The sequence below is a fragment of the Mixophyes fleayi genome, chromosome 3 (assembly GCF_038048845.1).
Source record: "Mixophyes fleayi isolate aMixFle1 chromosome 3, aMixFle1.hap1, whole genome shotgun sequence".
NCBI classification, from domain to species: domain Eukaryota; kingdom Metazoa; phylum Chordata; class Amphibia; order Anura; family Limnodynastidae; genus Mixophyes; species Mixophyes fleayi.
This window is the reverse complement of record NC_134404.1, coordinates 178783959-178856047: the sequence shown is the minus strand read 5'-3', so window position 1 is coordinate 178856047 and position 72089 is coordinate 178783959.

Genomic DNA, 72089 nt, shown 5'->3' with positions numbered 1-72089 from the left:
TTAAGAAACTTCTTATTTGAGTCTCCTTGACAAAACCATGATACAATGCAAGGGGTGCAAATTAGTATTCTGTTTTGCACATAAGTTAAATACTGACTGTTTTTTCATGTAGCACACAAATATCAACTTTAAATTTCAGTGTACAATTAAGCTATCAAGTATTTGTGTGCTACATGAAAAAACAGTCAGTATTTAACTTATGTGCAAAACAGAATACTAATTTGCACCCCTTGCATTGTATCATGGTTTTGTCAAGGAGACTCAAATAAGAAGTATCTTAAGTTAAGATCCTTAATGAATCAGGCCCCTTGTCTCGCAAAAACACAAAGGGCTAGAATTACTAAGCTGCGGGTTTGAAAAAGTGGGCATGTTGCCTAGAGCAACCAATCAGATTCTAGCTTTCATTTATTTAGTACTTTCTACAAAATGACAGCTAGAATCTGATAGGTTGCTATAGGCAACATCCCCACTTTTTCAAACCCGCAGCTTAGTAAATCTTGGTCAAAATCTTTTTTCAGAAAGTGTTGTCCTATATAAACAGTCACAATCGTGAAAATAGATGTTCCCATTTTTGTAAATAACTTAGTGTCTTAAAAAAGGTTCTGAGTGTACTCTTTTGTGACTTAATGCAAGTCAATCAAAAACAATAATTATGCTTTATATTTCCCAGGCAATAATTCTTCCATTTTAGATCAAGAAAATCTGTATTTTCATACACCACAGGCAACATCAAACACTCAAGAGCATTACCATGTGTAAAGCATGGGTTTGCAAGCAAAGGACTTGAATTGATATTAATATTAACAAGCCAGACAGTAGTCTTCATTGATTAGTCCCAGTAAAGCGCTTTGTTTGTTTGATTTCAGTCTCTGGTCTTTCACTTGTGGCATGTAAATGATGCACTTCTGAAAATGTATCAAGTAGATGGTTGCATTTGTAGCATGCAGTGTCCTAAAGTAATAATGTTAAAGCATACTAATAAAAAAGTGAACTTATCACCTAAAAATTACTACATATACATAAAAAAGAAATGTACTTTTTATATTTATGGTCTTTTGCAAGCTCTATAATTTCTTTCTTCTTTTACTTTCTAAATAATGTACTAAGAACGTGTAAATGAACATTTTATGATGCATGCTTTGGTTTGACTCTGGAGGAACAAAGACTTTTTCAGATTTGTGATGAATTGTCAGATGTGGGGATATATCATTTATTATGTATGCAGCCTAGAGACTTCTGATTGAACAGGCTGTCTAATCTGAATGTGAGGTGGGAGAGAACAATACAGAAACATGATTGATCACACAAGAATATACTATGTTATTTTATGCTCTTTCATATTATACTGAAATATTAGAACTGATGAGTAAGGTCTAACATTTTGGCAAGGTGGCCATCAATTTCCTAGCACTGACGCTTTACTGTGAATTATCTTTGTAACTTATCCAAGGTCACAACTTTCAATACCTTCAGAACTTATAAGATGAACTCCAGCAGACACTTGGGGCTAGATTTACTAAGCTGCGGGTTTGAAAAAGTGGGGATGTTGCCTATAGCAACCAATCAGATTCTAGCTGTCATTTTGTAGAAGGTACTAAATAAATGAAAGCTAGAATCTGATTGGTTGCTATAGGCAACATCCCCACTTTTTCAAACCTGCAGCTTAGTAAATCTAGCTCTTGGAGTTCACTCTACAGACAACTTTTTGGTTGGTGACAGAAACCAGTCACAGTGCTCGAAAAGAGCAGTAAAGAACAGAATGGTTTGTATACTTTCTTCATATAAATGCAAGAAGAATATTTGCCACCAGAATATTCATCAACATCGTATACTAGCCACTACAGTTGGACTCTGCTGTGTACACTTCCTACCAGAATGGGGTTTGCTTAATACTTAGAAATCTTTGAATTTTAAATACAAACACTAGACTTTAATCTCTCGCATGTTCAAAGCAACTTGGCCTGTTTCCTCTACACCTTTGCCTTGGCTCACATCACCTTGAACCTATACTGGCCTGTCTCCATCTCCAGTTTAAAATAAAAAAATTTTTTATGTCTTCTAATCCTTCCATTGTCAGTTGGCCGGGGGCCATAACTTACGTGTGCCTTGCCAGGAAGCCTGTCAGTTCTTTGCAACAGTCTCTGGTAAACAAATTAGCATCTGTGCCTCAGGTGAACCAACTCCAACTACTAGCTTCTTGCACGCCTCAGGAGCAGAGTTCTTTATCACCACTTGTATCCAAGCTAGGAGTGTACCTCAGGTTACCTCGGTGTAAGGCCTTCTTGTTATAGGCTATTAGTCAATGACTGCATGCACCCCTATTACTACCACACTGATTCAGAATAAGGTTGACACCTAGGCAGGTATACCAGAAAGCAAAGACTATTTTTATTTATGGATTATACAAATCCACTCATAATTAAATGTTTCTACATCACTTCAAAAGACAGCAACATATCAGAATCTCATATCATAGATTAATAAAACTATACAACATCCCGGATTGCTTGATCTACCCCAGTATTATAAAAGGAAGGGAGCATTACCAGAGCTACAGGCTTTGTGTACTAGTTTCTGTGTCAGGTTTGGTTTCTAGGACAGATAGATGTAGAATTCCTCCAACACTATATTCTGGATACCTTACCACAGCACAGTCGTGACTGGATTCATGTCTCCTTGCATATGGGGTGTGCACATAGTATTACAATTACAGACAATGTTTTTATTAACACACTCCTCTGGCTCCTCCTTGTGGGCAATGCCCTCTGGGAAGATGGAAATTGTAGCTATGTGGCCAGACTTTACCATGTTGGATCTTTCCCAGTGACTCTTGAATCTCATCTTCCCCTAGGAAAGGCAGCTGATAAGTGGCTCTTAATCCCTAAATTAAGAATTCCTACAGAGATAATTTCTACTTTTTACAGCCATTGGATATTAGAAAAGCTGCCGTACCCCTTTGGAATATGTCGACAAGAGGGAGTGGGTACTGGGCAGCTGCAATATTGCTACCAGCATGTTCATAAAAAACCCTACCAATGCAGTTATTCTAAACATTACAGCAGATTAAACAGTTGATACCGTGTTCCCCAATTACACACAGATAATCAAAATCCTTACAGCTAGTCCAAGTTATATAACCAGGGTAACATCTGAAAGGAACATAGGGGAACCTGTTTGAAAATCTCGGACCGTGATGAGGTGAGATGGTGTTCCATCAGGGGTTTAAGAAGTGATAGAGAGCAGTGTAAGGAGCTGGATAGTCGTGTTTATTGGTCAAAGAGTAATAAGTAATAATAAGTAATAAGTCATAATTTGTGTACGTTTTTGTTACTTTTGTTTATCTGCCCTTGTTTGTCTCATAGTGTGTGTGTTTAGAGTCTGTATTTTGTTTATGTGGGTTTTTTTCTTTTACCCCGGTGTTTGTTTGTTAGTTATGATGGTGAGAGGAAGGACTTGTGAGGAGTATAGGGACAGTGGGGAGGAGAAGAGAGAGGAGCAGGAGCTTCATGAAGAGGCTGGGCCTTCTGCAGGTTTTGGGGAGACCAAATCAGTGGTGCAATGTGCACTTTAGTTTTGAGGAGAACTGTGTCCTTGAACATAACATTGTCCAAGTGTATGACTGGCTTGTGGGCACTCTAGCTGCAAAAACATCTTCACGTAAAAAGCAGCTGTGGTCATCAGTCTGCTGTGGGGCTCATCAAGAGGTCCATCGATAACTGCCGCAAATGCATATCTGACATAAAACAGCGACTCAAAGAGAAGATGTCAGAGGAGCCGCTGCAGGGACTGGCGGTGGGCTTGCCTAGATCATAATCTATTCCTCCTATGAGGAGGAATTTAAGCAAGAAATACCCAGAGATATTATTGAAGAGATCATTGTCGGAGACACGGACAGGCTTGGTGAACAATATCTAGATTTAAATATTTTAACCTTTTAACCTTTTATGCTAAATTAATAATCCTCTATTGACATGTCAATGTCATATTTTTATTTCACAAATTTTTGTAAACAAAATATATCAATATAAAACATCTAAAATTTTAAAATACACAGGGTCGTCTTAAACGCAGGCAATGCCAGCAGTCACTTGCCAGCATGATAAGGATTCCTTAGAAGGTAAATCCACCTGAGTAGAATAAAAAAGGAAACATAAGTAATGTCACTGTCATTACACATTTTCCTGTAAACCAAAACACCTGTAAGTGGTCTTGTACAGGTAATGTGTATTCATTTTTTGGTTTGTTTATTTATCAAGAAACATCACAAGGCTATATAGCTCCAGAGTCTGATGTTGAGACGTAACATACACCAGCACCAGACCTAGCAGCAGAAGAACACATAATTCTTGAATGTGTGGAGAATTTCCCTGAAGTTGTTGAGTCTGCGGCGCTGCACCAAAGAGCCTTCTGCAAACAGGACAACATAACCAAGCTGAACCAGCAACTCCACCTAATTTAGTTGCTTCTATCGAGCATTTTCGAGAAGTGCAGCGAAATTTACTTCAGTTCCATCAAGATTCGATAATGGGCATACGAAGGCAGTGAGCAAAGGCTGTAAAAATGTGAGCAACATACATACATCAGACCCAACTTAAAATGTGCATGAGTTAGGAAAGAAAAGATTTAAGCCTCATCCAAATGAATACTGTTATTAACAGTCTGACTGGGGCAGTTGGAGAACTGTCAGGAAATCTTGTATTTGCATGTGGACAAATGTAAAACATCCTAATGTCCCGTCTACCAGTGCCCTCATCGTTAGGTGCAAGCAGGTTGAGTACAACACTCAATACTTCAATGCCAATGACTACGCAACTTAGTAGTGTTCAGTTCAGGGGAAGTAGACGGCCATCAACAAGTCCTGGCAAACCTGAGCACATACCTAAAAAAGAAAATGGGCAGCACGGTGGCTAAGTGGTTAGTACTTCTGCCTCACAGCACTGGGCTCATGAGTTCATTTCCCGACCATGGCCTTATCTGCGAGGAGTTTGTATGTTCTCCCCGTGTTTACGTGGGTTTCCTCCAGGTGCTCCGGTTTCCTCCCACACTCCAAAAACATGCTAGTAGGTTAATTGGCTGCTAACAAATTGACCCTAGTTTGTGTGTCTGTGTGTGTGTGTGTGCTCCGGTTTCCTCCCACACTCCAAAAACATGCTAGTAGGTTAATTGGCTGCTAACAAATTGACCCTAGTTTGTGTGTCTGTGTGTGTGTGTGTGTGTGTGTGTGTGTGTGTTAGGGAATTTAGACTGTAAGCCCCAACGGGACAGGGACGGATGTGAGTGAGTTCTGTACAGCGCTGTGAAATTTGTGGCGCTATATAAATAATTAGTGATGATGATGATGAAAGTAATACATATTAGTTAAGGCTGTTATAAAAAAGCCTAAGTGCCTTTTTTTTCTGAATTATTTTTCCTAAACTAATTGAATTGCAAATTTGCATGTTGAACCATGTTCATACTGTTCTCATACATTTCCTTTGAAATAAAAAGTTTTTTTTATGCACACTGGTATTAGCAGTGGTGATTTATGTTTATTTTTTCGGAGGACCAAAACGTTGCTTTCATTAGCAAACACCCTGAACATGCTGAGGTTGAATAGATTTTTTTTTCACAGAAACAACACTGCTAATTAACTCAGGTCAAAAGGATTGCTGTTCATTTACAGATTTCACTAAACAGAAATGTATTACAGAGAAGTATGGATAAAATGATACAAACTTTTGTTAGTTGTATTTCTTTAGTTCACATGTACAGCACCTATTGATTTCATGGCTGTTGATGAGTATAATGAATGTTCATTTGATAGATTTGATGTGAGCCTTTGTTTCATTTCTATAATCATGCCTTACAGGCCACCGTCTTCAATAAGTGTTTTCTCTCAGCTAAATCGTCTTTTAACCTTTCACCAGAAATGAATCAATTGAGTCATTGTTATTATTTTTCATAAAATGGCATTCCACCATTTACTTTCGAAATAATAATCTCTTTCAATGCAATGCTTGTCAAATGAAGATCCTTTCACTGTTTCTAAAGAGAGAGCTCTGCTAATATTTTTTCAAATCCCAATGTTTAGCTTTTTTTTCATTGTTATTTAGAAATGAAAAGATAAGCGTAACATGAAGTCTGTGCATGTGACATTTTTATGTAGAGTTAGTCATTATAAGTATTTTCACAATTGCTAAGACACTGTTGTGCATCCAGTGACAGTTTGAATGAGTGCATGAACCTACAACATACAATAGAGCTTAGAGTATAAACACATTTATATTTTGACTTAAGGTCAATGTTTTCTTCCATGTATGCCATAGTTAATAATGTTCAGATTTCCTTTGCATAACGTTTCTATTATCATGAGAGCAGTTTAACCATATCACATGTTCTAAGCTTATTCTCCAACTCATATATACAGAGACCAGAATGTATATCAATAGCGCTAGGTTACAATTTATGACCTTGAGGTGTAATATAACAATTCTAGATATAACAACAACATTTTGAACTGGCTCCTACGCCTCTTCACCCAGCAGCACTTGAATTTTTTTGTGAAGAGTGAGAAAGCCTGCTAGATTTCACACATTGTACCCAATATATTGTGCAATACAGTAGTCAGAGGGTTAAAAGTCTATCATTACACAGTGGTCCACACGCAGGGGCAATGAGTTCAATTCATTTTCCAATACGTTATCATCATTGTCGTAATCATCAGCCTCATCCTCATTATAATCATCATCATCAAGCAAAACAAACAGAAAGGTCTATACCTCAGCTGTTGTATCCTTACCTCGGCAAAAACCAGATAAAATTGAGGGGGATGTGGTACTCCTATTCAGTTCTACTCTCCCTCTCCCAAGGACAGTACCACTTCTAACCATGGTTTTATGAAAAATCTCACAAAAAAGTGTTTATTTATTCTGCAATTTTAATGCCCAGTAGGCTGTTTTGAATCTAATTGGCCACAAACTGCAGCATGTATGTCGGTCTAAGCAGACATGTATATTATATGTGTTGCTGCTATCCTGACAAATCTGGCTATCCAGGCAGAATGCAGGCAGAAGGCAGTCTTATCTGTGGTTTGGTCAGGTTTCTCTCATGTCTTTAGTTGTACCTAAGTGTTATTTAACCGTAAAATCTAATAGTATATAGTAAGGAGTAAATATATCCCATATAAGACTAAGTTCTACATATTCAATGTGAGTAATAATTGTGTTTTGCAAGTCAGCTTTTTATTGTGCCTATTCTGTAATAGTGAGTTCTGCCTGCTCATTATCTTGCAAACAATTTGCTCACTCACCAATTGTTGTAATTTTGACACAGAAAACCATACACTGTTCCATAAAAAGAGATGCATGGGAGAGATAGCCGCGTTTAGCGAGAGCTCCCGTGGAGTTTCCTTTTAAAACCAAGGAAAACAGCTGTTTCGCCCACCTGAGTGCTCCATAAGAGTTTGCGAGGCCCCGACGGTACATTCTTTGTGCCGGGAATCGGCGCCCTGCAGGCACCGGACGTGAGGCCTAACTCCCGCGACGGACCAGACTACCAATTAACAAAAACTCCCTGGAATCCCCGGACAGCAGCTCCTACCACGCTGCTCCCGGCCACTACAACTGGCTCAAGGGACGATCAACGACGGGGACGAGCTCACCCACTGGGCTTCACAGGGCACCTCTCTCCCAATACACGGAGATCTCCGGGGCACACAAGTTCCAGCAGTCAGAGCCCGGTCAGGGTAATTAAAGCCCACTTATTACAACAGACCAGGGCCGCGCCCAACCGTGAGTACTTAGCCCCCTATATCCACAAGCCTAAAAACCTCTTAAGCTGCCTGCTAGGCCCTGTGGAGGAAGGCCCTCACCACCCATAAGCTTACAACCCACCCCAGCAGCCTGCTGAAGTAGTCCCCATCACCCATAAGCCCACTCTTGGCTGACATCAATAGCCCTGAGGCAAAGAAGCCTACTGAGGGAACCATTTGTTATAACTCAGACCCCCACCGCGTACCCTTTCTAGGGGACGAGTTTGCTGGGTCGGAACAGTCGGCTGAGCTACGGACCGCTTCACAGATACAGAGTTTTGCTGCAGAAGAGCTCACAAGCACAAGTGTACATGGTATCTAAGCTTATTGTCCCCAGAAGAGGCTGAGTTTGGATTTCTTTAACCAAATCCACACAAATGTATGTTTGAGCCTCCGGAGCTATATGAGATCCGCAAGAATTTCTAGGAATTCTATCGCTGGACATTAAAGTAATCGCCCACCGTTTTACTTCACACTCTCGCTAATAATTATGTATATCTAGACCACGTGGGTTAGTCCCCCGCCTGTCTGATGAAGATCTTTGCTGTTGCTGGGAGTAAGACACAGATTCTGCATCCAACATGAATAAATCAGCGGGTAGAGGTCGCAAGGGCACAACAGGAGAAATAACACAGCACTTCTCCCGTCAAGACAAAGCACCCACTCCTCCCCCCCGTTCTCCTCAGGGGGATCACGGCGACCAAGATCCTCCAGTTACTACAGCTCCCTCTACCAAGGTGGATTTTGCAGAATTACGTAACTTGATAGTGGAGCGTACTAACGCATTCTCCGAAGACCTTCAGAAAGCAATAGGGGATCTCAAATCAGAGATGGCCATAATTTCCAAGAGAACCACGGTTCTTGAAGACAAGATGGAATCTTCGGCTAAATTCCAAAATAATGCTTCACAGGATTTGGACTTCCTATTAAAAGAAAACGACTTCATGAGGGACAAGCTTGAGGATGTGGAAAATAGAGAACGCCGAAACAACTTGAGACTGCGTAACATCCCCGAATCTGTCGAACCTAGAGATCTTGAGGAATATGTGTGCAAATTTTTCTCCTCACTGAACTCCTCACTTTCTAATCATCCGATACAGATTGAGCGAATCCACAGGGCCTTGAGACCCCGTCCAAAGGACTCCGAACCCCCTCGGGATGTGATATTGCGTTTACTCTCTTTTAAGAACAAGGAACTTATATCCAATGCAGTCAGGAACACCTCTTCCACCTTACACGAGGGATGCCGGATACAAGTATTCCAGGACCTGGCTCCATCAACGATAGCCAAAAGGCGCGACCTCAGGGACGTTACACATATCCTTAGGAAAAATGGCTATAACTACCGATGGGGTTTTCCTTTCCGCCTTATAATTGAAGTAGAAGGTCGGCAAGAGTCGATTCGCATGCCAAACGAAGAAAAAGATCTGATCCACAGGTTAAACCTCTCCCATCTCGACAGGACTGGCGAAGGAGACCCCCGAAGCTTGTCTCTTCACCCCCCCTGATTTGGATAATTGCCTCTCCTGCACGGGAGGATTGTAACATTAATATTTTCTTCAATTTACAAATGTTCTTACCTTATTACATTTTTTCTACATATAGTTAATGTTGTTATTGTTATGTATGTTCCTCTTCACAGTAGATAGAGTCCACTGATTTTCTAATTTGCTGTTGTTCAACTTTATTACTTTTTATATAGCTGGGCGGGGGACGCATCCTGTCCTCTCAGCCGCGCACCCACTTACCTCGGGAATTAGTTACCGTTTATAGTAAAGTTCAAAACTTAGACGCATTCCCACACCCTGTGCCTTGTTCTAGATTATTTAGTAGGCATAGTTTGCCTAGTTTTCAGTTTATTTTGGTCTATAGGCACGAACCTAGCAGGTCTCACCTCTGCCTGTGAGGCTTGAACCTACTCCCCTACCTTCCTCTCCCAGATATTCTCATCTCTCCCCTCCTTTGTTTTCCTCTCTAATCTTACTTACCTTGTCTTCTCTCCCCTCTCCCTCCCTTTTTATTTTTCTTCAGTCTAACAGATAGCATCTCAATACTTGGTGTCCCCCTGTAAACTACCGACTATGTCTTTCACATCGCTCTCCCTTAATGTTAAGGGGCTGAACACACCTCAGAAACGCTCTATGTTGTTTCACACATTACATAAACTTAATGGCGATATAGTCTTTTTACAGGAGATCCATCTCAAAGCCGGCGGCCATCCCTCCCTGACCACAAGAAGGTACTCCAACGTCTACTACTCGTCTCACTCCTCAAAGAAGAACGGAGTTGCCATTCTTCTTCGCAACTCGGTTCCTTTTGCCGTGTCAGCAGTCAAGGACGACCCCGAAGGCCGATTTCTCATCCTGACGGGAAAGATTGGTCACCTGGACATAACCTTTGCCAACATTTATGCTCCGAATACAGGTCAGACGTCTTTTTTTACACATTTTTTTGCGGAACTACATCAGTCCCGGAAAGGCTTGCTCCTTCTAGGGGGGTACTTTAACACCATTATGTCCCCTCTCCTAGACAGATCAGCTTCTAGATACTCCTCCCCCTCATCTTCACATACTTAAAGCCTACAAAAACAGGCGACCGAGGCTGGCCTATTTGATATTTGGCGAGCTCTGTAACCCACCTCTAGGGATTATACGTTCTACTCTTTTCCCCATCAATCATACTCCCGGATTGATATGTTTATGGGCTGTGCGAACATTTTCCAACATATAAAGAAGGCAGACATTGTCCCCAATACTTGGTCTGACCACTCCATTCTATCACTCACGGTCGACCTCTTGCAGAACCCTAGGGGTAGAACCTCTTGGAGATTGAACGAGACTCTCCTTAAACTCCCTGGGTTTAAAGATCTCATAGCTAGCTATATAACAAGATATTTTGAAATTAATTCTAACTCTGAGGCTCGGATCTCCTCAATTTGGGAAGTGCACAAGGCGGTTATTCGGGGAGATATCATTCAGTTTGCCTCTCGTAGGAAAAAAGAGCAGAACGAGTTTCTTAATAAGCTTACCCTTCAACTCCAAGACTTAGAAACTCTACATAAGAAGTCTAACGCCCACTCACTATTACAAAAGATTCAAAAAACTTGGGGGGAAATTCAATCGATTTTAGCAGAAAAAACTGAACGCCAACTTAGATGGCTGAGTCAAACTTTTTATGAGAAAGGTAACAAAGCCGACTCCATTCTAGCCAGGAGATTAAGAGCTAAACGGGCCTCCCAATTAATTATCTCAATTAGAAATAAAAAAGGGAATTTGTCCCATGATCCTAGGACCATAAATGATGCTTTTCATGACTATTATGAGAACCTGTACAATCTCCATAGGGAAAATACCTCTCCTGGAGCCTCCCCCCAAGCTATTAACTCATACCTAGACAAATGTTCTCTCCCTACACTATCTCCTCATCAGGCCTCTACTCTTAATGACGCCATTACTGGAGAGGAGGTAACCTTGGCACTAAAATCACAAAAGAACTCTAAGGCCCCTGGCCCCGACAGGTATACGATGTTGTATTATAATACATTCTCCAAGGAATTAGTGCCTCAGCTGACCCAGTTGTTTAATTATATTTTAACGGGGGGTAAATTCCATGCTGACTCCTCCCGCTCTACCATAGTGGTAATTCCCAAGCCAAATAAAGACCCAACATGCTGCTCCAGTTATCGGCCAATCTCACTAATTAACGCCGATATTAAATTATTCGCTAAAATCCTGGCTAACCGTCTAAACGCATATATGCCAACTCTGGTTTTTCCAGACCAGGTGGGCTTTGTCCCCTTCAGGCAGGCTCTAGACAACACAAGACGCACAATAGACATCATAGCCCATATCCATATCAATCATAATAAGATCCCATCTGTTGTTTTGGCTCTGGACGCTGAAAAGGCCTTCGATAGACTCTCATGGCCCTTATGTTTCGCACACTTAGATACTTAGGGTTAAATGGGGCTTTCCTAGCGGGCATTCAGGCCCTGTATAATTGCCCCTCATCTTCAGTATTGACTAACGGGCTCTTATCCCAGGCTTTTTCCTTAAGTAACGGCACCAGACAGGGGTGCCCCCTGTCTCCTTTATTATATGCCTTATGCATCGAACCAGTAGCCGCTGCCATAAGACGTAATCCTGACATCACTGGGATCAGAATAGGACCCCGTCACTTCAAAATCTCTTTATTCGCTGACGACGTCTTGCTGACACTTTCCAATCCCCTCATCTCACTTCCAAACCTACTTGTAGAACGCAAGGAATATGGATCTCTGTCAGATTACAAAATTAATAATGCTAAATAAGAAGCTCTCTCACTCCAAGTCCCCGTAGCTACCATAAATATACTCGAAACCTCATTCAAGTTTAAAAGGCGCCCCAAGGCGCTTCGCTACCTAGGAGTCCAAATCACAAAAGAATACAACCAACTGTTCCATGCTAATTATACCCCCCTTCTTGAATCTATAAAAAAAGATCTTAATAAGTGGGACCCGCTCTTCATCTCTTGGTTCGGCAGAATCAGTGTAATTAAGAGGAATGTTTTACCTAGAGTCCTATATTTGTTCCAGACGTTGCCCATAACAATCCCAGGCACAGTACTAGCAAATCTACAATCAATGTGTGGCAAATTTATCTGGCAGGGGAAAAAAAATCGAGACTTAAACGTGCTTGTTTGACTAAATCCACCCACTCGGGAGGGTTTGGACTCCCAATTTTTGAAAGATACTTCCAGGCAGTCAATCTTAGCCACATAATTTCCTGGCAATCTCCCCCGAGAGTCAAGAGATGGGTAGACCTAGAGAACGCCCATACACCAGATCACAATTTGAATTTGCTCCTTCGGCTCCCCAGGAATCAGAGCCCGGCCTCGGTCTACTTGCATCCGTCCATCCAATTTACACTTAACCTTTGGGACAAACTTAACAGAAAATGGGAGCTTACTACGTTCCCTTCTCCATTAACCCCACTATGGCACCATCCAGACTTCCCTTTAGGAAATGTCAAATCGTATATGTGTCTTTGGCAGGACGTGGGTATCACTCAATTCATCCACATTCTTGGAAAATATTCACCCCGAACCTTCTCGGAACTGAGAGAGAAAAAAGGCCTTCCTTCGTCCTTGCACTTCGCTTACATCCAAATCAGAGGCTTTATACAGGCACTTTGTAGATCATCTAAACTACGTGATCCTACACCTTTTGAGAGGAGCTGTATGAACCGTATTGGAGCTTCTGGGTTGATTTCTTTGGTATACCATGCTTTTCTGCGCCCTGATCCTGAGCTCATTGAACCATTCGAGGATGCTTGGCTTCAGGATACTGGTAGAGATTTGAGTCAGGAGGGATGGTCCCGGCTTAGAATGAGAATCTCTAAAATCTCCATCAATACCTAAATTAGAGAGAACACATTTAAAGTGTACACAAGATGGTACTTAGTCCCAACTAAACTGCACACAATATACCCTGGTGCCTCGGACCTATGCTGGAGGGGCTGTGGTGAGGTGGGCTCATTCTACCACATTTGGTGGACATGCCCTGGTATTTTCAATATATGGTCCCAGGTCGCTGATTTAATCTCGAGAATTCTAGAATTTGGGATAACCCCTGACCCAATGGTCATGTGGCTGTGCTCCTGGGTCAAGTCACTCAACAAAAGGGCAGACAGACTTGTACAGCATCTATGTGCCGCTACTCGTTTGCAAATAGCGAAAGAATGGAAGTCCCGGCATCCCCCGAGCCTCAACAGCATAGTCTCATGTACCTGGTACATAGCCTCAATGGAATATATCACCAGTTTGCTCCATGATAAAATTCTAAATTTCCACAAGATCTGGGACCCCTGGTACTCTTTTCATCGGGCTCCACTTCCAGCCTCTTAGAAGTTCAGATATAAAAGCTGGCACGCACTTTGATAACTTCCCAAAGGATTGCTGCCCCACTCTCAGGAGAAAGGTCTGCCAAACATCCTTCTCCTCCCCAATCTGTCATTCTCACCCCCTCTTTTTACTCTCTCCCCCCCCTCTCTCCTTCCACCCCTCCTTTTTCCTTCAATAAAAAGAGAAAAAGAAAAAGCAACAATTCGGGGTTCCACATTAATAGAGATGCACCGACCACATCTTGATCAGGTTGAATGTTCTGGTTTAATATTCTTACAAAACCAGTTGTGTAACATATTCTCGTATGTTTGATTTTGTTTCATATCGTTCACTGGATTAATATTTTGTATGTTCTCCCTGATTTGCTATAACTCTTCTGTTCCTCTATGTCTATTGTGCAATGTTCAGAACCCATGTTCTTTTTGCTGAAAATAAAGAGTTTAAAAAAAAGAGATGCATGGTTCACAAATACAGCATTGTGAATCCAGAACAGCCCCTGTAGGCTTCCTGTGTGTGCTACTATTATATAAATGATCCCCAAATGTATAGCATCAGATAGGAATAGTTGAGCAGCAAAAGAACAAAATGGATAAGAGAGGAAAGTCATAGAACATTGACTTATTATTTTACCCATAGTTACAAGGAACTGTTGAAATGCAATAAGAGAACATTTATTAACAAATGTTTGCATTACTTCCACCTTTTTTTTGCTTTTATTTAAGGCAGATGTGTCCAAGCTCAGTCCTCAAGGGCTACCAACAGTTCATATCTCCAAGAGTTCTGCCTGTAGAAACAGGTGAGATAATTACTGACCCAGCCAAATAGATTAACTCACCTGAAATCCTGAAAACATGAACTGTTGGTAGCCCTTGAGGACTGAACTTGGACACCTCTGATTTAAGGAGTCAAAACAAAAAAATGGTCAAAGTAATTGGGTGCTTAGTTATAATAAAAATAATAACCAAGGACTCTACGCACATAAAGCCAGCATTACAAGTTTTAAGTCCTTTGAGGTTCACAAATATACCATACCAATGAGATGTTTGTTGGAACGTGGCACACATATTTTTGCAGGCCTGATTTCCCTAGAGAATTCAGCACTGCTGACCAGATTGGGGCTGGGTGACATTATGACAGAGTAACCCAACACTGTGGGTCTCCTTGTTATAATGTGACCGGCCAAAATTGCTGCTTCTGTAGGGCAACCCCACACAGTTTGCACCCCATCATTAGTGGAAAGCAACCCAGTTTATAAGCTCTGGTGTTGGCCACAATTTTGGGGGAGGGTATATATTTATTTAACCTTTATATCCCTAGTAATGATACATGGTTATGGTCATTATACTCAGCACATTTCTTTACACCATGACTCAGATAGCTGTTATTTTGGAGGCCAATACTCTGAATAGGCCATATTTCCAGGGTGCGTGCATACCTTTACTGAAAATCAAGTATGGGGAACTGTGAAAGCAACTTATGCAAAAATTATGCAAAACACAAAATTTCACATTGTACTAGAAAGTAGTAATTACAACAGAGGGATGGTTTTCAGCCCAAAGGAAATTAAAAGGCTGAGATTTGTCTGGTATGGTCTTCTATACATAAAAGGGTTAAGAAAAAGGGGCATGACAGGATTACTTAGATACTCCCATGCTGTATCACAATGGGAGTTGCTTAGCTGACCTGGTCATAAATACTTATGAACTTCCTGGTGCCAGTCCCTGTGGTGGTGTGGTTGTTGCATGGTTCCTGATTGGATATTGCAGGTAGGGGGGCGCCCTTGATTTTGTGGGTTTGGTGAGTTGTGTTGTAGCCAGAAAGCATTAGCAGCCAGAGGCCAGTACCTGATGGGCATACGGTTATTTAGCTGAAGAGTCTGCATCCCTCAGGCTTTAGTTTTGGTTACATGCACCATCCACAGGGAGGGTGTGGTGGTGCTTTATGTCAGCCTAGGAGAGAATGTGGATCCACTAAGCTTGTGGTGGATGGATACCTGGTTTTTTTTTTAAGCTTGCACTCCTGCGAGGAAAACATCCCCCAGTTGATTTATACCAAGAGGGTGGGGGACCCTCATTGTGGTATTTTGGTATTGGTTCTGTTTCCTATTACCAAAACTGATTCTTATTTGCCAAAACTTGTTGCCTGTGTGTTTATTTTATGTTAACGAGAGACATGTTTATACGGTAATATTGCGCTCAAAAAGCGTTAATACGGTAGTTTACTCACGGAATTTCAGCTCGCCGCTCAAGGGGCTGCGAGCTGAAATTTCGTGAGTAATTACCGTATTAACGCTAAGATTTTTTTAGCGCTCGTTTGAGAGCGTTAACGCTAACAATTGAATACCCCCCAAGGTATGCAGCCAGATCCTAATGCAGAGTGAGTAACACGAAGAACAGGCAACGAGTCCATAATCATGGGAGGTTAAAATAGTGCTCCAGGACCAATGAGAATCAGGAAGAGGTCCAGATCAAGGTAGCAAGGAACACCTGTGTGAAAGTAATGTCTCTGAAGCAGAAGTAAGCACAATCATGGTTCTTAAAGGGAAAGTCACAGCGCCGGCGTGTGACAATTCCTAACTTTCAAATTTCTTCTTTAATGTCTAAATAAGTTTTACACAGAAATAATGAAGAAAATTTATAACTTAGTAAGACCTTTTTAAACTAGAAGAAAGGAGCTTTGGTATCTGACCTGATTAAGTAAGCTATTAATAGATTATGTAATGACTAGAGATGCGCGGGTCCGGTTCTCCGAGAACCGAACCCACCCGAACTTTGGGTATCCGAGTACCGAGCTGAGCAGCTCGGTACTCTCCCGCCCATTCCGAATCCAAATCGAGGCCGAACGTCATTGTGACGTCGTCGGATCTCGGGGCTCGGTTCTCGCGATACTTCAACTTTATAAATACACGCCTCCACAGCAATCCATCGCCATTTGACAGAGGGAGAGAGCAGGGTGTAGTCATAGGCTGATTAGAGCAGGGACAGAGAATACAATATTGTTCTTGCAATTGCTCTAACCAAAATCGCTAGTGCAGAGAGGAGGATAGAGGTTTATTATTTTTTCTTCATATTTGGCACTCCCCAGCGCTTTTGGGGTGTCCCCCATAATTGTGCATAAATATTTCTGGCTGTCAAAAGTCATATCTGTCAGCAGTATCTACTAAATAATTTTTAGCACTCCTCAGTGTTTTTGGGGTGTCCTCCCTAATTGTGCATTAATATTTCTGGCTGTCAAAAGTCATATCTGTCAGCAGTATCTACTAAATAATTTTTAGCACTCCTCAGTGCTTTTGGGGTGTCCTCCCTAATTGTGCATTAATATTTCTGGCTGTCAATAGTCATATCTGTCAGCAGTATCTACCAAATAATTTTTAGCACTCCTCAGTGCTTTTGGGGTGTCCTCCCTAATTGTGCATTAATATTTCTGGCTGTCAAAAGTCATTTCTGTCAGCAGTATCTACTAAATAATTTTTAGCACACCTCAGTGCTTTTGGGGTGTCCTCCCTAATTGTGCATTAATATTTCTGGCTGTCAAAAGTCATATCTGTCAGCAGTATCTACTAAATAATTTTAGCACTCCTCAGTGCTTTTGGGGTGTCCTCCCTAATTGTGCATTAATATTTCTGGCTGTCAAAAGTCATATCTGTCAGCAGTATCTACTAAATAATTTTTAGCACTCCTCAGTGCTTTTGGGGTGTCCTCCCTAATTGTGCATTAATATTTCTGGCTGTCAAAAGTCATATCTGTCAGCAGTATCTACTAAATAATTTTTAGCACTTCTCAGTGCTTTTGGGGTGTCCTCCCTAATTGTGCATTAATATTTCTGGCTGTCAAAAGTCATATCTGTCAGCAGTATCTACCAAATAATTTTTAGCACTCCTCAGTGCTTTTGGGGTGTCCTCCCTAATTGTGCATTAATATTTCTGGCTGTCAAAAGTCATTTCTGTCAGCAGTATCTACTAAATAATTTTTAGCACACCTCAGTGCTTTTGGGGTGTCCTCCCTAATTGTGCATTAATATTTCTGGCTGTCAAAAGTCATATCTGTCAGCAGTATCTACTAAATAATTTTTAGCACTCCTCAGTGCTTTTGGGGTGTCCTCCCTAATTGTGCATTAATATTTCTGGCTGTCAAAAGTCATAACTGTCAGCAGAATCTACTAAATAATTTTTAGCACTCCCCAGTGGTTTGCGCTCAGAATGGATTCAAAGCAGTCCACATATGATCTGAATGAGCAACCAGGTTCTGTCACCAGTCCTGATGTTAGTGTTCCCAGTACGTCATCTGGCCAAGGCGATGTCAAACAACAGAGTGTTTTCAAATTAGTGTAAAAAACAAAAAAAAATTTACTGTATTGAAGCGAAAAAGAAGTGTAACTGAGCAAAAGTTAAGTGACGATAAAAAAAAAATTGCAAGCATGCCATTCTACACACGCAGTGGCAAAGAGAGAATGAGGCCTTCACCTTTGGCTATTAGTGGCAGATCCCAAAAAGTTACCCAGCCTACAATTGGTGCACAACTACTGTTACGCGTCAAAGCCGAGCTGCAAGATAACAGTGAGGCATTACAGGAGAATATTTGCTCTGATTCACAAATGACAACAATCCCTGTGGAGAGTCCATCCAACAGTGGGATGTCTAATCGTGAGCATTCTGCTGATGTGTGCCTTAATAGCCCGAGTGTAGCCGGTGATACCCAAATTGAGGATGCCACTTTGGAATTAGAAGAGGATGAGGGGGAGATTTGTGTAGGCGACGAGGGCGCTAATGAGGATGTTGATGAGGATGAGGTTGTTTGTGTAAGTCCTGCACCAGTGGCAGCAGTTCTGGCACGTGACAAGAAAAAGGCCATTGTCATGCCTGGGCATAAAACAAAAAAATCCACTTCTTATGTGTGGAATTATTTCTACCCAAATCCAGACAACAATTGTATAGCCATTTGTAGTGTATGTGAAGCCACAGTCAGTCGAGGGAGGGACCTTAACCATCTTGGAACCTCATCTATGTTACGCCATTTAACGAGAGTTCATGGCAAAGTGTTGGGAAAAGCTGAAAGTTCTTCCCAAAAGAATACAAGCACTCCCTCATCAGCTAAGACCCTCCGCTCACCGACATACCGACGGCTACAAAATACACCCACCACACCATCCTCATCAATATCCTCAGTAGCGCTCGGAGTTAGCCCGGCATCCCACTTAAGGCTGGATGACTCCGGCACTATTATTGATTCCTCTGAAGAAAGCGTTAGTCCTGCTGCTGCTGTTGCTGCTGCTGGGGGTGAATCGTCATCCCAGAGGCAGGTTAATAAAATGAGCAGTCCTACATTTCAGCAATTAACTGTGAAACAATCATTTGCGAGGGGAAGCAAATATGACAGCAGTCACCCAGTCGCCAAGCGAATCACAGACGCCATGGCTGCAATGTTAGTGTTAGATCTGCGTCCAATCTCCACAATAAACGCAGCTGGTTTTTCACAGTTAATTGAGGTTTTGTGTCCGCGTTACAGAATTCCATCGCGACACCTTTTCTCCCGTAAAGCTATTCCACAACTATACCAAAAAGTGTGTAAAAATGTAGAGATTGCGCTGAAAAATGCCATTCTGCCCACTGTTCACTTAACCACAGATATGTGGACAAGTGGAAGTGGCCAAACCAAAGACTATATGACTGTGACAGCCCACTGGGTTGGTCATTCACCTTCACCAGCAGGAACAGCAGCAGCATGTACACCACTACGTAACATTTGTCACAGGCAGGCCACTCTTTGTATCACCGGCTTCACTAACAGGCATACGGCTGACAATTTGTTACGCAAACTAAGAGATGTGATTGATGCATGGCTTATACCACTCGGACTCTCCCCAGGGTATGTCATTTCAGATAACGCCAACAATATAGTGCGAGCATTACAGCTGGGTGATTTCCAACATATTCCCTGTTTTGCTCACACCATCAACTTGGTGGTGCAGAGCTTCCTACGAAATAACTGTGAGGTGCAGGAGAAGCTTTTGGTGGCCCATAAAATTTCAGGCCATTTCAGGCATTCAGCCACAGCATGTAGGAGATTACAGCAGCTCCAAGAGCAGTTTAACTTGCCCTGCCACCAACTTAAGCAAGAGGTGGTAAGTCGGTGGAATTCCACCCTGTACATGCTTCAGAGGATGGAGGAACAGCGCAAAGCCATCCAAGCATATTGCACAAGTCATGACATTGGGAAAGGAGGGGGGATGTATTTCACTCTTGCACAGTGGGGAATCCTTTCAGTGCTGTGCAAGGTGCTGAAACCATTTGAAGTTGTGACATGTGAGGTCAGTGCAGACTCTGCTAGTTTGAGCCAAGTCATTCCTTTAATTAGACTATTGGAAAAGCAGCTTGAGAAAATGAAGGAGGAGCTGAAAGCAAGCAATTCAGCAAAGTATGTTGGCCTTGTCGATCAAGTACTTAATTCGCTTCACAATGATCCTCGAGTTACTAAGATCTTGAACTCGGATCAGTACGTTTTGGCCACTGTGCTTGATCCAAGGTTTAAAACCTACATTGAGTCTTTACTTGTAAATGAGCAAGATGTGAACTTTTGCAAGGAGCTATTGCTCAGCAAGTTGGCCGCTGAACTGGGCCTCGGCTTGACGACGTGTCCTCCTTCACTTTCTCAAGCTGTTGCTCGTAAAAAATTAAATTTCCAAAAAAGAAGCAGGGAAGACACAGGGGGCAGACCAGAACAATTTAACATCTGGGCTGGTTTGAAGGATTTTTCAAAAAAATGTGTCACTTTGCCCATAACTCCATCCAATATGAGTATAAACATGCAAAGGATGGTGGAGGATTACTTTCAAGAGGTAGTTGATATGGAAATGTCAGACAGTCCCTTTCCTTACTGGGAAGAAAAGCAGGCCATTTGGAAACCCATGTACAAACTTGCTTTGCAATACCTAAGCTGCCCACCCTCCAGTGTGTACTCTGAACGAGTGTTCAGCACAGCAGGGAACTTAGTCAGTGATCGCCGTAGAAGGTTACTTCCCAAAAATGTGGAGAAAATGATGTTTATAAAAATTAACTACATCTTCCACGAGGAAGGCCTTCACCATCCAAGACATCCAAGCACTGACTGTTCTCTAATGGCAGATTCAAGCGGCAATGAATTGATAGTCTGTGATGATGACGTACACACTGATTAGGGTGAGGATTAAGCTGAAGTTGATGCCGATAACATCTTTTTAAAACTTTCTATGTAAGTGTAGGGTGCAATCTACCCCCAAAGAGGAAAGGGACTTGTGGCATTTCCATATCACATACCATCTTGAAAGGCTGCTGTTAGGGCAATTTATCCTTAAGGGTAGGGTGTCATAGACAGAGTGACCCTAAACTGGCTTTGTCCATTTTTCATAATATTGTACAGTCTATAATGGCTGAATTTTTGGGTATTTTATGCAAGTGGAGGGTGGCCTAGAGAGACAGAAACCAAACTGGCTTTTTCCATGTCAATTAATATTGTACAGTCTATAATGGCTGAATTTTTTGGTATTTTATACAAGTGGAGGGGGGCCTAGAGAGACAGAGTGACCCCAAACTGTCTTTCTCCATGTCAATTAATATTGTACAGTCTATAATGGCTGAATTTTTTAGTATTTTATACAAGTGGAGGGGGGCCTAGAGAGACAGAAACCAAACTGGCTTTCTCCATGTCAATTAATATTGTACAGTCTATAATGGCTGAATTTTTTGGTATTTTATACAAGTGGAGGGGGGCCTTGAGAGACAGAAACCAAACTGGCTTTTTCCATTTCTTTACATATTTAACTATAAGTGTAGGGTGTAATATACATTCAAAGACGATGGCTGCATTGCCAATATGCATAGATGGAGAGGAAGACAATCTGTTTTGTGTGTAGAATAGGCCTACCAACGAAGAATTAAACTTTTTTTTGGATGATTTATTACCTCAACAATTAGATTACTTGTCTCTAAAACAGTTGGAGCACTAAATTGGGTTAATTTAGGCCCAAAAACATGGATTTTCCAAAAAAATAGCAAAACAAAACCAAACAAAACCAAAACCAAAACCAAAACACGCAATGGCGGTTTTGCAAAACCAAAACCAAAACCAAAACACGACGGTAATCCAGATCCAAAACCGAATCCAAAACCAAAACACGGGGGTCAGTGACCATCTCTAGTAATGACCTTTTAAAAACTTTTCCAAGCTAGTTAATTGGATCAATAAGTGGATAAATGGAGCTTATAGGGGAGTCCTAAAGTCTTAGAATGTCAGGTATAGTCAAAGACGGATCAGCCGATTCAATAGAATCCATTTTTTGGTTTTAAGTCAATAATTCTATAATAAAACACTAAACAGGGAAGGTTTAAGTCTTTTTTAATCTATACATATGTTAATGGTATGTTGCAGGTTTAGGTTTATGTCACAAACTGTGTCAGTTAGGGTGGAATCTGGGGCTCATATACCTAAAGTGACATTTCCAATTAAGAAGCTACAACACTTAACATATTCTAAAAAAAACTATTACTCACAGACTTTTACGAGGTTGGGAGCTGGATTAGGCCTATTCAAGCAGAGGAAAGGTCTATCTGGTGTATGTCTTGATGAACACTGAGACTTTGTAGGTGCTGGATATGAATACCTGCGGTTAGACTATCCAGTGAGTGCAAGGTTCTTTGCCAGAATATTGAGTGGCAACAACTTAATGCATGCAGACATGGTCAAAAGGCGCAGTTATTGTTCAGACCAAACTCCAGAATGGGTAAGAAATATGATCTAAGTTACTTTGACTGTGGAATCATTTGTGATGTCAGACAGAGTAGTTTGAGTATCTCAGAAACTGCTGACCTACTGGGATTTTCACAAGCAGCACACTCTAGAATTTGGTGTGCAATATAAAAAAACATCCTGAGAGTGGCAGTACTGTGGGCGAAAATGTCTTGTTAATTAAAGAGGTCATAGGAGAATGTTCAGACTGCTTAAAACTGACAGAAAGGGGCAGTAACTCCAATAGCCATGAGTTACAATAGGGCTATGCAGTAGAGCATCTCTGAATGCTCAGCATGTCGGACCTTGAAGTGGATGGGCTACAGCATCAGGAGTCTCAGGCTGATGGCTTTATTGAAAAACAGACACATACAGGGAGAAGGGGTAGAAGAGGTGCACCTAATAAAGTGGTCACTGAATGTATATACTAGAGATGCTCAATGACCCCCGTGAAGTGGTTTTGGATCTGGATTAGCTTTGTGTTTTTGTTTTGATTTTGGCAACACCACCCTCGTGTGTTTTGGTTTTGGTTTTGGATCTGGATTTTTTTTTTAAAAAATTGCTAAAATATGCTAAAATCACATAATTTTGCTCTTTTTTGAACCTACATTATTAACCTCAATCACACTAATTTAAAGTCATTTGCAGTCAATTTTGACCACCTCACAGGTCACAATATTATTTTCATACACTTTTGGACAAATACTGCAGCGATCTGGCTGGATGGTAAACGACAGAGCAATGACTCAAACACACTGCAGTTCCTACCACATCTAGGACACATTGGCCCACAGCAGTGGCAGAAAAGAAAAGTGGGGCAAGATTGAATTTTCCTTGGGCCCTCCCACCTACCCTTATGTTGGATATTAAAAAGGACATGCACAGTTTAACAAACCAAGCACTTCAGCCACAAAAGTGCCACTCCTTGTGGCTGAAGTGCTTGGTTTGTTTGGGCCCTCACAAAACAAGGTAACAATGGCCTTAAGCCACCTAAGGTAACAGTGGTGTTAATGAACGCTACTGTGCCAAGATGTTGTTGTCATTATCCTCATCCTCATCCTCACCCTCATCAGGTTGTACATCATCCTCACACAATATTCATTTATCACCGCTGGAATCCACCGCTACAGAAGTCTCAGTATTTTGATGTAATTGACGGGAAAAGCCTTCCTTGTGGAACTTGAAGTTCATTTTTATGAACATCATCTTTTCCACATTTTGACGAAGTAGCCTCCTACGCCGATCGCTGACAAGGTTCCCGGTGGGCAGCTTAGGCACTGCAAAGCGAGTTGGTACATGGGTCTCCAAATTCCCTTTTTTCCTCCCAGTATGTAGAGGGACTGTCTGATGTGTCTATTTCTATGCTGTCCTGAAAATAATCCTCCACCATCCTTTGGATGTTGATAGTAGGATCAGGTGGAGTTACAGCAGAGGTTTCACGTTTTTTGGTCAATTTTTTAAGACCGGATGTCAAAAATGGTGCAGAGTCATCTGCATCATCCCTGGGTCTCTTGGGAAAGCTAAATTTTTTTCTAGCAGCAGTTGAGTGAGAAACTGAAAGAGGAGACAAGCTGTCATCTTGCTCACCAGGAGCTCCTTGCATCTCTTCAGATCTAGGTCAGTTGGAAACAATGAGAAGACATAGCTCTTAAACGGGAATGAAGCACAATCGCCAAAATGTAGAAATCCAATTTCAAGATTTTGATAACTCTTGGATATTGGCGAAGCGAATAAAGTACTTGATGTACAAGTCCGGCATACTTAGCGGAATTGCTTTGTTTAATCTCCTCCTTCAGTTTCTCAAGCTGCTTTTCCAAAGGTCTACTTAAGGGAATCACTTGACTCAAGCTAGCAGTGTCTGAACTCACTTCACAGGTGACTACTTTGAATGGTTTCAGCACCTTGCACAACACAGAAAGAATTCTCCACTGCGCTTGACTAAAATACATCCCCCTCCTTTACCAGTGTCATGGCTTGTGGAGTAAGCATGGATGGCTTTTCGCTGTTCCTCCATCCGCAGAAATTAAAATGCTCTTACAGCTGCTGCAATCTCCTACATGCTGTTGCTCAATGCCGTAAATGTCCAGATATTTCACGGGAAACAGACAGCATCTCCTGCACGTCCCTGTCATTTTTTAAAAAGCTCTACACCACCAAGTTTATTGCGTGAGCAAAACAGGGAATGTGATGGAATTCACCCAGCTGTAAGGCTCTCACAATATTTGTGGCGTTATCAGAAATTACATATCCTTAGGAGAGTCCAAGCGGGATAAGCCATGTTGCAATGACATTCCTTAGTTTTTGTAACAGATTGTCAGCTGTATGCCTCTTAGTGAAGCTGGTGATACACAGAGTAGCCTGCCTCTGACAAATGTGATGTACTTGGGTACATGCTGCTGCTGTTCCTGCTGGTGAAGTTGAATCACCAACCCAGTGGGCTGTCACAGTCATATAATCTTTAGTTTGCCCAGTTACGCTTGTCCACATATATGTGGTTAAGTGTACAGTGGGTAGAATGGCATTTTGCAGCCCAATAATAACATTTTTACGAACCTTCTGGTAGAGGTGAGGAATAGCTTGTCTACTGAAATAGTGTTGTGATGGAAACGGGGACACAAGACCTCAAGTAGCTGTCTAAAACCAGCTGCATTGATAGTGGATATTGGACGCAGATCTAATACTAGCATAGTCGCCATAGTGTCTGTGATCCGCTTTGCGACTGGGTGACAGCTTTCATACTTGCTTCCTCTTGCAAACAATTGTTTAACAGTAAATTGTTGTCAACTACTAGTAGTCTTCTTCTTGGTCTGCTTCTGGGATGAAAATTCACTGCCAGCAGCAGCAGCATCAGTGGGACTAACACTTAAGAATTCTTCTGAGGAATCCAGGATAGTAGAGGAGTCATCTAGCCTTAGCAACTTGGATGCAGGACTAACTCCGATCGCTACTGAGGATATTGACGAGGATGGTGTTGTGGGTGTAGATTGCAGGCGTCGTGATGTAGGTGAGAGAACGGTTCTAGCTGATGATAGACTGCTTGTTGGTATTTTTTTAGCATAACTTTCTGATTTTCCCAACACCTTGCCATGAACTTGCGTCAAATGGCGTAACATGGATGATGTCTTGTCTTTGGGTATATATAACACCATACACTTTTTGGTGCAAATTCAGAAGAAAAGCCTGCAATGACTAGTATTTGTATTTTAACAATGACAATTAGCAATGGAGCAACGGAGGTCTTGTCTTTGGGTGTATATAACACTGTAAACTTTTTGATGCAAATTCAGAAAAGCCTGCAATGACTAGTATTTGTATTTCAGCAATGACAAATAGCAATGGAGCAATGGAGCTCTTGTCTTTGGGTATATATAACACCGTACACTTTTTGGTGCAAATTCAGAAGAAAAGCCTGCAAGGACTAATATTTGTATTTCAGCAATGACAATTAGCAATGGAGCAACGAAGCTCTTGTCTTTGGGTGTATATAACACCGTACACTTTTTGGTGCAAATTCAGATGAAAAGCCTGCAATGACTAGTATTTGTATTTCAGAAATAACAATTAGCAATGAAGCAGCGCAGCTCTCCTTTTTGTGTTACCTATACAACACAGTAGAATTGGACTGCAGAATTACACCAACTCTGCAAGCACTAGTATTTGTATTTGTCTGCAGCTCTCCTGAATGTCACTGATTACTTTATTTAACACTGCTACCACCCTCCTCTTTAAATTTCTTACCTGCCCAACTGCTCTACACTCTATCCTACTCCTTCTGTGTCCCTCTCTCAAATGGAGCTAGATCGCTGTGGAGGGCGGTATTAATAGATTCCAAAACTTGCGAGATCCGACGACGTCACAATGACGTTTTGCCTCGTTTTCGAATCTTGAAAAAGCGCAAAAGTACCGAGTCAAGTCGGTACTGAGCCGAGTAGAATCCCCTAAGTTCGGGTGTGTTCGGTTCCCAAGGAACTGAGCCTGAGCATCTCTAGTATATACCAAATCAGCTCTCATACTATCCTGATGGCCGGGAAGGTGACTGGAAGGAGGTCTAGCACTTCTAAACCTTTAGAGACAGCAGAGAGGAAACCTTATGTTATTTTACTGATTGTCAGGATTGTCTATGGTTAGCACTTTGCTGCTCTCACCACACTGCTCATTAATGTTGACAGAACAGAACCTGCATATAACTGGTATCAGGCTGCATATAAAATAGGTATTGATCAAATTAGTGAGGAGTAAAATATGTTAATATAGACAGTAGACTGCACATTGCATCCTCAAGGAGAAATAACATTGATGTTTTGCAAGTAAGACAAAACAGGTATTATAATGTTAAGCACAATAATTTGCCATGTTCTAGTGATTATATATATATATATATATATATATATATATATATATATATATCTACACTATAGAGAGCATCCTAATAACATACAATACAGAGAGCATCCTAGTGACTAATATGGAATACAGAGAGCTTCTTAGTTACTTCCATACTATTCTAGGGATTTATATAAAATGTAGATAGCATCTAAGTGACAACAATACAATGGAAAAAGTATCAGAGTGGTGGCAATGTACTGCAGAGACCAGTGCACAGTCACATATGCCGTATCTACTCTGCAACCTATGCTCAGGCTGCATTTTACACAGGTTTCCTCCACCTTCTCTACAATAGGAGGGACACAGAGAATATACACTTGAGAGTGGTTTACATATGCAAACAGCTACACACCTACATGAGGTACCTGAATCCAGCCGGCTTGTCTATCTCCTTTAACTGTATGTCATCTGCTCCCTCTTCTTTTCACTACTCTCTTTCCAGTCTAATAGACCAGTCCATAGGCCCCACCAACCGCACAAGGGATGGCGCTCACAGAGGCCCAATTACCTCCTTCTTCCTCTTTAACTTCTCCTTCTATTTCCTCATATGCCATCCTCCTCCTCTTTCATTCTCTCTCCTTCTTTCCTTCTCTTACCTCATCTTTCTCCTCCTCATTGAGACTGAGGCTGAATGTCAGAGGAGTGTTTGCTGAGACCCTATTTTAGGTGCTCAGTACACATAGTTACTGAGTGCCAGGATGGTGCTCTGCATGTACAGTCAAAGCTGCACTTTAACTGGCACCCGTAGTGGGGATGGAGGAGGGCAAGAGCCAGCCACCAGGATATACCATTGTTAATCTGGCCTTGCTTCAGCAAAGTGCCCAATAGGGCGATTGGAGTCCGGAGCTGAAGCTCCAGCTGCTCCCCTCATGCTATATACAGTCAAGTCCATAAATATTGGGACATTAACAATTCTCATATTTTGGGCACTATACACCACCACAGTGGATTTGAAATGAAACTAACAAGATGTGCTTTAACTGCAGACTTTCAGCTTTGATTGGAGGGAATTTACATCCAAATCAGGTGAATGGTGTAGGAATTACAACGGTTTCTATATGTGCCTCCCACTTTTTAAGGGACAAAAAGTAATGGGACACACTAAACAATCCTACATTAAACTTTTACTTTTTAATACTTTGTTGCAAATCCTTTGCAGTCAAATACAGCCTGAAATCTGGAATGCATAGACATCACCAGACGCTGGGTTTCATCCCTGGTGATGCTCTGCCATGCCTCTACTGCAAAGGTCTTCAGTTCCTGCTTGTTCTTGGGGCATTTTCCCTTCAGTTTTGTCTTCATCAAGTGAAATGCATGCTCAACAAGATTCAGTTCAGATGATTGACTTGGCCATTGCATAACATTCCACTTGTTAGCCTTAAAAAACTCTTTGATTGCTTTTGCAGTATGCTTCAGGTCACTGTCCATCTGCACTGTGAAGCGCCATCCAATGAGTTCTGAAACATTTGACTGAATATGAGCAGATAATATTGCCCGAAACAATTCAGAATTCATCCTGCTGCTTTGTCAGCAGTCACATCATCAATAAATACAAGGGAACCAGTTCCATTGGCAGCCAAACATGCCTACGCCATGACACTACCACCACCATGCTTCACTGATGAGGTGGTATGTTTTGGATCATGAGTAGTTCCTTTCCTTCTCCATACTCTTCTCTTCCCATCACTCTGGTACTAATTGATCTTTGTCTCATCTGTCCATAGGATGTTGTTCCAGAACTGTAATGGCTTTTTTAGATGTTGTTTGGCAAACTCTAATCTGGTCTTCCTGTTTTTGTGGCTCACAAATGGTTTATATCTTGTGGGCAACTGTTGTGAAGGGGTTTTTCTTTACCAGGGAAGAAATTCTTCTGTCATCCACCACAGTTGTTTTCCGTGGTTTTCCGGGTCTTTTGGTGTTGCTGAGCTCTCCGGTGCATTCTTTCTTTTTAGGAATGTTCCAAACAGTTGATTTGGCCACACCTAATGTTTTTGCTATCTCTCTGATGGGTTTATTTTGATTTTTTAGCCTAATGATGGCTTGCTTCACTGATAGTGACAGCTCTTTGGATCTCATATTAAGAGTCGACAGCAACAGATTCCAAATGCAAATGTCACACCTAGAATCAACTCCAGGGGGTAAATCTATCAAGCTGACAGTTTTTTGGCAGGTTTGAAAAACCAATCAGATTCTAGCTGTGATTTATTTAGTACATTCTAGAAAATGATAGCTGAATGTGATTGGTTGCTATAGGCAACATCTCCACTTTTCAAACCTGCCGGAAAACTATCAGCTTGATACATTTACCCCCAGACATTTTACCTGGTTAATTGATGATGAAATAACGAGGGAATAGCCCACACATGTCCATGAAATAGCTTTTGAGTCGATTGTCCCATTACTTTTGGTCCCTTAAAAAGTGGGAGGCACATATAGAAACCGTTGTAATTCCTACACTGTTTACCTGATTTGGATGTAAATACCCTCAAATTAAAGCTGATAGTCTGCAGTTAAAGCACATCTTGTTAGTTTCATTTCAAATCCACTGTGGTGGTGTATAGAGCCCAAAATGTGAGATTTGGGTCGATGTACCAATATTTATGGACTTGACTGTATATGCATGTATGTACATATACATATGTGTAATATATATATATATATATATATATATATATATATATTTACCTCCCTTAATAAAGTGTGTTTCTATTTTTCTGCTATAGTGTGTATTTGCTGAAAGTGCATGCTATTTGTAAATGCTTACTTTACTGCATTTCATTTTAAAATAATTATAGTTCCTGAATCATGCAATATGGTTGTTTTTTTTACTAAATTGTAAACTATATTAGTGCTGTACGTGACAACAATATATAATTAAAGTTTTGTGTCATTTAGTATGTGAGCACGGAAAAAATGTCCTTAAAGTTAAATCATTTTATGTTGTCTAATACTATTGTATACAACAATAAGTTTGGAAGAGATAATTATTGCAATAAAATCATTGGGAAATGTTTGCAAATACTTCTTCCAGTCATAGAGAGTAAAGGGGAAAGTGGTAGATCTGTAAATCTAGTCTTAACTGGCAAGTTATGACAATTTCACATCTAATTTGTTATAATAAAGTAAGAAAAACATTTTCAAGATAGGATGCTTTTTGAAAAATGTATTAAATGGGCAATCATTTCCGATGGTCTTCTGTGTTGTAGAATTGTAAGGGGCACATCTGCCAAACCCCATGTCAGCATTTCCTGAAGCATGTTATTACATCCTAGTTATGTCTCGAGGACAGGCTTGTGTTCAGCTGGTTCTGTGCGGCCTGTCTTTCAATTTCTATTGTTGTCTCAGATCTGTATTTTAGCGACATAACAACTCAGATTTACTGATTGAAATATTAAAGTAACATGCAGCATTATGCCGTTTGAATGATTCTAGTTCAAACTTTAATTTTTGTGACTTGCATTTTAAAAACCAAGTATTTTTCGAAGGTACAGTAAATAGTTTAGATTATCTTGCTTGCTGCTCTTTTTTTGAGGCATCAAAGGCAAGAGATGACAAAAGATAAAAAATAAACAGCTGAATAACATAAAAAGAAAGAAATAGCAGTGCTGCTGGGTAATTCCTGCTTACATTTGCAGTCAAAATACAGTACTTACAAGAAGTGCACACAACTACATATTACTTTCAGATATTATATTGAAAAGATATATTTGTTGCTAAGCTAAGGTTTAAGTTCTTGAGCACATTAGTGAAATAAGCAGAGCTGCAGAATAACAATAGCAACTGATTCATTAAGGCACGTAGAACTAAAGTATTGTGCGCTTTTTATTTTTAAATCACACATAAATCAGGCATGTGCACGTCTTTATTCAACAAGGAGCAGATGTAAAGATACTTCTGTTGATGAATATGGGTCTATGTACACTCTGTTCTAACAGACAACACACCATACTTGCCAACCTTTAAAAAGTGAATTCCGGGAGAGCCCAGGCAGGGGGCCATTTTGGCCGCACCCCTGAGACAAAAAACATAGTTTTGTCACGGGGGCGGGGCCAAAATGACGCGAATCGCATCATTTTGACGAATAAGTTCCAGTATGCAGGATACTTGCCTGCTTTCTCAGGAGTCCGGGTGACCTACCCAAATTTCGGGATTCTCCCGGACATTCTGGGAGAATTGGCAAGTATGCAATATACTGCAGGGTATGTCTAATGCATATGTGGAATAGAAAGTCCCAAATGAACACACAGAAAAAAAACCTATTAATGTCACCTGTTAATATTATTATTATTATTATTATTATTATTATTATTATTATCATTTATTTATATAGCGCCACTAATTCTGCAGTGCTGTGCAGAGAATTCACTCACATCAGTCCTTGCCCCATTGGGGCTTACAGTCTAAATTCCCTAACACACACACACACACACACACAGACAGACACAGACAGCCTCTGACTGGCCTGCCGGCCAGCCGGGCTATAAACCGGTAGGCCCGGCTGCGATTAAGCCCCGCCCCCTCCGACATTGGGGCGGAGCTTGCAGGGAGCAGCTCGATGACGGTCCCTATCCCGGACGTCTGCGGCGGCAATGTGACAAACACTACCGCACAGGTGCAGAGAGCCTCTCTGCACCTGCGCGGTAGTGTGGTTTTGACTTCAGCAGGGGAGGAGGAGTCGTCCATCGCCGCGGTCGCCCAGAGGGGCAGCATGCTGGAGCATTGAAAATACACAGGTAAGTGACACAAGAAGGGGACAGGTCAGAAAGTGTTGTTACTGAGCAGGAGGCCATGCATACCGTTGATGAGCCCCACGTGCAGCCCTCTAATGTCCTACCTTCTCACATCTATCCACTTATTGCAACACCCACAGAACTTAAAATCTTGCAGTTCTACATTATTCATAGTTTTATTGCTTCTATGACAGTAAATCAACAAGAAACACTGGACAATGCAGCATTTAACTGTGTGATGCAATTTTAAATGATTTTACTTTTCTGTCAGGACAATCAGTTACCAACATATGCAGGGCCGCCTTCAGAAAAAAATCGGGCCCAGTACGGGCCCCCCGTGCCATCCGGGCCCCTTCCCCTCATGAGCGCGCCCCCCCCCCCCTCCTCATGAGCGCCCCCCCCCCCACATTAGCAACACATACTTTCATACTTACCTGGGGCCCGCCGCTGATCTCCGCTATTCTGTCTTCAGCCTGGCTGTCACGGTGACAGCCAGGCACCACGATCCGATCGCAGGGGTGGAGTATTCATTCCCCCTGCGATCATGTGATCTGTCACAGGCAGAGCACATGATCGCAGGGGGAATGAATCCTCCACCCCTGCGATCGGATCGTGGTGCCTGGCTGTCACCGTGACAGCCAGGCTGAAGACAGAATAGCGGAGATCAGCGGCGGGCCCCAGGTAAGTCTGTGCTGAGCTGTTGTACCGGGCCCCCTGGTGAGCCCGGGCCCAGTACAACAGTACCCCCCGTACCCCCCTGATGGCGGCCCTGAACATATGTCATGGAGCATATATTAAATACCTAAACATCACTTGTTGCGTAATATACATTAATTTTGTCACATCATAAATAGAATTATTATTAACATTTATTTCTATTGCGCTAACATATTCTGCAGCCAGGGGCATAACAAAGCATCATCAGGCTCCATAACAACATTTCAGTAAGGGCAGGGGCAGGCAGGGCAGAGGGGAGGGAACATCTGGCCCCCCAGGATGGTCCCATAGAATAGGAATGCTTGATTAATGATGAGAAGATATGCAAGTGGCTGCATGAAACAGACATAGAGGCAAATATATTATAAGCCAAACTTTCTTTAAACACAAAATGACTTAATAGTACAGAAGATTTGTTGTTTCAAATACCTGTAGCAATTGTGGAAATGTATGCTACTTTCCATTGTTTACCATTAAAGATAAAATTAATTGTTTGGGTCTAATGACCCAAAAAAGTTCAAGTTTTAAGGTGTCTAGGAGTGTACTAAAAAGAAAACCAAGGTGAATTGAGTTTTCTATTATGTTCAACATAAGGAAATACATTAATAATTCAAATCTAAACTATAGGTGCCAATGCTGAGTCCCAGAATTCTGTTTCCTTTAAATAAGTAGCTCTATCCCTATATGTGTATCCTTTTCTAGGACTGTATCTTCAGTGCTGGAGTGGAATCACTGAAGAAATTGAGACTCCACAAAGGAGGAGATGAAGTGGAGATCTCTGTGCAGCATTCTGCCAAGCCTCCTCTCCAATGCATCATGTCACTGCTTCATATAAGTTATTTAATGTGATTTGAAAGTACTAGTTTAGTGACTTTTGAGCTGGGGCTTTACAAACATATTACACTGCATAATAAGTAAACATCCTGACATGGTAGAAGCTAGCCCAAGAGAACACTCCAAGAACACTCTGATGACTTGTGCAGATTAGTTCCTCCTTTGTGAGGATCCAGCCTAATATATTCATAGGTTCCTGAAGAAGTAGGGTCCAAGGGAGGGGCTCCCATTATACATTTACTGGGAAGAGGTGACGCATTTCCACTTTATGAAATGTTCCTTAATATTGGTTGTATGCAAAAATAAATTAAGAACCCTTGTTTAAAGATATTTAATACTTGATACACACTAATTCACACATAGTTTATATTAATTAGAAAGGGGTCTTTCCTCTCATTGGTGGTCTTGGAGTTCAGGTATGCATAGGAGTCTTAAATCAGTAACATCCGTAAAAGGTTATAGCATTTTATTTTATATGCTAGAGTAATTTCATATAATGGGAGATGTCAGTATTTATCACGTCATCATGACGCGGCCGCATCCCGTGTCATGTGATGCTCCCCTTGGGCTGAAACTTGCCAGCCCGCACATGTCTACCCTTCTAGAGAGAGAGAGAGAGAGAGACAAGCATTGCCAAAGCTTTGCTGTGGCAATAGGGAAATGGCATAGGTCCTGGCTAATTGTGAGTGTCAGGAGCGGAAAGGGAAAGTGGGGATCCTAGATGAGGACCCCCCTCGAAAGTCCTATTATTGAAGCGAAGGGGATTTAGCCAAAATTGATTTTTAATGTGGAAAACCCATTAAAGTTTCTGGTAGGGTAAAAGCAACATAAACATGCTCCTCTCAGTTCAAGTAATTTAAAATAGGAGACATCCATACTGGTACCCTGGCACTCCAGGTATTGTGAAACTACAAGTCCCAGCATACCCTTCCAGCAATAAGCTGCTATATATTGGCAAAGCATGCTGGGGCTTGTAGTTTCACAACACTTGGAGTGCCACAGGTTAGCCAAGCCTGGCCTAGTGGGACAATTCCGCTTTTTGGTGACTGTTCTGCCCATTCTAAGGAGCAGGTCAAGACTGTACTCTTTATATACACACTGCATTCTTTATATACTACACTATGGTGCTAGCTGAGCTTCATGGGTTGACCACTCCCCCTCTAGTGTCTGATCTCGCCTCTATGATGGCTGGCCACACCCCCTCTGGTGGGCCCCTAGCATTGCAGTCCCTCGGTGGGCCCTTCATGCCCCAGTCCGACACTGCACACAGACTAGGGTCAATTTGTTAGCAGCCATTTAACCTACCAGTATGTTTTTGGAGTGTGGGAGGAAACCAGAGCACCCAGAGGAAACCCACGCAAACACAGGGAGAACATAGAAACTCCTCACAGATAAGGCCATGGTCGGGAATCAAACTCATGACCCCAGTGATGTAAGGCAGAAGTGCTAACCACTTAGTCACTGTGCTTTTTAATGATAAACATAAAAAAGTCCCGTCCCCCCCACAAAATATATATATTAGGATGTTATGAATGTCTACTGTACATAAAATGCATTTTCACAGTTGCTCCTAATTGCAAACACATGGTCTAGCATGCATACGAGACTGTCATCATGTTACGGTGCTGGTAGTTACAGGTCTGATAGTCAGAGCAGGCCTGTACACGACCAGATGCTGAGTCTACTAGGTTCAGAATAAGGAGGCAAGACACGATGTAGTTCTTCAATACTTCAATGAAAAACAGCGTGACAAGGTGGTAAACACAATAGCAGTCTATTCACAGCACAGATGATAATATGCAGGTGTCCAATAGCCACGGCGGAGCGTGACAAGGTGATAACCACAATATCAGTCTATTCACAGCACAGATGATAATATTCAGGTGTCCAATAGCCACGGCGGAGCGTGACAAGGATAAACACAATAACAGTCTTGTTATATGCACATGAACAGACTTGCAGCAGGCTGTGAATCAGTAGAGGCACAATAGAGAGAAAAAGTCTTGGCAATATGCACAAGATGATACTTGCAGCAGGGAAATCCCAGTAGAAGTGCTCCAGCACTATGTAGAGAACTGAAACTCATACACAGGAAGACACAGGATACACAGGAGTCCTAGGAATCAGCCTAGCAACAAGTTGCACTGACAGTGAGCAGATGTCAGTGCTGAGTTTAAATAGAGCAGGTAAAGTGACCACTCCCTGAGGGTGAGTCATGATGCACAGAAAAACAGAGCAGACAGGGAAAGTAACAAAACCTGGTCAGGATTGTTACACATCACTAGTAATTGGCACTTACACCCTTCCTGTAGCTGATGCAAGTGGTACAACAGAAAAATATGTACGTTATAGATGCCCAAAGCTTGAATCAGACGTGGTTTTGTGCACTTGAGCTTGGCATGCCCCTCCTGTACATTGACTATGTGCATACGCCCAGTACCCTCCCCGTTCCGCCCCCAAAATTGTAGGTTGTAGTGATGGTCCTTCGAATTGGACATTACTGCATTCACTGGCATATGCACTGGTTCTGGGCATGCGCAGAGCAATTTTACGCAAGATGTGGCACGTACCGTTCCTTAGTGAATCAGGCCTACATTGTGTTTACTAAAGAAAAGTCCTTTAACCCATCTGATACATTTCTTCACTAATGCAGCTTGAAATACAGAGATCATTTATTGATTTAGCTTGTAGATATTTGTACTAAATTGTACATTTCATTCTAAATTAAAGTTTGTGTTTGACACAAACTTTTATGTTTGTGTTGTGAGTTATGATTATTATATAGTCAAATACTGATACACTAGACTAGGTGGCTGACAAATGCTGTTAAGTTAAATTTTATTGATTTATTCTTATTTTTCACTTTACTTTTGTTGTTGTTATGCAGCAAGCCATGTACACATTCAAAAACAATTGAAGATGGGGTACTGAACAGCAGAGCTTTAGCATGTGGCAGGCACAATTACTACATATATTAATTAATGACCTTGGTAATGGTTTAGAGAGTAAAGTTTCTATCTTTGCAAATTACTCTAAATTCTGTAAAGTAATAAAATCAGAGCAAGATGTAGCTTCTCTACAGAGGGACTTAAATAAACTGGAGGATTGGGCGACCAAATGGAATAGGAGGTTTAACATAGATAAATGTAAGGTTATACATTTAGGGATCAAAAACAAAAACACAATCTATAAATTAAATGGAACCAATTTAGGAGAATCTATAATGGAAAAGGATTTGGGAGTGCTCGTAGACAGTAGACTTAGCAATAGTGCTCAATGTCAAGCAGCATCTACAAGGGCAAATAAAGTATTGGCATGCATAAAAAGGGGCATAGATGCAAGGGAAGACAGTGTAATTTTGCCACTGTATAAATCGTTGGTAAGACCTCATCTTGAATATGCAGTACAGTTCTGGGCACCATTCTATGAAAAATATAACTTGGAACTAGAAAGGGTTCAGAGAAGAGCGCCAAAATTGATAAAGGGTATAGAGTCATTAAGTTATGAGGAAAGGTTAGCCAGTTTAGGCATGTTTACTTTAGAAAAGAGGCGTCTAAGGGGAGATATGATTACTATGTACAAATACATTAAGGGTCAATACAGAGAACTTTCATGGGACCTTTTCACCCCAAGGACTATACACAGGACACGCGGTCACCCCCTAAGGTTAGAGAAGAGGTAATTTCACCATCAGCAAAGTAAGGGGTTCTTTACAGTAAGGGCAGGCAAGATATGGAATTCATTGCCAGGGAAGGTTGTGATGGCTGATTCAATAGATGTATTTAAGAAAAGGTAAACAAATTTGTAGCGGAAAAGTGTATCCAGGGATACAACCATTAATTAAAATGAAGAATAATAGTGGATATAGGGTAAAAATAGGACTGCAATATTGGGTCTGGGGGGATTTTCACAAATGAAACAGATTGGCGGTTGCTTACACTGGATCATATTCAAATATAACTGCAGGACCGCATGAGATCCAAAATAGGCTGATCTTGATGGACTGGTGTCTTTTTTCAACCTCATCAGCTATGCTATGTTACTGTGTAACATTAGACATCTTTATTCATACAACCCTAGTGAAATTTGCAGAATACCATATTTTGTTGATGATGATGATTCAAAGTGAGTTTCTTAATGCATTCTAAAATTCAGAATCCCACTTAGCATACTGCAGTAGATATTTTAAAAAATACATCCAATGAGCATTGTTGAAATAACTACCAATTTCTGTTTCTTTCCATATTTGCCTAAGCAACATGTTTGACTGGGCCTAATGTTTGTTCACCTATGAACAACTAATGACTTCTCTGAGCTTGGTTGGTCCTTGAACATCCCTGGTAATAAATTGTTCTGCTCTCAACTTTTCTCTTTTTACTCTTACTCTGCCAGCTTTGACCCTCAGCTCGGCTCAGCTGTCAAGAATCCACTATGGTGCTAGTAGTGAAGACAAAAAAGACAAATATATTCTGTACCCTGGTTACCCACAGTGAATTCACTAGTGGCACAAAAAATCTATTTAAAAATGTGAGTGTTTGCAAATTTGAAAACTGTTACGCTTTGCCAAACTAAGATCTAGAACAAAAGGGTGCTTTGAATACCCCTATTTTTTAAAATAAAAGAATTTACCCAATGTCTTTTCTAGTCAATGTAACTCTATTCAGTTTGAAATGTATTTCACACTATCACTAATTAATTTCACAATAGTAAATGGATTTGTGAATGATGTGTGAATGATGGATATTGCCACTTTTAATTGAGCTACATATCACCATCCCTACTTTTGGCCATTCTAATAATACAAGTCACCATATGTATGATGCTGCAATTTTTCAAACTCGCCCGAGATTGTTGTGAAAAACGTCAGAATCAACACACTGCTTTGGATAGGCGAGATTAGCAAATACATCAGCTTTACAGTGTTGGCCAATGTTAAAGTAATAGGAGGTACACTACAAGTTTTAATATGAGGTTAATCATGATTTCTTGGTTAGAGCGGCAAAAATTATTATTTTATAAGTAAATTAATGGGGGAAAAATTGAATTAATGATTATATGTAAATGGGAAAAAAATATTTGACTATATTATAGTAGCATACTATTTCATTACCAGTGGGGCAACACTTAATATTGCCAGATGGGGACACCATTTAAAGTACATACATGTGGCACTTGTGCCCATGCGCAAGGTGCCATGAGTAATATTAAATATATATATATATATATGTATATATATGTATTTATGTGTGTATATATATATATATATATATATATTTATTTGTGGCAAGTGCCCGCTACTGCAGAAGCACACGTGAACAACTACTTCCTTTTTATGTAGTTTTATTGTCAGGATGGTAAATGTTTTGACACAGTACAGATTTCACAGCAATTCTTGGAGACCCTAGACGCTAGCTAGACATAGCTCAGCTCTCTCAAGACCAGCCAGCTTCCCCAGCGTTGGTCTCAGTGAACAAATGACACAAACAAACTTTTATACATGATACTCCTCCCCCAGCCTTAGCTTGATGGACAGGTGACACACCCACCTTCTCTTTAAGAGGAAACGCCCATCACTGGCTCTGTTTGCACTAACAGACACACCCTGTCTGTTTGCTGAGAGGAAGCAGCTTTCAAATCATGTAAGTTAACCAAATTTAAACTACATATAAGTCTTTACTTGGTTTAACCTGAATCTAGGTGCATAACTGCACCAATGTCTTACTCTGCTTGTATGTTTTCTCTGCATCTTGTCAGATAAATGCCTCCCTTTTTTACATATCCCTCCCCCTAGCGTCTCCAAGTAGGGGGACGCGGACTTCGCGAGGAGCGCATATTTTCGTGACAATGCATCTGCATTCTTGTGCAGAATCCCAGGTCTATGTTCTACTGAGAACTTGAAAGGTTGCAGTGCCAAGAACCAGCGGGTTACCTTGGCATTTACCTCCCGGTTGTTCTGTATCCATCTCAATGGTGCATGGTCTGTTATTAAGGTGAACACTCTGCCTAGGAGATAATAGTGCAGAGCTTCTGTAGCCCATTTTATGGCGAGACATTCTTTCTCCAGAGTGGCATATTTTTTTTCCCATGGAAGCAACTTACGACTTAGGTACAAGACAGGATTTTCTACTCCATTCTTCTCCTGTGACAAGACTGCACCTAAGCCAACACCAGAAGCATCAGTTTGAAGGAAGAACCTCCGGGTAAAATCCAGTGCTTGTAGAACTGGGGAGGAACAAAGAGCTAACCGAAGATTAGACCAGGTGGTTTCTGCAAAATCAGACCAGGTTAATCTATCTGGACAACTTTTTTTTAACATGTCCGTAAGTGGAGCAGCTCTAGTGGCGAAGTGGCTTACAAACCGCCTGTAATAACCTACTAAGCCTGAAAAAGGTTCTTAACTGCTACTTTTTCCCTGGTCTTGCCCACTTTTTGACTGCCTCCACTTTGTCTAGCTGGGGTTTTACACGCCCTCGACCAACAACGTACCCCAAATATTTGGCTTCTTTCATGGCTATGGCACATTTCTCTGGGTTAGCTGTTAACCCTGCTGACCTTAATGAAGCTAAGACCGCCTCAACTTTGGCTAAATGTGATCCCCAGTCTGGGGTATAAATCACTATATCGTCCAGGTAAGCGGCTGCATAAGCTGTGTGAGGTAGTAGCAATTTATTCATGGCCCTTTGGAAGGTGGCAGATGCCCCATGCAACCCAAAGGGTAGGACTTTATATTGATAAAGACCATCAGGGGTGGAAAATGCAGTCTTTGGCTTGGCCGTGGAAGTCAGGGGAACTTGCCAATAACCCTTTGTTAGATCAAGGGTTGTCAAATAATTGCTACCAGCAAGATTTTCCACTAGTTCATCCACACGTGGCATCGGATAGGCATCAAACTGCGACATACTGTTTAGGCCCCTAAAGTCATTGCAGAACCTAATTGTCCCATTTGATTTTGGGACAAGCACAATGGGACTATTCCACTCACTAGTGGACTCTTCAATCACATCTAACTGGAGCATCTTCTCGATCTCCTTTCTCACGTCCACCCGTCTGGCTTCTGGAATACGATACGGCTTCTGCTTTACAATGACTCCTGGCGCAGTGACAATGTCGTGTTCGATTAAGGTAGTGCGCCCAGGAATGAAAGAGAAGACATCCCTGTTCCGGCGAATCATTTCTTCAGTCTGTTGTCTCTGCTGAATGGACAAAGCTGGCTCTATGGGCGCTTCAGACTTTTCAATGGCAGTGCTCACTACCTGAGGAGAGGTTTCCTCATCATGCCAAGGTTTAAGGAGGTTAACATGATATATTTGCTCCTCCCTTCTCCTACCTAACTGGCGGACTCTGTAATTGACAGGACCGACAGCCTCTAGAACTTCATATGGACCCTGCCAATGGGCGAAAAGTTTGCTTTCCTGGGTGGGAACCAGGACTAGGACCTTGTCCCCAGGCTTGAAAGATCGAACAACAGCACTTTTATCATAACTTTTTCTCTGTCGATCCTGAGCCTCTTTTACATGTTGCTGCACAATGGGCCCTATCTTTCCTAGCCTCTCATATATTTGGGACACAAATTGTACCAGATTTAGCTCCCTGGGACCTTGCTGCTCCCACCCTTCTTTAAACATATCCAAGATACCCCTGGGCTGTCTCCCAAACAATAACTCAAAGGGACTAAACCCTGTTGAAGCTTGAGGTACCTCACGGATGGCAAACCTCAAATAGGGAATAAGAGTGTCCCAATCTTTTTTCTCTTGAGCCACTGCTTTCCTGAGCATGTGCTTTAATGTGCGGTTAAAGCATTCCACCAAGCCATCTGTTTGTGGATGGTATACAGAGGTGTGAAGCACCGTAACCCCTAGCAACTGGCACATGTTCTTCATCAGTTTAGACATGAATGGAGTACCCTGATCTGTGAGAATTTCTTTGGGTATTCCCAAGCGTGTAAACATCAATACAAGTTCTCTAGCTATGGTGCTGGACTTTATGTTTCGTAGGGGAATTGCCTCTGGATACCTGGTTGCATAGTCAAGCACCACTAGTATATATTGGTGCCCACGTGCGGATTTTTCCAGTGGCCCCACAAGGTCCATAGCTATCCGTTCAAAGGGAACTTGTACTATTGGTATTGGAATGAGAGGTGCCCTGTACATGGGTTTGGGACAGGTTCTCTGACAAATGGGACAGGACCGGCAATATTTTTTCACTGCCATGTGTACACCGGGCCAGTAAAACCTAAGCAGAACTCGTTCCCGTGTTTTATCCTCCCCTAGGTGTCCCCCACAGACATGTGTGTGTGCTGCTTTTAACACTAGGAGTACATGGACCTGAGGAACCATTAATTGTTTTACTTTTTCCCCCTGTACATTAGCAACTCTATACAGGAAATTATTTTTAACAATAAAATATGGTATACCTTCTGCAGGCTGGGCGGCTTTCGCTACCCCATTTACCTCAGTCACACTTTTAAAGGCATGTTCCAAAGTGGCATCATTAAGTTGGTCTTGAGCAAAGTCCTGCAGAGGAAACAAAATTGGTATTGCGGACCAGTCCGTATCCTCACTGACAGGCGGGGTGGGCTCATCTGCGACATCACCGACCAACGCTTGTTTGGACTTCCCATGTTTCACCGCAGGTGGATGCTTTTGTGGAACTCCTGCTGTGACTCCCAGGATGGCAATTTGATGGGAATGTACTTTTGTCCAGCGAAGTAGTCACCTGTGAAGAGAGTGCAGACACGGTTAGCTTGAGACAAGTGATTGCCTTGATTATACTTTTTGAGAAGCAGCTAGAGAAATTGAAGGATGAAATTAAACTAAGCAAATCCGCTAACTATATTGTAATTATAGATCTAGGACTTAATTCGCTTTGCCAGGATCCAAGAGCTATCAACATCTTGTAATGACGTCTCCTCCTTCAGTTTCTCTGGCAACTGCTTCTCGGAAAAAACTTAGCTTTCCCAAGACACCCAGTGGAGATGCAGATGAGTCAGAACAACAGTTTGACATTTGCTCTGCTCTAAAAGAACTGCCCAAAAATCGTGACAGCTCTGCCATAAAATGAACTACAAATTCCATGAGAAAGGCCATTATTGGCAATTACATCAAAGTACACAGACTTCTGTGATGGTGGATTCCAGCAGGGATGAATTAGTATTGTTTGAGGAAGATGTACACAAGGATGAGGGTGAATATGATGACAGTGTAGATTGCAGGAGCTGAAATCTAGCTAAGAGATGGGAGCTACCTGATGCTGGTATGCCTGGTAATATTTTGGGTAAAATGGTATCTTGGCAATTTTATGTTTTAGGCTTTAGCACATGAGGTAGAGGGATTAGTATCATCATGACTGAGACTGGAGAGTGACAACAATAATGTCACCCTTCCTGTTTCTGTATGAGCAATGGCACAATACAATGTCACTGGAGACTTTGAAGAACACTGACACCACTATTATTACAATTTCTGTTTCAGCACTGAACCCTGCCACCTCTCCTGTTTCTGAGTGGACTATGGTACAGTAAAATGTAACTGCAAATTTAGACCAAGCCAGTCAGCCCTATAATTTCTATTTCAGCAATAACTCTTAGTAATGGAGCATTCCTCTTTGTCTGTTACCTATATAACGCAGTAGAATTTGCCTGCAAATTCAGAAGACAAGCCAGCTAGCCCTCCTATTTGTATTTCAGCAATGACTCTTAGCAATGTAGCACTCCTCTTTGTTTGTTACCTGTATAATGCAGTAGAATTTGCCTGCAAATTCAGAGTAAAAGCCTGCAAGGACTAGTATTTTCATTTCAGCAATGAGAATTAGCAATGCAGCTCTCCTTTTTGTGTTACCTATATAACACACTTTTTGAGTCAGAATGACAAGGTCTTGCATCATCATGACTGACCTTACAAGAAGATGGCCCACTGACAGTTGCAGAACTAGCACTCATAGAGAAAGGCGAAGGCATGATTCTTTCTTTGCCACTGCGTGTGTCGAATGGCATGTTGGCAATTATTTTTTTTTCCGGCACTTAACTATGCTTTGATTACAGGTGTTTTTTTCTTGACCAAGGTAAAAAGTGTTTTTTTACATTTTTGTTTGACGGACGTACAAACACTATGTACTTTTACATAGGCTTTACCAGATGACGTACAGAGATTACTATCATCATGACTGGTGGCAGCAACTGCTTGGTGCTCCTGCTCTTCTGTGTACTGCTGTGAATCCATTTTGATAACACCGTACACTTTTTGGTGCAAATTCAGAAGAAAAGCCTGCAAGGACTAGTATTTGTATTTCAGCAATGACAATGTCACGCTGTAGGCCTATGAGGCTGAAGATAAGATGACACTAACTGGTATTGGTGCCACTGGTCAAACAGGCGCGGAGTCTAACGTACCCCTGGTGTTCACCAGGGACCCCCGCAAGGAAGTTTGGACTTCGCAGCAGAGAGCACGCAGGTCGCGGTCCTATTGGCCAGTTACCAGTGTAGCGTAGAGAGGTCAGACGGTTCCGGATCACAGCAGTCAGGGATATCAGGTACAAAAGGGTAATCCAAAGGAATAGTCACCAAGCCGAAGTCACAGTACAGAAGGGGTCACACAGAAGAGTAGAATGGCCGCCAAGCTGGGGTCACAACAGGTAATCAGAAATCAGAATACTCAGGAGTATGGAGGGATAGGGAAGCCAGGAACACTGGTGGTGAACCTGTTACTCTGGCACCCTAATGGCGCCAGAGGCAGGTTTAAATAGAGTCCAGACAGAATTAATTGGTGGAGAGCGGAGGCGGCAGCGGGAACAGAAGCAGTGTCTCGTTGCCTAGCACCGGAACTGAGCCCAGGGCGCATGCGCCCGCTATCCGGAAGTCCTGCGGCAGCCGAGGGGGAGATCAGACGTCCGTTCCCCGTCTCACAGGGAATCAGCGGGGACGGCGTCTGACAGTACCCCCTCCCCTCCTCCCTCTCAGAGAAGGATTGCCTTTCCTCAGAAATTTTGCAAGGAGACGAGGAGCATGAAGGTTGGCCTCCAAGACCCACGATCTCTCCTCCGGACCGTAACCTCTCCAGTGTACATGATACTGAGGTTTGCGCTGGAAGAAACGTCTCTTCAGAATCCTCTCGATCTCGAATTCATCCCCTAAAGATGTTTTAATAGGTGGAGGAGGAGCAGGTTCTCTGAAGAATTCGTTGAGAATCAGCGGTTTCAGCAATGAAATATGAAATGTGTTATGGATTCTAAGAGACGGAGGTAATGCAAATTTGAAGGAAACAGGATTGATGACTTGTGATATGGCAAAGGGACCAATAAACTTAGGAGCCAATTTAATGGATGGAACTTGAAGTCGAAGGTTGCGTGTAGACAACCAAACATGGTCTCCTACCCTTAGTACTGGAGCAACTCTTCTATGAAGATCAGCCGCTTTCTTCTGTCTCTGTACAGAAGTAGACAGTGCTTCTTTGGTTTGAGACCAGATTTGAGAGAAGTCATGAATGAGAGTATCAGCCGCTGGTACTAGAGAGGAGGGAGCTTCGGACAAGAGAGGAGGAGTGGGATGTCTGCCGTAGATAATAAAAAATGGAGAACGCCCAGAGGAGGAATGTAGAAGATTGTTGTGGGCGAATTCGGCCCAATACAGAAGATCATTCCATGTCGTTTGATGATCAGAAGCAAAACACCGTAGAAAACACTCCAAGTCTTGATTCACTCGTTCTGTCTGTCCGTTAGTTTGGGGGTGATATCCAGAAGAAAATTTGAGACTGACTCCAATCTTTTTACAAAAAGCTCTCCAGAACTTAGCGACAAATTGTACTCCCCTGTCAGAGATGATCTCTTGAGGGCATCCATGAAGACGGAAGATGTTCTTTAGAAACAAATCTGCGAGTTTAGGAGCCGAAGGGAGTCCTTTACAAGGAATGAAGTGTGACATTTTTGAAAAGCGGTCTACCACGACCCAGATGGTATTGTAGCCATTGCTCAAAGGGAGATCGGTGATGAAGTCCATTGTAATGCTGGTCCAGGGAGAATCCGGAATAGGCAGAGGAAGGAGAAGACCAGGAGGACTTTGTCTTGGCACCTTGTGGCGTGCACAAACCGAACATGCAGATACGAATTTTTAAACATCTGAAGCCAGTTTAGGCCACCAATAATATCTGGAGAGGAATTCTTTGGTTCTATTGTAACCGGCATGGCTGGCAAATTTGGACTCGTGAGCCCAACATAGAAGTTTAGAGCGGAGATGAGGTTCCACGAATGAACGCCCTGGAGGGGGAGAGGTTACTGAAGAATTTGTGATGGCCACTGTTTGAATTGGATTTAGAATCACTTTGTTGTCTAAACAAGTGAGAGTACCGTCATTATCAAAGGACCTGGAGAGAGCATCGGCCTTGGAATTTTTGGAACCGGGACGAAAGGTGAGAATGAGTTGGAACCTGGCAAAGAAAAGAGACCAGCGAGCTTGACGGGGGATAAGACATTGTGCTTCCTGGAGATAAGTAAGATTTTTATGATCTGTCATGACCGTGACGGGATGTAAGGCACCCTCTAGTAAGTGACGCCACTCCTCAAGGGCAATCTTGATGGCTAATAATTCCTTGTCACCGATTCCATAATTTAGTTCAGTGCTAGAGAATTTCTTAGACAGGAATCCACAAGTTTCTAATGTTCCTGAAGTAGATTTTTGGGAAAGTATAGCTCCAATCCCGACTGAAGAAGCGCCCACTTCAATAAAAAACGGTCTCCTTTGGTCTGGCTGTATGAGTATAGGGGCCGAGAGAAATGCTTCTTTAAGAGTTTTGAAGGCCAATATGGCTTCGACAGGCCATGGTTTGCTGCAGGCACCTTTTCGAGTTAAAGCTGTGAGTGGACAGATAATGGATGAAAAGCCTTTAATGAACTGCCGGTAATAATTGGCAAAGCCGATAAAGCGTTGGGTAGCTTTGAGACCAATAGGTAATGGCCAGTTGACAATGGCCTTCACTTTCTGCGGATCCATCAGCAGGCCGGTGCCAGAAACTTTGTATCCTAGAAATGGAACTTGTGAACGCTCAAAAAGGCATTTCTCCAGCTTGCAATATAAGGAATGTTTCCGGAGGCGAGAAAGAACAGTCTTGACATGGAGACGATGAATATGTAAGTCAGATGAAAATATCAAAATATCGTCCAGGTAGACAATTACAAATTGATACAGAAGATCCCTGAAGATCTCGTTGACAAAATCTTGAAATACTGCAGGGGCATTGCAAAGTCCAAACGGCATGACCAAGTACTCATAGTGCCCGTCACGGGTGTTAAAAGCCGTTTTCCACTCATCGCCCTTTCGAATGCGGATTAGGTTGTAGGCCCCTCTGAGATCTAATTTAGAGAAGATTTTGGCTCCTCTAATCCGGTCGAACAATTCAGTGATCAATGGGAGCGGATAGCGGTTCTTGATGGTAATATCATTAAGACGGCGGTAGTCTATGCACGGTCTTAATGAACCGTCTTTTTTTATTACAAAAAAGAATCCGGCTCCTGCTGGCGAGGTAGACTTTCTGATAAATCCTCTTTATAGGTTATCTGATATATATAAAGACATTGCCTTAGTCTCAGGGAGAGCCAGAGGATAAACTCTACCTTTGGGAATAGTTTTGCCGGGAATTAGCTCAATAGGACAATCCCATGCTCGATGTGGAGGGAGCGTCTCTGCAGCGGTTTTGCTAAACACATCAATAAAGTCTAAATACGGCTCTGGTAGTTTGAGGTGGGAATCCAGAGAGAGACAAGGAAGTTGGTTAGGAGGAAGTATTTTCGAGAGGCACTGATTGAAGCATGAGGAGCCCCAGGAGGTAACTTGAGCGAGAGCCCAATCGAATTGTGGCGAATGTTTCCTGAGCCATGGTAGCCCTAAAATGATGGAATTAACGGACTGTGGGATAACCAGGAACTGAATCCACTCTTGATGGAGAACCCCTACCTGCAACTGAACTGGAGCAGTAGTGTCAGTGATGGAACCGTTGCTGACACGGTTACCGTCAACTGCAGTAAGAACCAGAGGTTGCGGCAATGGAGTTGTCACTCATCGGACTGTGAGTGCCATTTCCCGTGTGTTCAGGAACCGTTGCCGTCCGCCATCCCGAGGGTCTGCGCATGTGCAGCCCTTATCAAACCTTCAGTTCCTGTTGCTTTTAATTGATTGGATGATCAGGCAACCCTCCCTATTTAAACCACCTGTGATCATTACCTGGTTGCCTGAACTTGGAGTCTCATTCCCCATGAGCCTCTGAAGGTGTTCCTGTGTTCCTCGTGTATTCAGCTCCTGCTGATTCCTGTGTACTGCTATTGTGGTTTCCAGACCACTTCAACTCTCCTGTGTTCCTCGTGCCTGCACTCAGCTGATTCCTATCTGCTATTACTAACGGACTCCTGTTCGTTTCAACTCTCCTGTGTTCATCGTGCCTGCACTCAGCTGATTCCTATCCGCTGCCTCCGTTACTACTACAGAGTTCCTGATCGTCTCAACTCTCCTGGGTTTATCGTGTCAGCTCCCCGCTGCCTCCGTTACTACTACAGAGTTCCTGATCGTCTCAACTCTCCTGGGTTTATCGTGTCAGCTCCCCGCTGCCTCCGTTACTACTACTGAGTTCCTGACCGCCTCTACTCTCCCGTGTTCAGTGTGCCTTCTCTCCGCTGTCTCCACCACTACTACTGGATACCAGACAGCCTCAACTCTCCCGTGTTCTTCATGTTTCCAGTTCCACTTACTACTGCTTCCTGAGTATTGCTTCGTTGAGTCTGGATTACCTGCCGTGCGCTGCACCAACCTGATTACCGCTTCCACCCTCCAGTGGTCTCTCCTCCTGCCGGCCTTCAGCCGTTCAGGTATCCCTGCACGTCTCTTTGACAGCCTGCTCTCCTGAACCGCGGTATGCATACTTTCCATTGACTTTGCTTGTGTATTGCATATCCATCTGGACTGAGTTGTGTTCTCCTCTGGAGCCTCCTATCCACTGAAGCTATTGTTACCATTGACTTTGTTTCCTATTGCCTGGATAGCTATTGTGACTTTGTATACTTCAAGCAGTGCTTGTCAGTTATCGTTGTATTGTGGATATCATCGTGGGATCAAGTTCTGTGTGCCCCGTGTATACTCTGCTTTACATTCATCTCCCCGTGCCCCTCCTCACATATATATATAGCAGTGGTACAACTTGCTGACGCAGACCACTGACTCCTGTTCCCTGTGACACCAGTTTCAAGTATCCTCTCACATAAGCAGTGGTACAACTTGCTATACGCAGACCACTGACTTCCCCGTTACCTACTTTCACCTGGATTCCATTCCTTCACTATAGACAGCGGTACAACTTGCTATACGCAGACCGCTGACTTTCCTCACGTTCCTTGTCCATCTGGTTCCTCGTGTACATTCATCTACTCATTACCAGTTGCTGCTAGTCATAGACTTTCCTCGAGCATTCTCTCACCATCTGCTGTTTCTCCTGTTCCGTTGTCACCCTGCTACCAGAGAACCATAATACCAGCTACACTACTCTGGTAAGCCCATCATCTGGTGATATCCTGGGCAAAGACTCCTAGTGCCCGTGACAGGAGTGCAGGGTATGTGAAGCTTCGACACCAGAGTGGCAGAGATAAAATTTCCTGCAGATCCGGAATCCACAAAAGCAGAACAATTTAGGGAAGAGTCCGAAAATGTGAGGGTGACAGGCATCAGAAAACTGTTATCTTTGGAAGGAGAGGGAGAATGGAGACATGAACCTAGAACAACCTCCCTGGTGTTGCCTAGGCGGTGAAGTTTTCCGGCCTCTTGGGACAAGAAGATAGCAGATGGCCGGATTCTCCGCAGTACAAACACAAATGATTCTTGATCCTGCGTTCTCTCTCATCCCGTGACAGGTGAGAGCGTCCAATTTGCATCGGCTCTTCCGCCGGGAGAGCTGGAGATTGAAAACGAGGAGCCAAACGTACAGTGCGACGACCTTGGACCCTCTCCTGAGAGCGCTCTTGAAGGCGAATGTCTACCTTGACACACAAAGAGACCAAGTCGTCAAGCTTGGATGGAAGCTCTTGCGAAGCCAGTGCATCCTTGATAGGGTCTGACAGGCCTTGCCAATAGGTGGCAGAGAGAGCTTCATCATTCCAGCCTAATTCTGAGGCTAAGGTACGGAACTGAACCGCGTATTGACCTGCAGTTAAAGAACCTTGGCGAAGAGCTAATAAACTGGATGCAGTCAAAGACACACGACCAGGTTCATCAAATACCCTCCGGAAGTTCTCAATGAAAGTGTCCAAATGAAGGAGAGATCCATCTCTTCGTTCCCACAGTGGCGAGGCCCAAGCTAGGGCCTGTCCCGTCAGGAGGGAAATTATATAGGCCACCTTAGCTCTCTCAGATGCGAAGTTTTCCGGTGAAAGTTCAAACTGGATGGAACACTGATTTAGGAATCCATGGCATCCTTTGGGATTACCGTCGTATTTCTCTGGGGTAGGAATCCGCAGTGTTCTAGAGGTATCCAGTGGGGCAGCAGCCGGAGCAGGATCAGGAACTGGGGCTGCTGCCTGAGAAGTGCTCAGGGCATCCCAGCGGGAAATCACTCCTTGTAAACACTGCAAGAGTTGTGCTTGGTTGGCCTCCTGGCGTTCTACCCGTACTCCTAAATGGATGAGGAGGTCTCGGGATGAGGGTTCTCCGGTACCGTCAGTCATGGCCAGAGTAAACTGTCACGCTGTAGGCCTATGAGGCTGAAGATAAGATGACACTAACCGGTATTAGTGCCACTGGTCAAACAGGCGCGGAGTCTAACGTACCCCTGGTGTTCACCAGGGACCCCCGCAAGGAAGTTTGGACTTCGCAGCAGAGAGCACGCAGGTCGCGGTCCTAATAGCCAGTTACCAGTGTAGCGTAGAGAGGTCAGACGGTTCCGGGTCACAGCAGTCAGGGATATCAGGTACAAAAGGGTAATCCAAAGGAATAGTCGCCAAGCCGAAGTCACAGTACAGAAGGGGTCACACAGAAGAGTAGAATGGACGCCAAGCCGGGGTCACAAGAGGTAATCAGGAATCAGAATACTCAGGAGTATGGAGGGATAGGGAAGCCAGGAACACTGGTGGTGAACCTGTTACTCTGGCACCCTAATGGCGCCAGAGGCAGGTTTAAATAGAGTCCAGACAGAATTGATTGGTGGAGAGCGGAGGCGGCAGCGGGAACAGAAGCAGCGTCCCATTGCCTAGCAACGGAACTGAGCCCAGGGCGCATGTGCCCGCTATCCGGAAGTCCTGCGGCAGCCGACGGGGAGATCAGACGTCCGTTTCCCGTCTGACAGGGAATCAGCGGGGACGGCGTCTGACAGACAATTAGCAATGGAGCTTTTGTCTTTGGGTGTATATAACACCCTACACTTTTTGGTGCAAATTCAACAAAAATAGCCTGCAAGGACTAGTATATTTGTATTTCAGCAATGACAATTAGCAATGGAGCTCTTGTCTTTGGGTGTATATAACACCCTCCACTTTTTGGTGCAAATTCAGAAAAAAAGCCTGCAAGGACTAGTCACTAGTATATTTGTATTTCAGCAATGACAATTAGCAATAGAGCTTTCTTTAACACTGCTACCACCCTCCTCTTTCAATTCTGTAAGTTTGCTTGCCCAACTGCACTACACTCTATCCTACCCCTTCTGTATCCTACTCTCAAATGGCGCTAGATCGCTGTGGAGGGCGGTATTTATAGATTCCAAAACTCGTGAGATTCGAGATCCGACGATGTTACAATGACGTTTTGCCTCATTTTGGAATGCAAAAAAGCTCGAAAGTACCGAGCAGACTTGGCTCGGTACTCGGATCCCCTAAGTTCGGGTGTGTTCAGTTTCCGTGGAACCGAGCCTGAGCATCTCTAATTTATACTGGATTCACAGACAAATTAAAGACACACACAATTAGTATGGGTAATCCTAGAAACAAGACACCAAGAGAAGAATCATGTTTGTTCCTAAAAATATCTATATAGTAAAACACAAACGATTACATAGGTACTAAAATGAGTTTAATATGTTATTATTGTTTATTAAATTATCATTCCCTCCTAAATCACATTAATGATCAGCTAAATAAAAAAATATTCCCTAAAGTATAAGTAGAAAACTTAAGGAGGTTCTCTAATCCATGTAGCATGAGGAAAGTCATTATCATTAAGACAGAAATGTTTTGAGTTAATAAGTTACTGACATGGGTCAGAATAACAGTAAGTAGAAGAGATTAAAAATGTTGACCTGATACTCTATTCATCATTTTGGCAACAGTTGAAGGGAGGAAAAAAGACAGTGGCATCATTTAAAGGGAGGACAGATGAACATACAATTCTCATTTACAGGCCAGCATTGACATTCAACAAATAGTAAGTAGTCCAGCAACTGAAGATGATATTTTAGTGTCTTAAATCAATGTTTATTGTAAACAGCAGCACAATTAATCTATTTTTAGTGCTTCAGGAATGGATACAAAATTATCATCATTATCAGCAATTTACCTCTTCCTGTATGAGTTTAACTCTGATGTCACAGCTTGTTTAGCTTATAGCTCTAGGGTTAATTATAAGAGGATGGTTCCAAGACGCAACATCTCACCAGCTCACAACCACTTTGAGAAGTGTGTGGGATGAAACGATAAAAACATAGGCTGAGTGTGGATAATGCAAGCAAAAGTATTCTTTCCAAGCACAGAAAAATACAGCCGTACATAAAAAACATACCTTATAAAGGATCTTTCATATAAATGTCCTGCCGGATATTGGAAAAATGTTTTCATGAGCATCTCATTTATAGTTAAGTATCTTCAATTGTTGGGTGCAATGTGTCTGTATTTGAGCTTGCCTTAGCCCCTTGCATCTGGAGAGACAGAATCTGGATGGGCAAGCATTAACTTGAAGACAGTAAGTGCCCATGAAGCAAGCTAAGAGTAAACAGTAATCTTATAATGATGTTGTTTTTTATGTTATTTTGCACTTGATGCAGACATAATTGGACAATATATTCTTGTACTAAGCATTATTCAGTTGTTTTATACCTACAGTATACTCTTATTAATGTTGGATCTGTTACTTAAGGTTGTGCAAGATTGCACTGATATACTTTGGCTGTATGGTTTGTGTTTTGTTTTGTTTTAAAGCTGTATTTTATTCAGCAGAAGAGAAGTGTGTCCATTAGACTAAACGCAGTTAAAATCATGCGGGTGAGTGAATTGCCAAAGAACCTATGATCTGTGGATTCCTGGAATTTCAGCCAATGGGAGCAGGAAGGGGTTGGGACTTATACACAGTTATAAGTCAGTGCAGACAGGATATAGTTCTTCCTGCTTACAGATTTCTCCCGCCCTCCCTGCAATTTCTTGGGTAACTTTGGAGTTGTAGTTGGTTAGAGTAGGAGAGCAGTGCAGTCGGTAACTGTGCATATGGTGCTCGGGTGATCTTGTCATAGGTACTACCCCTCTGTGGTTATGGTGTCATACCATGGTTGGTCCGTATGTTAGGAGGACCATTAGGCCAGTTTTGTATGGTTTATACTGGCGGAATTAATAGGGGGCGTAGTCTTGCCGTTGGACTTGATCTGAGCACCGGCCAATAGATAAGGTATGATCCTGGGTTGGTGGTACTATGGTCTGACCTTTCCACCTTTATTGGTTTTGCGTTCCTGACTGCCCTGCTCTCGTCCGCCTTACAGTCCTATTAGTTTAAATATTAATAAATACCTTCATTCATTCCAACTTTAATTTGGTGTCCGTGTCTTTATTTGGTCTGGTAAAAGGTTATGTCACAGTGTGTGTTATTTGGGGAAAACTTCCCCGCTATGCATTTTATACAAAATGTATGTGTAGTGCTGGCGGACATGATGGCCCGCATATGTGCACTAATGTCAGCGAATGATAAAGCTCTGCTCACAGTGACATCAAGCGAGGGAAAAGTGACAGTTAGGTAAGAGAAATTACTGGAAACTGGCAGTTGTAGTGCAGCAGTTGGTCTAAAAAAAAAGAGGGCCATACAAAAAGGAAGCTGGAAGTAAAAAGAAGAAGAAGAAAGTGGCAAGCAAGATAAAGGACAGGAGGAAGAAGTGGGATTTGGAATGGAGAAGAGAGAGACAAGAGGAGACTGAACAGAGTGACATATACAGCAGCATGCTGAAATTTAAAGACAGAGCCAGAAGAGGAGAAGAGGTGAGAAACAGTAGAGATTTACATGAGAGGAAGAGGGGTGGTAATAACAGAGTGGGAAAAAGAAATCAGTTTGCCAGAAGCAAGACTAAGTACCTTATTAAAGCTGACAAGCAAACATATGAGACATCTTTCACACCACTTTAAATACCTGTACCCTGATCCTGAAGAGATTGCCTGAAACTGGACCAGAAGCAATATATTGATAAGTACCCTTTAGTTTTATTATACTTCCAGTTTTACTAGAAAGATTGAGCCAAATTTACATATTAGTTTAGTTAGTCAGGGACCAGGTGGGAAGTCCCGAAGATTAATGATATATACCCTTGTTCTGGGACTGAGTTAGATTTTAAAGGGTAAATTTAGGGAAAGTTATGGACTGAGTCATATAGGAAATTAGTTATAAGACTTTGGTATTGTTATGAAAACTACTTAACAGAGGATGGAGTTCTGCGACATGTGACAAGCATTGGAGAAATCTGTATTTATTGCTCTTTTATTAATGCTTTCTGGAGGGATCTCTACCATAGGAGTATTGCAGTTAACTTTTTTATTTCTACTGAGAACTCATATTGTATTACTGAAAAGTAACACACTGAGCCTGTAGATATGTATGCATGCCAAATGTACTTTATGTGTGTGCTGCATATTGTTATATATTGGACAGTCATATTTATATGTGAAAGTTATGTTGGTTTCAACTGCTGTGTTTTCACATGTCTCTGTTTAGTGTGAACTGTTTGCTAGAATAATGTTAAGATGCAGAGGTACCCCTGACGCTAGTCTTTAGGATATTAAGAACTGTGTGTCATTAAATGATAAGCTAAAGGTTAATCTGTTGTTTAGTTTACCAGTGAGCTGATTACCAGTGATACTGTTTTAAATGTGCACTCGTTATGCAAACTTCCTAAAAAAGAAACTAGCCTGAGGAACCACTCTAGAAATAAACGTGTCGGTGGTTTCTAAAGCTAGCTACAGAGTGGTGTGTGTTTTCTGTATTTGAGCCTGGGGTTGAGAGTAAGGGGGCGGAGGGTTCCTTGGTCTCCCTCTGGTGTCACTGAACAAGGGCATTACTCCGCTAAGAGCTTACTGTCTAAAGACCAAGGTCGAGGCACTGCATACTGGGAATAAAGTTAAATTAGTGGGCCAAGAACCAAAACACACCCACACACACCCATACCTATACACGCCTTAATTCTAGGAAAGGGGGTGTTACCAGAGCCATAACTTAGAATTCTAGCGCATGGTGCGAGAAAGACAAATGCCACCCCCTTAGCCCTCAATTTTAACCAAATGAACCTAAAACATTCCTAAATTGCGCCCCCCTTCAGCGTTGTGCCCTGGGCAGTCGTCCCTATCGCACAGCCCTAGTTACAGCCCTGGGTGTTACATATGCAAAGATAATGAGTGCAAGATATAAACAATAAAAAACATATAAACAAATTATGAAGTTGCAATATACTGATCTGTCTTCTTCAATAAATTTAGAGAAAGAGGAACGTGGGTCCAGGTAGATGAAGCGAGTAGTGGGGCAGACAACACGGGAGGAGGAGGGGGAATAGGTAGTTTTGCATGAGGCTGAATATAAAGTAACCATCACCTCTGGTAGTTTATGTCACACGCCAGACCCTCGGACCTTCCAGCTGGGACCCGGCAAGCTTACCTGCCCGCCTCCTTCAACCACGTCGGTGCTGAGTGCCATAGGTTGGCCTCTATATTGGTTTTGGTCTTTTTACGACCTCTTCCCGTCACTCATTGGAGCTTCAGACATTAGCTGTAGGATATTTAAAGCACCTGCCACAGTCCTATGGTGCCTGTTCTTTGAGTCTACACTCAGATGTGGCTCCCAGTGACTCTCCATTACTGCAGCCGCAGACTAATGCTCCTCTGTTCCCAGTAAGCTTTTAAGCTTCCAGCTATTCATAGTGGTTAATACTGCAGTCACAGACAATCGCTCCTCTGTTCCCAGCAAGTTTCCAATCCTCCAGCTATTCACAGTGGTTAATACTGCAGTCACAGACTATTGCTCCTCTGTATACAGCAAGCTTCCAGCACCTCACAGTGGCTTACACTGCTGCCACAGACTATCGCTTCTCTCTACTTAGCAAGCTTCTAAGCTTCCAGCCATTCACAGCACTTACTACTGCAACTGCAGACTATCAATCCATTTTTAAGCTGCAGCCCCCTAGCTCTCTTGCCATTCACAGTGGTTACAACTACAACTGCAGACATCAACTCTATCGTTCCTGGTAACTATCTCGTATCCCTCAACTTCAAGCTGAGTCATGCCTGCAGATCATCGCTCCTTTCAGTTCTGCCACTTCTCGATTTTATTTCTAGGTTCTCTTACGGGTCGCACCTAGCACCTCCTCAGTGAACCGCAACCTGTGGGGCAGAAGATGCAAAGTCCATACCTCCTCGTCTTCCTGGCGAAAAAACATCTGCTCTGTTATACTCCGCACCTCTGAGCTGGGTATTGCCAAGCCAGGCATATCACATGGATCTGATAAATCGTAGTGACCGTGACAGTTTGTAATGAACATGTACGAAGGATATTAAATATTGAAATCCTTGGTTCACATATTTTGGAGAAAGATGTGTTGCGCATCATGCTGGCCATGGACTACTTGTCTCATAGGAGCTTTTGGCGACTCCGTGACTGACAGAAGTACATAGTCTACGAATAGGGCTATTTTATGTTCAGTTTGTCCAGCTCTAATAGCTGAACTGGTTAAATTTGCAAAAGTTTCATAGCTAAAGACTTATAAATTAGGGCATACATTAAGGGCTAGATTTACTAAGCTGCGGGTTTGAAAAAGTGGGGATGTTGCCTATAGCAACCAATCAGATTCTAGCTTTCATTTATTTAGTACCTTCTACAAAATGACAGCTAGAATCTGATTGGTTGCTATAGGCAACATCCCCACTTTTTTAAACCCGCAGCTTAGTAAATCTAGCCCTAAGTGTGAGAAGGGGCAACCCAGCCTTATACCTTTGGTGATTCTGAGAGGTGACTCTATTTGTCAATATAGTGGCTGTGGTCAATCGATATAATACAGAACTACTGTCAAGAAATATTTCAGTGAATTCCAATGACCTGAGCACCAAAACATAAAAGGCCAGTATATGTGATCAAATGCTTTTGCGGTGTTGAGTGCTAGTATTAAAGAAGGCATTTTTGTTTATGAATAGACCATTATTTGTATTATCTGGAGCCTGCCAGCCCAGTATAAGTTGTATTTGGTCCAGGTGTACCAATGAGAGGAAACGGAGATTCAATCCATACATCCACATCTTTGCAGAAATGTTTAAGTCAAAGCTTAATAATGATACAGGTAAATAGATTGCACAAAGTATTTCCATCAAAAACACCACAATGTATGCAAGAGTTGTTGCTGGACCAAAGTAAGCTCCCTCTATGTTGTTAAAATTGTTGTAAGGGATGGAACAACCGCTGTCCCAAATGTCTTATAATATTGGGGTGTCAATTCATTGGGGTCTGGTGCACAGGATGGCTTTAAGGTTTTAATGCCTTACAACATTTCTTCCAGTTAATATTATAACTTAATAAAGCAATGTATTTTTCAGAAAGTATTGAACTTGAATTTGTAAATAAATAAGAATCTTTTTCCTTGAATCTTTGGAATCCAAGGGACTGGGTAAGTTTTTTGAGATTTTGTAATAATCTCAAATCCTTTTACAACTTCCTGTGCATTATAAGTTATAGAAGTATTCCCTCCAGATCTGATCGCTCCATACCAACCAATTGTCCTCTTTTGCATTAATTTTATTAGACAATATTGAGTCAGCTTTATAATTTTTATTTAACAAAACAATAGTCACATACATTGGGCGCTTTCTTTAACACTCAATCCGTTATATAAATTTTCACCTTGTATGGGGAAACGTATAAATCCATACAATGTATATTCTTTCTTCAGTATATCTCAAACATGTAAAGAAAACATACAGACAAACATCGTGCGAATGGTAGACACAAAATGTACAATTTTCAACCATCACCCACGATAAATAAAATGCACACGGTGGTAAGTATTTATAATGAAAATCCAATAGGTGTCATAACTCTTCAGAGAAACACCCCTTAGGGTCATATGCTTACGAGACAAAACTCGAACATGCACTTCAAACAGCTGTCTTAAATCCAATAGATCACTTTCCAGACACGATAACCACCTTTTACGTTCCCTCAGCACATGTAATGAAGAGTTGAAACCAAAAAGGACATCTCGTGTGATACAATTTAAAATTTATTGCGACAAAGTAATAAAATTTCATTCCTCAACCAAGAATGGTTGAAACAAATAAAAACTCGTACCAGAGACTGAGCTCGGGGGTCTTTATCAAGGTACCTTGATAAAGACCCCCGTTTAAGGGTCGAAACGCGTTGGCTATATTGGAAGAAACCGGAGCGTGATCACACAGTCACAGGTGACGGATGTTGTGTAAACTTTTGATGTACCATCTTTATCAAAAGAACCTGTTATGTGATTGTGGGAGCTCAGTCTCTGGTACGAGTTTTTATTTGTTTCAACCATTCTTGGTTGAGGAATGAAATTTTATTACTTTGTCGCAATAAATTTTAAATTGTATCACACGAGATGTCCTTTTTGGTTTCAACTCTTCATTACATGTGCTGAGAGAACGTAAAAGGTGGTTATCGTGTCTGGAAAGTGATCTATTGGATTTAAGACAGCTGTTTGAAGTGCATGTTCGAGTTTTGTCTCGTAAGCATATACCCCTAAGGGGTGTTTCTCTGAAGAGTTATGACACCTATTGGATTTTCATTATAAATACTTACCACCGTGTGCATTTTATTTATCGTGGGTGACGGTTGAAAATTGTACATTTTGTGTCTACCATTCGCACGATGTTTGTCTGTATGTTTTCTTTACATGTTTGAGATATACTGAAGAAAGAATATACATCGTATGGATTTATACGTTTCCCCATACAAGGTGAAAATTTATATAACGGATTGAGTGTTAAAGAAAGCGCCCAATGTATGTGACTATTGTTTTGTTAAATATTGCTATATTGTGAACTTATAGTGGGGTTCACAGTCACATATTTAGGCTGCATATCTTAGTGGAGCGCCCAGGTATACTCTTATCTCTGTGCTATCGTTTATAATTTTTATCATAGAAGCATTGTGGTAATCTTTTTAGGATATTAGGAGCCCTTTGTGAAAGTAGGGTGCCTAGTATGCTTTTGAGGGACTCGTTCTGACCAAAGAGTTGATTCGATGATACCTGTTTATGAAGTGTTAACAATGTAGAAATGTATCCCTCTAAAGAAGTTATTGCTTGAGCTATAAGTTTGGGGGCTGCAGATTCACTGCTAATTAATTTGCAGAAGGCCCCTCCAGCCCAGCCCAGTCAGCCAACTAACTAACTAACTTTTCCTAAAAGCCTTCCAGTCTCATGCCTAAACTCCAACTGGTCGACTTCCTCTCTTTCTCATCCCTTCTTCCTTTCTCCCCCTTCCTCGACTCCGTCTCCGTCTCTCCCGTCTCATCCATGTGTCTGTCTGTCTTCCCCTCCCTTTAGATTGTTCGCTCCTTTGAGCAGGGCTCTCCTACCTTCTGTTTCCATCACTTTTAACTGCGCTCTCCAGCTACTCAGTTCACCTCCTCTCTAACCCTCTGCCCTCTGTCTCCTCTCGCTTCTCTCCGCTCCCCTCAGTGACTCTTTACCTGTCATCCATGCGCACCCTCTTGGGCCATAGTTACCTGCCTGTACTCACTTTTCCCCTCCCTCTCTTTCTTGCTGTGACTGAGCCCCCAGAGTTATAGTGCTTACTGTTACTTGTACTGTGCCATTGTTTGTCCTTGTACTGTGCCATTGTTTGTCCTTGTACGGCGCTACGGATACTTTGTGGCGCCCTATAAATAAAAAATTAATAATAATAATAATAATAACTCTGGCCTAAGAAGGAGAGAAGCATGCAGCCTGCAAAGAAGATCCTCTCCAGCAGGACTGCACTCTTTTGGAAAAGGTATGTTTGCACTAGCAGTCAATAGATTCAGTTCAATGTCCCCATAGAAGTCTATGGGAACGGTTCTAAATAGCTGGAGGTTGCTTAAGCCTTTGTCAAATTGAACTTTATTCTGGCATTTTTGCCGGATTTTATGCTCTTCACCTCTTCATAAATAGATCGCACAGTATGATGCTGTGATGCTATGCGTACACATAAAAGTTTTCGCTGCTTTTCAAGAGGCAGGGAGCATGAAGATGTATGGATGCATTCAGTCCTCCAGCATTGTGCAAACAGCTTGATCCATCATCGTAGCTTTAGGTAACACAAAGGTAACAGGGAGTGAAGTGGGCAATGTCTATGAATCAATCAAATAAATCGGCTCCCTCAATTTATTTTAAACCCCTAAAGTAATGGCACTTATATAGATCTACAGAAACTTATCTACCAGATATACTATAATATAAAAAAAATGTTAGAATAACATTATCTGTTTATACAGCACTAAGGACCATAATTATTCTTTCAGTTCTTATCGTTAATTTAAATATGCATCTATTATTGTTTTACCTTTAAAACTATATTGTACTGTATAAACTACATTATGTCTCTTTTTGTTGGCATACCTCTCAGAGATCCTGAGATTGATGAATTAACATTCAAATATTAAGGAAATCTGGAGTTGACCATTACTGAATTACTTATATATTTGGTAATGGTTCACTTGGCTCTTTGACACTTAAATTGCATTTTTTAAAGTACTACACTATTGGGCGTCCATACATTTTCTATTTTTTATAAAAATGTTCTATTTACAGAGCAAATTGTTTTAAATTCAAAATATTGCAATGTTAGTTTTCGCAGTCACATTTCAATTGTACAGAGTTTCTGAATTCAAACATATTGGGCCTGACTGATTAGGGAAAGTAAAACAAGAATCAGTAACTTTTCACCTTGGCAAAACCATGTTACATTGGAGAGGGAGGCCGATTAAAATGTGATGGCAGATTTATAAATGGGATGCGGTATGTCCTAGATCAACTTTAAATTTCAGTGTACAAATAAAACTATCAAGTATTTGTGTGCTACATGAAAAACAGCCAGTATTTATCTTATGTGCAAAATAAACTAGTTTGCACACCTTGCATTGTAACATGGTTTTGTCCAGGAGAAAACTTACTCATTATTTTGCCTTACTTTCCTTAATGAATCAGACCCATTATGTTTCTTCATTTGAACATTTATTTATCTTCAGTGGAAATGAGCAAAAGTTAAATAGTAGAAATACGCAATAGCATTATAGACCATCTTGTAAATAAGCCAATGTCCAGAAAATTCAACACTACACAACATAAATCTGTGAATGTAAAATTGCACTTGTTTCTCTCCAGTTAACTTTGTTATGCAATAAAATATAAAATATTCCAATTTTTATTACAGAAGTTAAAATCATTTAACACATATAACATGTATTGTATATCTCTTCAGTGTCAACTGATCTTTTATACCTTTCCTTCAGACCTGGTATACAAATGTTCCATTTCTTGTTCCAGTTTATTCAGTAGCATATGTGTCTTGAGTGCAGTCACTGAATACTCCACCACCATCACTGTACAATTGAAAGGCTGGTCTGTTTTTTATAAAATGCAAAATAAGCACAGGTGGGTTTGTCACTGGCAGAGATTGTGTTGTAAAACTCAGCAAGCCACTGACAGATCCACCTGTTCCCATTCTCCCTAGTCAAAAATAAGCAATCTGGAGATTTCTCGGAGGCAAGCAATGATGCCGTCATGGCCATGAATCCAAATACAAGCGGCTCAGATCAGAAGAATGGAAGTTTGTGCAATCATACAAGTAATAGGTACCAAAATCTATACAAAAACCTTTCTATGAAATGAAATGAAAATGTTTAATCAGAATGCAACATATATCATATATATGAAGTCATAGGGCTAGATTTACTAAGCTGCGGGTTTGAAAAAGTGGGGATGTTGCCTATAGCAACCAATCAGATTCTAGCTGTCATTCTAGCTGTTTTGTAGAAAGTACTAAATAAATGAAAGCTAGAATCTGATTGGTTGCTATAGGCAACATCCCCACTTTTTCAAACCCGCAGCTTAGTAAATCTAGCCCATAATGTACAAATTAGGGAATGTTCTGCAGATGCAATATTAAAAATAATATTGCAATGGCATAAAATTGCCACACAAGCTTATATTTGACCATGTAGGAACCACCAACTAAAATCAATTCCAGAGAAGTGACATGTGAACATTTTTAATCCCTGCTTTTTTATGATCAAATTAAACTGCATGCATACACCAGTGTTAGATGGATTGTAAGTGATTGGTTAGCTTCAGCCATATCCAGTCAAGTTCACATTGATTACCTGCCAACCTTTTGTGTTTTCTGGAAAACAACACATTTCAAATTTTTCCTGTGCTGGTTACAGTCAAATACAGTGTATAGCCATTAAAGCAAGAGAAGTTAGATGACAAGGAGACTAGAAACTAGGGATGAGCGGGCTCGGATATCTGAAATCCGAGCCCACCCGAACCTTGCCGATCCGAGCCGGATCCGAGACAGATCCGGGTATTCCCGCCAATTGCAAAACTGAAAGCGAGGCTCCGAGTCATAATCCTGTTGTCGGATCTCGCGATACTCGGATTCTATAAATTCCCTGCTGGCCGCCGCCATCTTCACTCAGGCATTGATCAGGGTAGAGGGAGGTTGTGTTAGGTGGTCCTCTGCCCTGCTATATCCTGTGCTGTGCTGTGCTGTGCTGTGCTCAGTCCAGTGGTGCTGTGTCCTGTGTTCTGTCCTTCTGAGTTCAGTGGTGCTGCTGGGTCTTGTGCTGTGTCCTGTTCAGTCCAGTGGCGCTGTGTCCTGTGCTCTGTCCTTCTGAGTTCAGTGGTGCTGCTGGGTCCTGTGCTGTGTCCTGTTCAGTCCAGTGGTGCTGTGTCCTGTGCTCTGTCCTTCTAAGGGCATTGTTATTTCCCCATTATTCCCAAGTTATAAAAAATGTAAAAAAAAGTTATAAAAAAAAAAAAAAAAATTTGAAAAAAAAGAAATTAAAAAAAAATATCCAAAAACAATCCTGCAGTATAAGTCCATTGGTACTGCAATATTACAAAGTTCACTGATTCTGCAGTATAAGTCCACCAGTGGTACTGCAATATTGCAAAGTTCACTGATTCTGCAGTATAAGTCCAGTGGTACTGCAATATTACAAAGTTCACTGATTCTGCGGTATAAGTCCAGTGGTACTCTCCTGTGCCGCATATAATTTTTAAAGGCTTTGCCGAGTGTGTGTGGCTTAGGGGTACGCTCTCTTGTGCTACATATAATGGAAAACAAAAATTTGGAGGACAAAGTTGCGAGGAAAAAGCTCAGTTTTCCTAAAAGACCCGCTGGCGGGGATGCTGATAACATCTGGTCCGAACTGAAGGACCTGCCAATCATTGCAGACATGTCTACTGTTGCTGCATTGGATACTGTCACAATTGAAAAAAATGGTGGAGGATTATTTTGCTGACACCATCCAAATAGACATGTCAGACAGTCCATATTGTTACTGGCAGGAAAAAAAGGCAGTTTGGAAGCCCCTGTACAAACTGGCTCTATTTTACCTGAGTTGTCCCCTCTCCAGTGTGTACTCGGAAAGAGTTTTTAGTGCAGCGGGGAACCTGGTCAGTGAGCGGCGAAGGAGGTTGCTTCCTCACAACGTTGAAAAAATTATGTTTATAAAAATGAAAAATCAATTCCTCAATGAAGTACAGCACTGCCCTCCAGATAGTACAGAGGGACCTGTGGTTGTGGAGTCCAGCGGGGACGAATTGATAATGTGTGAGGAGGAGGAAGTACACACTGTAGGGGGAGAGGAATCAGAGGTTGAGGATGAGGACGAGATCTTTCCTCAGTAGAGCCTGTTTAGTTTGTACAGGGAGAGATGAATTGTTTTTTTGGTGTGGGGGCCCAAACAAACCAATCATTTCAGCCACAGTTGTTTGGTAGGCCCTGTCGCTGAAATGATTGGTTTGTTAAAGTGTGTATGTCCAATTTCAACAACATAAGGGTGGGTGGGAGGGCCCAAGAACAATTCCATCTTGCAACTCTTTTTTTGGCATTATGTGACCAATCAACAGTCGTTTGCCATGTTCAAAAAGTAAAACAAAATGTCAACAAATTCAAAAAATTAAATCAAAAGTTAAATGCCCTGTCATTATTTAAAACAAGAGGTATTGACGTGCTAGAATTAGGGTAGTGTTAATATGTTATAAACACTACACTTGGAACTTGGAGGAGGTATTGTGGCGCCGGTACCAAATTTAGTATCGGGGCCACCCCACTACGCAGTCCAGATACTTGTTTGGTGGAATTCTGACCAGTTGAGGGTGTATTAATTATATTGTGGTCCCGTTATCAAATTGGGTACCGGGGCCACCCCACTACGCAGTCCAGAATTTTTTTTTGGGGAATTCAGACCCGTGGAGGGTTTTTTATTAATTATATTGTGGTGACCACTCCTCTACGCAGTCCAGATACATTTTTTGGTGCGATTCAGACCAGTTGATGGTTTTCTTATTATATTGTGGTGACCACTCCTCTACGCAGTCCAGGTACATTATTTGGTGCGATTCATACAAGTTCAGGGTTTTTAAATTATATTGTGGTGACCACTCCTCTACGCAGTCCAGGTACATTTTTTGGTGAGATTCAGACCAGTTTATGTTTTTCTTATTATATTGTGGTGACCACTCCTCTACGCAGTCCAGGTACATTATTTGGTGCGATTCATACCAGTTCAGGGTTTTTAAATTATATTGTGGTGACCACACCTCTATGCAGTCCAGATACATTTTTAGGTTCGATTCATACAAGTTCAGGGTTTTTAAATTATATTGTGGTGACCACTCCTCTACGCAGTCCAGGTACATTTTTTGGTGCGATTAAGACCAGTTGATGGTGTTCTTATTATATTGTGGGGACCACTCCACTACGCAGTCCAGAAAGATACCTCGTTGCAATGTTTTGGACTAATAAAAATATTGTGAGGTGTTCAGAATACACTGTAAATTAGTGGAAATGATTGTTATTGAATGTTATTGAGGTTAATAATAGCGTAGGAGTGAAAATAAGCCCAAAAACTTGATTTTTGAACTTTTTATGCTTTTTTAAAAAAAAAATCCGAATCCAAAACCTTAAATCTGAAACAAAACCTTTCGGCAGGTGTTTTGCGAGACAAATCCGAACCCAAAACCTCAAGCAAATCCGAATCCAAAACACAAAACACGAGACACCAAAAGTCGCCGGTGCACATCCCTACTAGAAACTGGGTTATTATATGTTATTCAAAATGTCATGATAGGGGATTGGACTGTCTCAGAGTCCAAAAACAGAGGTAACCACTCTCAGACGAGTGGTGCCCCATTGAGATAGGCACTTATGAGAAAATAAGGCCTGGATATCAGCACCATTTAGAAGTAATAGTTCACACCAAAATTGAAGAACAATACTGAATTTAATGCTAAATTCAGCTATAGGTGATTGGGTAGACAAAGCGCAAGTTGACTCCTACAGAGATGACTTCCATCAGGACCAGGCTGGGCTGGGGGGGGCAGGGGGGCAGGCCGTTCCCATAGTTGGCTACCTTGGTCACTATGCCACCTGCATTTTTTTTCCTTTAAAATATTCCTAATAAGCTGCTGAGTAGAGTCTTGTTCCCCCCCCCCCCCCTGACTTCCATAGCTCCCACTTTCCCACAATATGTTGGAAATTGTCCAGAGCATTTTGAGTGGTAAATAACATAATATTTGCATATGTCATGAAAGTATGATTTTTTTTATGAGAGAGTTTTTGCACATAAGTTAAATACTGACTGTTTTTTCATGTAGCACACAAATACTTGATAGCTTATTTGTACACTGAAAATTAAAGTTGATAATTTGTGTGCTACATGAAAAAACAGTCAGTATTTAACTTATGTGCAAAACAGAATACTAATTTGCACCCCTTGCATTGTAATATGGTTTTGTCCAGGATGCTGAAATAAGAAGTTTCTTAAGTTAAGATCCTTAATGAATCAGGCCCCTAGTTATAATTTATTTAGCATATTCTACAAAATGACAGCTAGAATCTGAATGGTTGCTATAGGCAACATCTCCACTTTTTTAAACCCGCAGCTTGATAAATTTACCCCCTGAATTCTTACCAGTATGCCAGCTCCAGTGATTCCCAAATAATTATCTGAGATCCAGCTTCAGTGGTTTCCTTGTATGTAACCATTACTACTACTCCAGCATTTCTTGACATATATTGGGTGCTCCTGCATTTCTTATCCAATTCCTTAGTACTTTATACTTGCAGGGGTCCCTGGTAAAAATCTATATCATGCTAGACATTGCGCCTCCATGTCGAGTAGCTTTAAACCACATTGACTGTGTCAGATCCTCTACTATTCCCGTGTGTTCCTGAAAAGTTGCTTAGCTAATTGGGTTACTGGCCCTGTGGCCATCCACTACTGTAGGATTTGGATCAGACCCTTTTGGGTTACTTGGGCTTGGGTTGTGTATTCCATAACTGGCAAAGTATATGGAGAGCATACTTGTATTACTTGCTTCAGTCCATTACTTGTTAGCTTATTAATGAAAGGCTTAATGATTTTCCTATTATTTCTTTGTGACTAAGTAGGACACAGGAAAGCAGCAACATGAACTTTTCTTACCTGTGTCATTCCAACATGTGGATAAACTACATCTCACTGATACCACCAAAATGTTAAGAGGCGATTTGGGGGTATATTCACTAAACTGCGGGTTTGAAAAAATTGCCATAATAGCCTATAGCAATCATATTCTAGCTGTCATTTTGGAGAATGTACTAAATAAATGACAACTAGAATCTAATTGCCACAATATAATATAATAGCCACACAATACCAGTAATACTTGTAGAGTGTACACAGGCCATACTTGTTTTTACCTGATACAATTCAAAAATATTTTGTTTCTGATTCAAAGAGAAAAGGATTAAAAATACAAAAAGAAACGTGTTTGTTTGTGATATAGCTTTGTTCACATTGTTGTTAATTTTATGATTTTTGTAAGAATGTATTACAATGTTTAAAGGCTGATATCTTTGCTTCCTTTAAACTCTTAACCTTATTTTAACCATTCTTGAATAAATGTCAACACCTTAGTCTGGCAAAATTAACTGAGTTTATTTTGAAGGTATGGCGGTGGAGAAAAAGAGCAGTCAGTTCGACATTTGCCAGGCAAATCAGGATGCCCCAGCATTAACCATGGGACACCCGCAGATGGTGGGACAACCAAACACACCCCGGGCGCACATATCTTCCTTGTATAGGGCATTCACCCCTGGCACTACAGAAACCTGCAACCCTTCTGAGCTCAAAATAATGCAATCACAAACTGACCCGCATGGGCGGTACTTGGACTGAGACTATAGCCGACTCCATTGAAGAGAGGCGGGTTAACGGTGCCCGCTACCATAATGTGCGCCCTAACCACTGACTATCAACTGCACTGCATTTTCCACCTCGCAGGATTCCTAGGACCGGAGGCCCACCACAAACCAACCCTATTGATGCTAAACTCCTCTAAACATTCCCTATAAAGGAACCATGCCCTCATCGCTCATATGAACACCATCCCGCCTATACAGAACAGGGTTCTGAAATCTAATGAGCGGGTGCTCAATCCTCAAGCCACTTAGAGAGCGAGTGAACCGGGCTACCACAGTATTACTGTCCTTCCTGCCTTTGACCTATCCAATTAAACACTCTCGACCTCAGAAATGAAGATGTGTCCTTTGCTGCCATATGCAATGCAGCCCAATTAACATATGAGTGTCTTAGCACCCAAATCCGCCACGTGGTCCAGTGGTCTGTAAAGGAAGGAAAGCACCACAAAACATTAGCATACATAAGTAATGCCAGTTAACTTTCTTAGGAATTGGGACTGAAAATGAAAAGGAGAAAGAAAATAGAGCAAGAAAGGAAGCATTGAGACTCGTGGAGACCACACATACTCACCAGCAACAGCAGCACATCCTACAAGAGGCGCACATGCACACAAAAGCTAAAGAGGTAAACAAAGAGGGCAGCAGAACACAAGCGAAGGTAAAACCATAAAACCTTGTGGTGCCAAGTGCCAATCAGGCACCACTTTTTAGAGGACAAAATGGAGAAATCCATTTGTGCCCTGCCTCCAAAGGCAACAAGCAGCCGAAACCCTGTGTCACTGCAGCAGAGAGAGTAAGCGAGGAGAAAAGTCAAAGGAAAAAAGAAGGCTGTACATAACACTTATACACATTAGATTTTCACCTCCAAGCTCCTGACATAGCAGTCCTAGACGCACCAGCTGAAGATGTGGTGGTGCTGATTCGGAAGGAACGGGTGCCAAATTGAAAACTGTCAAGGCCTAGCATGACCAAAATATGCTTGCATACCACTGGAAATTATACCTGGTGCCACCCACGCAATCTCCTACCAAACTTTGTCCGCCAGCAGCTCAGGATAATAAACTGGCAGATTTCAGGATTACTACCTCAGCCATCTTATCCAGACCCCCAATAGGTAACCCTAACCCTGTACAAAACCCCGCCCCTAGAAAGTCTGCTTATCCCTCGAGTGAGTAGCGATCGAGCCATCGGCTCAGGCTAACCCCAGCATTTTGTGATCCTGCTTACTGCTGGGCCGGAGGAGGCTGATTGCCCGCCCTCCCCCCTGACTGCCTTGTCACAAGACATTGCAGTGTGTCTCCCTCCCAATTTGAGGTAAGTGTGGGAGAACATGCACGCCGCTTCGTTTGGGCAACTAGTACTGTCGAAGGGATAACAGCGCCCCGGACTGAGAAACAAGGCGTCAAAAATATGCATGCACCCTTACACCAGTTTTATAGAACTCACAGCAAGCTTCACCCCCTTCACCTCGTGAAGGCGCCTCACATACTGCCTTCTTAGTCTGCTTGAACACAGCGAACATGTCTATGCACCTTTAACAATCCTGTCCTGGACAGAAACTCTAACCCCCTGAACTATGGCCATGCTACCGCTGTGCCCAATACTCGACCCCAGTGAGATGGGAACCTCCCTAAAAAACACCGCCCGATCAACCTTGCGCATTACAAAATGCTTGCGCAAATTCTTAACAAGTTTCTGGGAGGAGTCCCTAGAGCCAGAAGATGCAATACTGAGTTATAACCATTAGACAACAAAGACTGTAACCAGGTAAATCATACATCTCACCTTTCAGAACGGAACCGTCTTTAGGGCCGCCAAACTGACCTTCCACTCCCGAATGTGCTGCGGTATGTCCTCCACTGCTCACGGACCCGGCAAACCGGTCCACCACGACGGCCCCCGCATCTGCTGGGAGAGACATGTTACTGACAGAAGCCTCAGACAGGGAGCCACAAGCCGCAGACCTCTAACATCTGTAGATTATCTGTGAACCCCGTGCTGCCCAGCAGATCAGTCATCAGATTGCCTGTCCCCTTTAGAACGATTATACCAAGAACTACTCCTAAAACCGAAACTTAGCCACATTGTAAGTACTCTGCCTCTCACCAACAGAACCGCTGGTGGAAAGGTGACCTATGTTGAGGGGTGGCGTCACGTCCCACAGCCAGAAATTTAGAGCCCCAAAGGAAATGTCAACACCCTCCCCTCTTTGGCAGGGGAAACCCCTCTTATTTACAAAGTGCAGGACTGCGAACTGAGGCCTGTACATGAATGTTGTAACACCGCATTGAGTGAAGCTATTAACCCCTTAAAAAGCTATTATTGTCAGCACAATGGCATGATATACCCCAACAAATTAGATGTAACCCATAAAAAGAAATAAAGAAAGAAGTGCGTGTACCATGGGCACTCCATTGCGTCCCAGCATATCCCGCTGATATAATGCCTTAAGATCTCCCATTTGTACTTTATTGTTATACCTTACAAAGTGGAATGATCACGTATTTATGACACTTCCAGTATGCCCTAGCGAAATACTTAAACTTAATACTTGCAGGTGGGAATAAGAGAGGGTAAAGGCTGCAGCACAGACAAACAATAAACAACAGGAGGGGGGGACACAATGCAAACAACACACAATAGAGAAAAACAAATGGAGGACAAATAGAAGGAGAGAACAGACAGCCAAAGAAAAACAGCCAGAGGATGAAAGCAGAAACCAATGAACAAATGCAATAGGGGACAGGCAAAGAGCACAGTGATACTTATCCACCAATGTCCATAAGCCAAGAGGCTGCTTAACTCTCCGCCTATCTAACTTATGTGCTATGTCTGGCCCTCCCCTATGGCATCAGATGGGCGTACTCCCTTTAGTTAAACTTTTAACCCCAAAGTACTAACTACAGTTTAATCAACCCTTAGCTTTTAAAATCATTCAAGCTTAATTTATCCCTCAGTTCTCATATAGAAAAAATTGTATTTTAAACAAAATTTAGTTATCGACTTCACATGTGGAATAATTCACCATGAGCAATCTTTCTGCAATTAGTTTTTTGAGTTTATTCATGATTCCCAATATTGTCAGAATGAAATCAATCCTGTGCCGCCACAATTCTCCTACTAGAAGAAACTTGCACATGTGCTCTGTAGCCCAGACAATTTATTTGAAGACAGACAACTCCAGTTATGGAATGCGTTGAGAGAATGAGGTCGTTTTGAACATTGTAAACTTTGAAATCTTCAAATCTTTTCAATCATTGAACATGTAGCACTGATACAGCTTGCAGTCCCAAGCAGAATATAAATTTGATTCCTTGTTTGATGTCCCTTTAAGTTTAGTCAAAACTGAGCCAGGGAGTGAGTTCCAGCATCCACTCTCCAGATCCTTGTCACTCCGTACATCCAGTGCATGGAATTTCCTTAGTCCAGAGCATTTAGACCATTTTTCATTCTGCACTGTACTCAGTCACTCCCTGCCACACACAAACTGGAACATAATAACTGCATTTGGATAAATGACACACTGTTTTAGCGTTCTAACAAGTGTAAATAGCTAATTACACCAAACATGACAGATTTTCTATAAGGGTTGAATTTGGGGAATCCTTTCAATGACTGGGGAAATTATTTGATCCATTTTATCTTCTAGAGCTCAAGATAGTTGCCTAATCTTCTATAATGTCCTTTGGATCCAGAGCCTGTGTACTATTCAGCCTGCAAAATTATCTTCAACTTTAGATAGCTATACCATCACCCTAGACCATTTACAAGAAGCAGTGCCGTAACTAAACATTGTAGTGCCCTGGGCGAGACAGGGCACCGGCACCCCCCATCTAAGTGGGAGGGACATTTGGCAAGTGGGTGTGGCCAACCTAATGTGGGGGTATGGCTACCACTTTACTTAAAGAATTCTGTTACACATATTTGCAAATGCATGATAAACATACATATATATATATATATATATATATATATATATATATATATAGTGCTGGGATTCAAATAAACAAACAACCGGTTCTCTGCCCTAATGACCATTTAAAGTATGCAAAAATAAAAAATATATAGCGAAGGGTATTCTAATATTTCATGCACTTAATACTCAGATAAGAACAGTAAAAGTGTCTGTCTGTCTGTCTGTCTGTGTGTGTGTGTGTGTTAGGGAATTTAGACTGTAAGCCCCAATGGGGCAGGAACTAATGTAAATGAGTTCTCTGTACAGCACTGTGGAATTAGTGGCACTATATAAATAAATGGTGGTAATAATAATAATAATAATAATAATAATAATAATACTAAAAGAGATACACAAAACTAGATTGTTATAAGAAAGAGTTTTAAAATGTTAAAAAAAAAATATTAAAGAATACCTTACCTGACAAAAATCTGTTATTTAATATTATATTCATATTATGGCACAGTAATGCCCCCAGTTCATATTATGCCAGAGTAATGCCCACAGTTCATATTATGCCACAGTAATGGCTCTCTTCATCACACTCTGCCATGCAGCCTTCCTTTGCCCCTCAAAATACTGCGATGCAGCTTCCTTTGCCCCTCAAAACAGTGCGATGCAGCTTCATTTGCCCCTCAAAACACTCTGCCTTGAAGGAACGAGAGAAAGAACAAGAGAGTTAACAAGAGAGAGAGAGAGAGGCGCACGCGCGCCCCCTTGGGCTTGTGCCCTGGGCGATGGCACCGCCCACACATGCCCAGTTACGGCTCTGACAAGAAGGCTATAAGGGATTAGCACTATAGCAAAACAGGAAAGAGCAAGTCACAATGCTTTAATTAAGTCAAAGTTGAAAACATTGATGTGATTAAGATTATTAACATAGATTACATATGTATATATATACATATATATATATATATATATATATATATATATAGGTAAGAATAAGAGAGCTTATCGTGATCATGCACTAGTGAATGAGGAACATAACATGAGTCTGCCTGAGATAGGTCCCACTGTCCTTAGTGAGTATACCTATGTAGCAGATACTGTTTATACAGTTAACCTGTGTGGTCCCGACATTGCTGCTTTAAATGAAAATTCATTCAGGTCGCACTGAAGTCAGACACTACTGCCGGAGAGCTGTCAATTCGGAAGGAGGTCCTGTCAACTATTAAAGTAATTCTATCGTTTTCAAATAAGCATTGCCCAAGCGATTGTATTGTGTTTCCAAAGCACAAAGTAATTTATTTTAGCAGATGTAAAATTTAACAGTTCAATACATAATTATAATACAGTACAGCCAATACCAAAAAGATACATACATGCCGCGCCCGCATGCACTCGCTAAGCTGCGCTCCCACTAGTACCAGAGG